This window comes from Dama dama, chromosome 5 (assembly GCF_033118175.1).
Source record: "Dama dama isolate Ldn47 chromosome 5, ASM3311817v1, whole genome shotgun sequence".
Classification (NCBI taxonomy): domain Eukaryota; kingdom Metazoa; phylum Chordata; class Mammalia; order Artiodactyla; family Cervidae; genus Dama; species Dama dama.
The window spans coordinates 109816208-109870636 of record NC_083685.1 but is presented as its reverse complement, the minus strand read 5'-3'; the positions used below and the strand labels follow the sequence as shown (position 1 = coordinate 109870636).

The 54429-nt window shown below is 49.3% G+C and overlaps 3 protein-coding genes and 1 non-coding gene across 10 annotated transcripts; 3 read left to right on the top strand and 1 right to left on the bottom strand.

Moving 5' to 3' along the window:
* Positions 1-14642: 14642 nt before the first annotated feature.
* LRRC3C (leucine rich repeat containing 3C) lies at positions 14643-21909 on the bottom strand. Of its 2 annotated transcripts, none has more exons than XM_061143938.1 (3): positions 21524-21909; positions 19678-19789; positions 14643-16301 (listed from the first exon to the last, which is right to left on the bottom strand). In XM_061143938.1, exons 2-3 carry the CDS (start codon positions 19734-19736, stop codon positions 15500-15502), a joined length of 861 nt encoding a protein of 286 aa, XP_060999921.1. In that variant the 5' UTR covers positions 19737-19789; positions 21524-21909; the 3' UTR covers positions 14643-15499. The 2 variants fall into 2 exon arrangements, with proteins under 2 accessions (XP_060999921.1, XP_060999922.1); XM_061143939.1 differs by having other exon boundaries at positions 14644-16301; positions 19692-19789.
* A 321-nt stretch (positions 21910-22230) lies between these two features.
* On the top strand, positions 22231-22303 carry TRNAG-GCC (transfer RNA glycine (anticodon GCC)). The gene has a single exon. It is a non-coding gene; the product is annotated as a tRNA-Gly (tRNA).
* Positions 22304-28059: 5756 nt separating this feature from the next.
* ORMDL3 (ORMDL sphingolipid biosynthesis regulator 3) lies at positions 28060-34470 on the top strand. 6 transcript variants are annotated; one of them, XM_061143936.1, is made up of 5 exons: positions 28075-28189; positions 28623-28731; positions 31368-31562; positions 32264-32415; positions 32835-34470. In XM_061143936.1, exons 3-5 carry the CDS (start codon positions 31389-31391, stop codon positions 32968-32970), a joined length of 462 nt encoding a protein of 153 aa, XP_060999919.1. In that variant the 5' UTR covers positions 28075-28189; positions 28623-28731; positions 31368-31388; the 3' UTR covers positions 32971-34470. The 6 variants fall into 6 exon arrangements, with proteins under 6 accessions (XP_060999915.1, XP_060999919.1, XP_060999914.1 ...); XM_061143931.1 differs by having other exon boundaries at positions 31363-31562; XM_061143937.1 differs by having other exon boundaries at positions 28091-28189; positions 28667-28731; positions 31363-31562.
* Positions 34471-35118: 648 nt separating this feature from the next.
* GSDMB (gasdermin B) lies at positions 35119-53836 on the top strand. The gene is given in 13 exon segments (XM_061143930.1): positions 35119-35474; positions 36692-36934; positions 39462-39563; positions 40906-41077; positions 42928-43100; positions 43814-43890; position 44046; positions 44428-44466; positions 45479-45505; positions 46345-46505; positions 46609-46747; positions 47120-47190; positions 47638-53836. Coding segments are annotated over 13 exon segments (1581 nt in total). The 5' UTR covers positions 35119-35392; the 3' UTR covers positions 47932-53836.
* Positions 53837-54429: the final 593 nt, after the last annotated feature.

The following is a 54429-nucleotide window of genomic DNA, read 5'->3' as shown; positions in this document are numbered from 1 at the left end:
GCAATCTACTCTAGTATTCTTGCCTGGAAAATTCCATGGACAGAGAAGCCTGGTGGACTACTGTCCATGAGCTGCAAAAAGTACAATACACACACACACAGTCCCTTTAGGGTTCAGAGACTTCTTTTCCTTAGAGTCCTTGTTTATGTTCAGGGGAATCTGGGACACAATTGTACTGGAGAAAATTTAAACTGTACTAATGTGTAAGAACGCTTTAGGTCAATTAATAGAGATTTGTTGAAACAGGAGCCAGGGTGGGGCAGCGTGCTGATGCAAGAAACAGGCTTTGCTCTCTATCTCCCTCTGGCGGTAAATTAGGGGAAGTAATGGGTGATAATCATCCCTGAGCTTTGAGCCAAGCTTGTGATTTATGTGTTGCTGCTAGGAGATGGGGGATCAGCCAAGGGGATCAGGGAAGGGAATACACTTAGGGGAGGAAGCCCCAGCCACCTGTCCTCTGAAAACCTGACCCACAGAGTGCACTGCAGACCCTGCAGATTATCCATTTTCTTCTTCATTTATGTGTGTGTGTGTGTGTGTGTATGGGAGATATGAGATGCAGGTTCAATTCCTGGGAAGATCCCCTGGAGGAAATGGCAACCCACTCCAGTATTCTTGCCTGGAGAATCCCATGGACAGAGGAGCCTGGTGGGCTACAGTCCATAGGGTTGCAAAGAGTTGAATATGACTGCAGCCACTTAGCACATATAACATATGTATGTAGGCCAGATCCCACGGACTGTGTAGCTTGCCAGGATCCTCTGTCCTCCATTAATCCCAGAGTCTGCTCAAATTCATATCCATTAAGTCTATGATGCTATCTAACTATCTTATCCTCTACTACCCCCTTCTCCAGATTGAAGACAAAAGGAGAAGGACTTGGGAAGGTTGGAGCATTTAGGGGAAGTGACCCCCTGCCCAGACAAGCTTCTAGACCTTTGCTGAGTAAAAGGAGGTGGACTAGCTAGGGATGAAGACAGGCTGGAGTGATGAAGGAGCAGAAAAAATGGGCCCCTAGGCATCATGTTTTATATTTCTCCTGGGAGGTTGGAAGTTTTGGGGTCCAGATTTCAGATTGTGAGATGAATGAAGTAAAACCCCAGCCTCTTTTCTTATCCCTTAAAAACCTTTAAGTTTTCTCCCCAAATTCCCAAATCAGCTTTGGAGCCCAAAATATCTCCCAAATCCTGTCTGAGCAGACATTGGTCAATGGCCTGTGATACTCACTCAAATCAAAGTTATGCTGAAGAACTGAAGAAATGCATCAAACTCAATGTCCAACTTTAAGGTTCCAGCTCTCGCTGCCCCCAGCCCTCTGCTGCCAGGTTCCCGACCTGTCAGGCTGAAGATGCAGCTGCATCAAGGGCTGGAACTCCACCCATTTCCTGGCTGATGAAAGGGAAACTTTCCTCCTCATTCGTGATTGATTCCTAGGCTCTCCAGATGGGACAGAGTCTCCAGATCCTGGTTAAAGAGACTGAGTCCCAGGTGGAGCCTTTGAAACTCTGCTTCCAGGAAAACTTGGAGACGAAGCTCCTATCCATTTCTCCAGCTTTCTCAGGCCTGTGTCAAGCCCTACTCTGCTTTCCCCTGTTCCAGTTGGGAAAAGCCAGGTGTTGTTGGCCACGCCCGAAAGATAGCAAGGACGGTGTGGAGGACGCAGAGTGGTGATGGGGCATTGGGCTCCTGGGTATAGTGGGGCCCATTCCTTTGTATGTCGAGGCTGCAGAGTTCAGCCAGGGCACGGTGACCTTCAGCTCCTCACCCTAAAAGCCCCTGGGCAGCTTGAAGTGAAGACAGAAGAGCACTGCCTCCCACTGGAAGAATTTGTTCCAGGATGGTCACCACCGGCATGGTGGAGAATAAACATCACGAAGTGCTTTGCATTTGGGGACCTACCAACTTCAGAGGTAGTCTGCAGTAAAATTTTAAATTTCAGTCCCTACCCCTTCCTTGACCTCTTCTACCCATTAGTGCTATATCAGAGAAGAAATGGGCATGGATTAAGAATCTGGAGATCTGAGATCTGTAGAGAGCTCTGCCAAGAGCCTGCTGTGTGGCCCTGGAGAAGTACCCTCTGCTCTCTGGTCCAGAGTGCTCGTCATGAGAGAGGGGGTGGAATTAGGTGCACTCCCACATCCTTTCTAGTGTTTAAGTTCACCTTTGTTGTCATCCCTGCCATCCACTGTGCAATCCTCAGATCCTCACCAGCTCTGTCTGTTGGAGAAGGAAGACTTTCTCCATGGACATGGCCAGAAGCTGCTGCTGCTCCTGGTTCAGCTCTGCAGAGGGTACAGGAGTGGTGATGGCATGAGGGACAGGGGCACGCTCTCTCCATCTCTGGTGGGCAGGGGATTGTGAGGCAGCTCTGGGAGTTGGGGCTTGCATGTGTGTGATGTGTGTGTTTGTTTGTTGGGGGTGCCGCAGATTCACTCCCCTCCAGGAGACGATAAGAGAAGATTCTTAAAAGGATATATTCCCCTTTTCATTGGGAAAAATGAGTGGGATGGGGGGGGGTAGGAAGCCTTGCACCTCTTATTTTTCTTTGGAGGGACAACTGGAGCTTGGACCCTGAGTCATTCTGCTTTGTTTCTTGACACCACAGCTGGCTTGATGGGCATGCAGGCTGTGCATGGGTCTCATGCTTAGTTTAACACTGCTGTTGTCAAGTTAGGGCTTCCCTGTTGGCTCAGCTGTAAAGAACCCACCTGCCAATGAAGGAAACATGGGTTTGATCCCTGGGCTGGGAAGATCCCCTGGAGAAGGAAATGGCAACTCATTCCAGTATTCTTGCCTGGAAAGTCCCATGGAAAGAGGAGCCTCAGTTTAGTTCAGTTCAGTCGCTCAGTCATATCCGACTCTTTGGACCCCATGAACCATAGCACACCAGGCCTCCCTGTCCATCACCAACTCCCGGAGTCCACCCAAACCCATGTCCACTGAGTCGATGATGCCATCCAACCATCTCATCCTCTGTCGTCCCCTTCTCCTCCTGCCCTCAATCCTTCCCAGCATAGGGTCTTTTCAAATGAGTCAGCTCTTCGCATCAGGTGGCCAAAGTATTTGAGTTTCAGCTTCAACATCAGTCCTTCCAATGAACACCCAGGACTGATCTCCTTTAGGATAGACTGGTTGGATCTCCTTGCAGTCCAAGGGACTCTCAAGAGTCTTCCCCAACACCACAGTTCAAAAGCATCAATTCTTCGGCTCTCAGCTTTCTTTGTAGTCCAACTCTCACATCCATACATGACCACTGGAAAAACCATAGCCTTGACTAGATGGACCTTTGTTGATAAAGTAATGTCTCTGCTTTTTAATACACTGTCTAGGTTGGTCACAACTTTCCTTCCAAGGAGTAAGTGTCTTTTAATTTCATGGCTGCAATCACCATCTGCAGTGATTTTGGAGCCCAGAAAAATAAAGTCAGCCACTGTTTCCACTGTTTCCCCGTATGTCTGCCATGAAGTGATGGGACCAGATGCCATGATCGTAGTTTTCTGAATGTTGAGCTTTAAGCCAACTTTTTCACTCTCCTCTTTCACTTTCATCAAGAGGCTCTTTAGTTCTTCTTCACTTTCTGTCATAAGGGTGGTGTCATCTCCATATCTGAGGTTATTGACATTTCTCCCAGCAATCTTGATTCCAGCTTGTGCTTCCTTCAGCCCAGCGCTTCTTATGATGTACTCTGCATATAAGTTAAATAAGCAGGGTGACAATATACAGCCTTGACGTACTCCTTTCCCCATTTGGAACCAGTCTGTTGTTCCATGTCCAGTTCTAACTGTTGCTTCCTGACCTGCATACAGGTTTCTCAAGAGGCAGGTCAGGTGGTCTGGTATGCCCATCTCTTTCAGAATTTTCTACAGTTTATTGTGATCCGCACAGTCAAAGGCTTTGGCATAGTCAATAAAGCAGAAATAGATGTTTTTCTGGAACTCTCTTGCTTTTTCGACGATCCAGCGGATGTTGGCAATTTGATCTCTGGTTCCTCTGCCTTTTCTAAAACCAGCTTGAACATCTGGAAGTTCACAGTTCACGTATTGCTGAAGCGTGGCTTGGAAAATTTTAAGCTTTACTAGCATGTGAGATGAGTACAATTGTGTGGAGGTTTGAGCATTCTTTGGCACTGCCTTTCTTTGGGATTGGGATGAAAACTGACCTTTTCCAGTCCTGTGGCCACTGCTGAGTTTTCCATATTTGCTGGCATATTGAGTGCAGCACTTTCACAGTGTCACCTTTCAGGATTTGAAATGGCTCCACTGGAATTCCATCACCTCCACTGGAATTCCATCACCTCCACTAGTTTTGTTTGTAGTGATGCTTCCTAAGGCCCACTTGACTTCACATTCCAGGATGTGAGCCTGGTGGGCTATAATCCATGGGGTCCCAAAGAGTTGGATACAGCTTAGTGACTAAAAGGACAACAGTTGTCATCTTAAATAATAACTCAATAAATTTTTAACATATTTCTCATTTTGCACTGGGACTCGTAATGTTTCAGGTCCTCCTTCTTGGCACTGGCCGAGTCCAGTACCAAGTACCACTGAGATGAGTCCAGTATGGCCGTCACAACCACATCAGTAACTCACCCCACCCCAACTCCCGACCCTCACCGCCCAGAGCCTCCACAGGGAGAGGATGTATTCAGCCAGTATGGGGCTGAGTTTGCTAGAAGTCTCCTACAGTCATTTGAGGACTGAGTCCCCGGGCCTGCCCCTCGGACGCCCAGAACCTCTGGCTTGTTAAAATCCAGGCCCCACTCACCCGTATGGTAGAAAGGTGAGAACTGATCAGCTAGATATTCCCGTAGTTAAGAGACAGGGAGTTCTGTGAGGGAGGAGAAGCAGGTCTCCCCACTGAGAGGGAGGGCTCCCTCGGGGCAGGAGTCTAATCTCCACCTTAGCATAAAGAAGCCTCCCTTGAAGTGGATGTGCTCGCCGAGATCTCCCGGAGAAGGCCAGTCCCGCCCTATCCGACCTGCGTCTGGCCCCTGCGGTCCCTAGCTCCAGCCCAGGCCGCCCCCAGCTGCGTTAAGCCCCGCCCTCACTCCGTTGTCCCGCCCCCACCCCCTGGCCTCGCCCTCAGCGCCGAAGGTCTAACCAGCACCAGCACCTCAAGTCCTCCCCCAGAGACCCAAACCTGGCCCCCAGGCGTTTTAAGCCCCGCCGTCCTGCAGTCACCACTGCAGCACGCTTCGGAACTCCCGTGTCGCCCCGCCCCCAGTCTCCAGCAATCCGGCCCGCTCCGCCCCGGCCCCGCCCCCGGACGCCGGCCCCGCCCCCGGGCGCCCTGGCCCCGCCCCCGCGAGGCCCAGGGCCCCTGCAGCTTCAGCGCCCGGCCGAACGGTTCCAGCAGCAAGTCCTCCACCTCAGCCTGTTGCTCCCGAAACCCCGTGGGCCCTCTGGGGACCGGCTCAGGCCCAGACAGAGCTTTGAGTACAGGATAGTAGTGACCAGAATCCTACCCTGTGTCTACTTTCATGTAACGTCACCCGAAAGGCCCGCCACTCACAGGCACTTGAGTGTGGGGTTTGGTGTCCTGGTCCTCCCTCAAGAAGCCCTCCCCAGGGAAAGAGGATCAGATCAGGGCCTGTTGTGGGGTGCCAGAGGAGTTCAGCTCCTTACAGTATTTTTCGATGGGTGTTGAGGATCCTGCCGAGGGGAAGCAGAAGGACTGAGAGCCCGAAGGGTAGTGGCGTCCTCCGGCTCCACGATGCAGCCCAGCCTCATCCTGCCTGGTAGAGTGGTGTTGGAGGCTGGGGGCAGGGAGAGGATGCACTTAAAGGCCCAAGAAACCCGTGGCTGAGATTCCTGACATCACTACATCCTGTCAAGGTCTGAGGGACCCCTCTGCATCCCAGCCACTATCACCCCAAGGGACTCTGGGAATGAGGTCCTCATTTGAGCAGTTTCTTTCCTTTGCTGGAAAAGGCGGCGGCGGGGGGGGGGGCGGGGGGGGGGTGTCTTTGTGTCCCTCTCGCCTTCTAAGACTTTGTCCACGTTTTCCCAGCCTCCATCATATTATGGGTTGGGAGGGAAGAAGAGTCCTCCAGCTTCTCTCACCTTTGGAGGGGAACAATGTCAGGTTCTGGTCCTTGAATAGGAACATGTCTGTGGGGGTCAGAAATGGGGCACTGACTCCCTGCCTTCATCTTGCCTTCTCTGGCCCACTTTCCTCACCACATATACCCACGAAGTGTGATCTCGGAGAGGGGAGGAGTGGTGTGAGGTGTATGCTTTAGGGAGCTGCACAGAAAGGTCTGGAAGGGGCTGAGAAGGGGTCTTGGGTCATCAGTTAGTTTGGGGAGCAGAACTTAAAGAGGAATGGAAGGCCTCCACCTCCCAGATTTTAGCCCTGAGGCTGGGGGATGAGCCCTGGGCTGCCTGCCTCCCCTCCTCTCCTTCGTGTTCACCCAGCTTCCACCTGGCACACCCCACCCCCTTCCCCCTAATGACTACTGCTTGGGGCAGGCTGATGGTGGTGATGGGACTGAGAGAGCCCTGGGGAAAGACAGGCCATCAAGGGGCGGGTGGCGCAGGGGGGATCATGGAAGAGAAATGAAGACGGGGAACCTGGCAGATGGGGTGAGAACTCTGGCAGGAGGTGGAGCTGTGAGGGGAAAGCACCGGTTGGAGTCTCAAAGCCTGGGTTTTGCTCACAGATTCCCCACCAAGAAGCTGGTGAGCCACTGGATTTTTCCCAGGTAGTTTCTTAAACACATGAAATGGGGACTACAGCAGCAAGGTAGCCTAACCTCACAGGATTCCTGTGAGATAATAGATGGAAAAGTCATTAGAAAAGAGAAGCAAGGAGCAGGGGAAACTTCCTGGTGGCCCAGTGGTTAAGAATCCGCCTTGAAATGGAGGTGACTCCAGTTCCATCCTTGGTTGGGGAACTAAGATCCTACCTGCCACAGAGCAACAAAGCCCAAGCGCTGCAACTACTGCGCCCTGCGCTCTAGAGCCTATACGTTGCAACTAAGGTCCAACACAGCCAAATAAATACATATTATAAAAGATGTGGTATTATAAAAGATGCCTGACAGCAGTGAGGAGGGGGATGGAGCTAACTCTCCTGTCTGGTTCCCTTCAGCATCTCACAGCCTCAGTCACCATGTACAGACAGGTTCTCCCCATGCTCCTGAAGCTTCTTCAGCTTCTTGCACTGGGTGGGGTGGACCTGGCTCTGAGTGGGTGGAGCTCTCTTCCTGTCCACGTCCAGCTCTCTCAGTGGTACCCCTGGATCCACCCTTCCCTCAACCCATTCCCTTGGAAGGGAGTGTGTGTATTATAGAGGGGCAGGGGGGCCTGTGGATTCTAGTCCTGGAAGAACCAGGACGCCTCACTCTGTGTGACCTTGGACAACTCACCACCCTTTTCTGGGCTCTTTTGTATTGATAGTTGTGGTGCATGGGCTTCTTACTGTGGTGGCTTCCCTTGTTGCAGAGCATGGGCTCTAGAGTTTGCAGGCTTCAGTAGTCACAGCATGCAGGCTCAGTAGTTGGGTCACATGGGCTAGTTGCTCTGTGGCATGAGGAATCTTCCCAGATCAGGGATGGAACCCATGTCCCTTGCATTGGCAGGTGAATTCTTTTTTTTTTTTTTGGCAGGTGAATTCTTAACCACTGGATCAATAAGGAAGGCCTATTAAAAGTATTTTTAAGAACTCAAAAAGCAATGCAGTAGGACCCTGTAGTGTCATCTTTTTTTAAAAAAATTTTATTTTATTGAGGTATAGTTGATTTACAATGTTAGCTTCTGGTGTACATCAATGATTCATATATATATACATATATAGTATATATACAGGTATATATATGTGTAGGCATGTATATACATTCTTTTTCATATTCTTTTCCATTATGATTTATTACAGGATATTGAATATAGTTCTTGTACTATACAGTAGGACCTTACTATTTATCTGCTTTATTTTTATTTTTTTATTTTTTTTTATGTTTTATATATAACAGTTTGCATCTGCTAATCCCAATTTCCCAATCCATCTCTCCTCTACCCTCTTCTTCCTTGGCAACCACAAGTCTGTTCTCTATGTCTGTGAGTCTGGTTTTTGTTTCATAGATAAGTTCATTTGTGTCATATTTTAGATTCCATGCATAAGTGATATCATATGGTATTTATTTTTCTTTCTGATTTTACTTAGTATGATAATCTCTAGGTCCACCAATGTTTCTGCAAATAGCATTATTTCATTTAGTTCTTTTTTATGGCCGAGTAGTATTCCATTGTATCTATGTACCACATCTTCTTTATCCATTCTTCTGTTGATGGATGTTGAAGTTTCTATGTCTTGTCTATTGTAAATAGTGCTGCAATAAGCATTGGGGTGCAAATTACATGGTTTTTTTAGATATATGCCCAGGAATGGGATTGCAGGATCATATGGCAACTCTATTTTTAGTTTTCTGAGGAACCTCTGTACTGTTCTCCATAGTGACTGCACCAATTTACATGTGAAGAAAGAAAATGAAAGTGAAAGTCACTCAGTCACGTCCAACTCTTTGTGACCCCATGGACTAGACAGTCCAGGGAATTCTGCAGGCCAGAATACTGGAGTGGGTAGCGTTTCCCTTCTCCAGGGGATCTTCCCAACCCAGGGATCGAACTGGTGTCTCCTTCATTGCAGGCAGATTCTTTATCAGCTGAGCTACCAGGGAAGCCCAGTTTACATGTAGTGTCTTCTAAATGGCCCTGTGTGGACAAAAGCTTCTCCCCACCTCAAAATGGCAAAAATGTGTAATATCAATCTCCTTGACTTTGAATTACTTGCAAAAAAGGTCAAATCTTGGAGTGTTCACTCTCAAGGATAGGGAGCAGATGATGCATTCAAGAAAGTTTCCCTTCTATTGGGGCAGAAGTATTAATGAAATAAAGATCTCTGTCCACTCTGATAGCTTGCACTGCTTGGGGCAAGGGCATGCCCCTTGGTGCCAAGCTCTTTGGCTGGCCTGTTATCTCAACCTGCCTCCCCACCTCACTCTGCAAACTCATCACTTCTTAGGTTTTTCAGATTATTCTTAATGCTGAGGTTTTGGGTGTCAGAATTTTGACATTTGTTGCTGCCTGTGACAGAGATATTTACTGGGAGCCCTACGACTGCAGCTTTGTTGATCTCAGAGTCTTTTCTTGGTTCTCTAAGACAGACACCACGCCCCTGTGATTTCCCCCACACATTCTTTGAGAGAACCTTTCCTGATGGCTTGACTTTGCATGATAGGGGTCCCTGACCCCTAAAATGAATGAATAAAATGAATGAAAATTGAGGGCTGACCTCCGACATTAGTTTTAGTATGGGGACTTGAGTTGTTGTTTTTAACTTTCTAAAAGAGGAAGATAGTGATCATCGTAAGTGCAGAAGAGAGCATTGAGACCAGCAGGAGATAAACTGGATTCCAGGGAACTGAAGTCGGTGTGTGGGTGTGATGTTGAACATGAGACATTAAACGGGGCCAGAGAAGGATCATGATGTTTTGACTCAGGTGCTGGAGAGGCATCTTCACTCACCCAAAGAGCTGTTCCAGGAGCGACTGGGCTCTCGGTACAGCCCTAGGGCAGATCTTGGTCCCGTGGGAAGATGGTATGAGGATACAGCACTGGTAGAATGAGCAGTTTCCAATAGTCATTCTGCGTTATTTATTATAGACAGAGCCCGGGCAAGCAGCAAAGACCCAGTGCAGCCAAAAATAAATAAATAAATAAAAAATAGTACTTCATTAACGTCTCTCCCTGCTGTCAGGCTGTTGATTTGCCCTGCTGTTGTTCTATCTGTGATGAACTTTTTTCCTACTTCAAATACGAATGTTTGTATGCAGGAAACCATAGTTGCGATATTATTAGAACTCTATGTAAAAAAAGATTTTCAAAAATAGGCAAAATAAATGGGTTCTCTGTGAGTGCTCTTGTGAACAAAGTGCCTGAACCAGAGTGAGTATTTGCTTTAGATGTCCCTTCTGGGCTCACATGACCCCTGTGCACGCCTCTGTCATCACTAAGGGAAGGGAAAGTCGCTCAGTCATATCCGACTCTTTGCGACCCCATGGACCACACATGGAATTCCCCAGGCCAGACTACTGGAGTGGGTAGCCTTTCTGTTCTCCAGGTGATCTTCCCAAGGATAGGCACCATGACTTCCTTCTCTTTGTACCTGCAGGACCTGATACGTAATAGTAACTCAATAAATGTTTATGAAATGAGTGAGTGAACTTGTGGCATTGTCTGTGGCAGCTCAGATACCTTGCACTGTCTGTTTGGTTTTCTGCCTTCCTGGTTTGGGAAATCATTCCTCACAGGATGCTGAGGTTGCTGATAACAGAGCCTCAGAGAGATGAGGGGAAACCGTTTCTAAGTTGGAACTCCCCTTAGTCTAATGGGGGAGGGACTTGGAAGAAGGTGCCTGGTTCTCCCTCCTAGTTCTAATACTCACACCCTCTCATTATCTGGCTTCTCAAGTGGCACTAGTGGTAAAAAAACACGCCTGCCAATGCAGGAGACATAAGAGATGCGGGTTTGATCCCTGGTTAGGGAAGATCTCCTGGAGGAGGGCATGGCAACCCACTCCAGTATTTTTGCCTGGAGAATTCCAAGGACAGAGGAACCTGCTGCAAAGAGTTGGACACGACTGAGTGACTTAGCAGCAGCAGCAGCTGCTCATTCAGGGTTGTACTTGGTAGGTCTGCACGGGAGGCCAGGACAGGAAGGGTGGGGCTGTGCCCCACCTGCTGCTTCTTAACTGTCTCCCTCAGTTCCCGTGAACTGAGTTTGTTCTCTCTCCACTGCCTTTGGTAGCTAACCAGGCGTTGCATGGGCTTCATCTGGGGGATGTCTTGGCCTCACCAGCATCAAAGCTCTGCAATTTCTTCCGTTAGCCTAGGGGTTCCCTGAGAATTAGGGTCATAGCTCTCCTCCTCAGATGGGGACTCCCTGAGGGTAGCGTCTGCTCTCTCTGCCACTCCAGGTTTTGCTCCATAGGCAGGAAGAAGCTGGTGATGGAAAGGCTGAGTGAGGGACTTTCCTGTGCTCCCACCCCCACCCACAGCCCGCAGGCTCCAGGGTGCTGCTTGTGGATGACAAGCCGGGACCTGCCTTCCTGGGTCCTCACATCAAAGCTGGACTAGGCATGTGGCTGGGCTCTCTCAGTACCTGGCAGTTTTATTCCTAGCTCCAGCACACCTTGGGGGAGAGGTTGGTTTCTACACAGCATGTCTCCCTTACCTCTGGACCAGGCAGAAGGGCCAGAAGCAGGGAACAAAAATGAGGCCACCCGGCTGCCGTGCCAGGGCCCAGGTAGCATTTTGGAACTCTGGCTCTATGACCTCTGGTGCCTGGTAGAGGTAAGGATGGGAGTGAAACCAGGTTTGCCACCACTTCCTGCCTGCTCAGAGGATACCCAGAGGCCAAGGTGCTGAGGGAAGGGCTTAGGGTCAGTGACTGTTATCCCAGCAGGTGTTTCAGCCTGTGGGTGCCCCACTTTGTTCAGTCTCCTGTCATGGGTTGAGTCGAAGCTACAGAGTTTAAAAAAATTATTCATTTATTTATTAATTTTTGGTTTCGCTGGGTCTTCATTGCTGTGTGTGGGCTTTCTCCAGCTGCCGTGTGCAGGCTTCTCATTGCAGTGATTTCTCTAGTTGTGGAGCACCGGCTCTAGGACGTGGGCTAAGTGGCTGTGGTGCATGGGTTTAGTTGCCCCACAGCATGTGGAATCTTCCCAGACCAGGGATCAAACCCATGTCCGCTGCATTGGCAGGCAGATTCTTTTTTGGCTGCACTGGGTCTTAGCTCATTGCAGCATGAGAAATCTCTTAGTTGTGGCATGCGGGATCTAGCTCCTCAACCAGGGATCGAACCCAGGGCCCCTGCATTAGGAACTCGTAGTCTCAGCCACTGGACTGCCAGGGAAGTCCAAAGTTACAGCATTTGGTGTCCCCCTTGCACCAAGTTCTGCCTCAGAGACCCAGACTGGCCTGGGTGAGGGGGTCGCTCTCTTGGGAGGAGAGCCACAGCAGCCCACCACCTCCCCATCCCTGCCACCTCCCCACCCTGCCCCCTGTCTTCTGCCCCACTTGTCCTCCCTCTCCCTCCCTCCTGTCCTAATTCCAGAGGGAAAGGAATTTGAGCCAGAGGAGAGCCATGGCGATAACTGGTGGGATGCTTACTATCCAGGCTTCCCTCCTTGGATCCTTTCCCATCCTGCGCTTATCTCTGAGAACTGGAGTTAGGGGTCAGGGTAGGGGAACCCACTCTCTGAAGACCTTAAAGATGCTGTCGCTGCTGCTCAGGACAACAGGGATTTGAATGAACCTCCCGAAATAGGCACCAATGACAGGGACCCGGAGCCCCACCCGTCCCCTATCCTCCCACTCCCACAGGTCTCCACACTCTATTTCCCAGAACCCAGTGAGATGAGTCCCAGCTGATTCTGGAAGGGGATGGGTGAGCAGAATGGGGGCGGATTCTGAGAGTGGTAGGGGAGGGACTCACGGAGGGTTTGATAGGGATGGGGCAGGATCCTAAGGCCCAGGCCAGGATATGGCTGGGGTGGATGGTCAAAGCCACAGCCTGAAACTCCCCACCTTCAAGTTCTTTCCCCCATCCCTGAGCATCTCTGGAAGTGGAGATGGAGGCCCATGTCTCCTGAGAAAAGAAGATGGGGGCCTGTCCCAGGTTCTTGTGAGGTGAGTCGAGTGGAGGTTTCCTGGGTGAGGTGAGGAAGCTCAGCCTTGGAGTGGTTGGGGGAACCTCAGGGATCGAGAGAGGATCGGGCAGGACTGGAAAGGAGACAGAGAAGTCAGGATGGGTCAGAGGGACGAAGGGAGGTGATGGCTTCCTCTTTGCTGCTTGTTGAGTGGCCTCCTCCTCTGCCCCAGGCTCTGCCATAAGTTAGGTGGAACCCTTCTTCAGTGTTTATCTTCAGTTTCTAATGGGGCTCCCAGGAGCTTTCCCAAAGTGGCTGTTTCCTCCACGGAGGCCACATGGGTGAGTCACCCTCATAAGGACAAGGGACAGTGTGTGTTGGCAACTTTGGGTCCCGTGAAAAGCCGACTTTGTGATGGGAATGTCTCATTCGACCCCCTCCTTCAACCAGCATGGTTTCTCCCCTCCTACTCTGTCCAGGCATTCTTTGATTAACTGTGGGGACACTGAGTTTCTCCCTGCCCCCTACCTGGACTCCTGCTGAGAGAAGAGACAGATTGCTAAGAGAGTACTGACTCCCTCTGCCCGTGCCCCCTTAGTAGTCTGGGCTTTGCCCTCCTTCCCTCCTCCCTGGTTGACCTCCCTCCCGGTCCCCTCCCATCCCCTCTCCTTCCATTTCCATCATCATTAATGCATAGGCCCTGGCATCCGTGGCAGATAGACTCTGGTGTCAGGAGCTGGGAGATAGGAGAGGAGAGAGGAGCTGGAACCAGCTCAGTGGGAGCACCCTCATCAAAGGAGTGCTGGTGGTGGAGGTGAAGGTCTCAACACCCTCCCACTCCTCAGTGCAGGGCCACACATGTTCAGTGAAACGAGAAAGAGATCAGGGACATTAATAAAGGGACTTAACTGAATTGTCCAGTGTTCTGGGGTGGGAGTGGGAAACCTCCCCATCCCTCTAGCTCTCTAGTGATCCATCCCCAGTTTAGGTGGAGCAGAAACCAAGGGAAAGGGTTCAGGAAGCCCTTCTGTGTATAAAGGAGAAAGCAGAGAGCTAGGGAATCTCCGAATCCGGAAGCAGAGGACCCTAAGCCAGGGGATCCACAGTAGAGGGTAGTGGGAGCGGAGGTTGGGTCTGAGAGAGAGAGAGAGAGAGAGAGAGAGAGAGAGAGAGGGCGGGGGGAGCGGGTGCAGCTTTTCAGCAGAGGCAGAGGGAGAAGAGGGGAGGAGCCCGCAAGGTCCCTTCTGACCTCACCACCAGATTGGTCCCTCTGTCTCCTCCCCCTCCTATATACCCTCTTCTCCAGCCCCCAGGTAAGTCTTGCCGCTGCCCAGACATTCCAAGTTGTTTTGCATCTTCTTTGCCTTGGCCCACCACCTTTCAGCTGGGGACCTTCCCCTTTCTGCCAAAGCCCCCCTCATTCTTGACGAGTCAGTTCAAACATGCACTCAGTGCCGCCTTTGAGACCACCTCCGCCACGCTCCACAGCTGCCTGCTCCTACCTCCGAGGTGGAACACATGACCATTTGCCACCGTTCTCTGGTCTGTCACTCCCCCATCTCCGTGGACTTGGAAGCTCTGGGTCTCAGTCTAGCACAGTCCAGGCCCAGTGAAAGCGAAAGTCGCTCAGTCGTGTCCGACTCTTTGTGACCCCATGGAGTGTAGCCCACCAGGTTCTCCTCTGTCCATGGGATTCTCCAGGCAAGAATACTGGAGTAGGTTACCATTCCCTTCTCCCAAGGTTGCCATTCTCTTCTCCCAAGGGAAGATCCCAGGGGATCTTCCCAAACCAGGGATTGAACCCAGCTCTCCTGTTTTATATTCTTTTAGTTTTGCTTCCTTTTGGTCTTTACTCTACTGGGGTCTTTGGGAACTGTCCATATATGTAATACCAGCATCTACTATACCTCTTCATTTTAGCTTAGGCTGGATTTGAAGAGCCAAAACAGGAAAACACTTAAGGAGACCTGAGACTCTCAAAGAAATAAATTAGAGCTGCTATTTCTTTTAGCTTTGCTTTCCTGTTCTTTATTATTTTTTTTTAGATGCAATCTCTCCTTTTATCAACCTTCATATTTCATACTGTAAGAAAGTGAAATCACTAAAGGCAAATAACCTTATGAACCTGCTGAGTGTAAAGAGAAAAGGCCATGATATAGATAAATGGATTAGGAGGGAGACACCTAACTCTAGGGGCTTACAGTTGGTAGAAATTCAGGCTTTGTTGTACAATAAGTATCATTGTGTTACAGGATGACTGGGTACTGATTGCTTGCCGTGACACAAGCATAAGCAACCCTTCGAAATCAAGTATAAATATAACAAGAAAAAAAGCAATATGGAAAAATCCAGAAATGTCCAACTACTGCTATTTCTTGGGTGAAACTCTACTGAGTTGGATTTCTCAGTAGAGTTGTTGGGGTCCCCAACAAAATGTGAAAACAAGAGAATTTTAGAAAGTAGCAATTTTAAACAAATGAATGCCATGCAAAATGCATTGCAGTTCTTCATTATATAGTTCATAAGTATGAAAAAAGAATTCTAGGCTGTTAATTAATTCATAATTCTGGAAGATATTTTTCCATGCAGTGAATCTATAACAATAACTGTTACAGTCTCTCCCTCCTTCTCTTTATGAGAGACCAGCAGAGTAGGTACCAAAAGTAGGCACTCAACCCCCCAGGCACCGAAGATGGTGTTGGTGGACTGAGAGATATCAGGTGCTTTGGAGAGACAGAGGAGGAAGGGGGTGGAATTGGGGGATGGGAAGGGGCTGCAGGGGAGGCAGAGGGGGTCAGAGGAGAGGAGAGGGGAGCCGGGCGTGGGCCCAGAGAAGTGTCCCTGGTCGTCAGACCATTGTGCTGAGGGTGGAGGAGTCCTCAGAACGCACAGGCAGCACGGGGGCCCGCTTGAGGGGACGTCGGGTCTCGTCCCGGTTCTGCCACACGTAGTGGGCCAGATAAGCCACCACCAGCACCAGCCAGCCGCCCATGGTGACCAGCAGGGCCACGTCGGTGCTGCGCCGGGCCCCGCCCCGCCCTGTCCCACACAACTCTTCCTCCCCGACCAGCGGCAGGAACTCCTGCCCCACCAGGTCCGGTCGGGCTCCCGGGCCACACACGATGCCCGTCCCCGTGCCCGGGGCCAGCCTCACCCGCCGGAGCACCTCCTGGAGGGCACAGTCGCAGCGCCACGGGTTGGCAGACAGGTTCACTTGGATCTTTAGCCCCACGAAAGCCTCTACGGGCACCGAGGCCAGCTGGTTGGCAGAGAGGTCCAGGCGGCGCAGCGTGCCCGCCAGGCCCTGGAAAGCAGCCCCTGAGAGGTGGGCAAGGATGTTATGGGACAGATCCAACTCCTCCAGGACAGGCAGGTGCCGGAAGGCACCAGCTGGCACCGACACCAGCCGGTTGGCATCCAGGTAGAGCTTGCGGGTGTCGTTGGGGATGCTGGTGGGCACGGCGCTCAGACCCGCCTGGCTGCAGCGGAAGGTCCGCTCCCCAGCTTCCTCTGCCGCATAGCAGCCCTGGGGAACCCCCTGGGGGCTGGGCACGGTCCCCCCTGCGTCTATCACCAGCAGCAGGGACAGGAGGTGACTGGCTGGTGGGAACATGGCCACAGATTGGCATAGTCTTGGACTGGAGTAGAATCTGGGGAAGGAAAAGTTCCAGAAAGGAAGAGTGAGTCGAGAGAATTCTGTTCCCTGCGGCCAGCATTCTCTTCCTGAAGTCTGCCTCTGGATTCTCTTTGGGCTAGGGCCTCTCCTTTGGGAGCTCCCTCAGGCCTCTCTCTCTTTTTCTCTCTAGCCGCTAAGTCGTGTCCGACTCTTGCGACCGCATGGACTGCAGCCTGCCAGGCTCCTCTGTCCATGGGATTCTCTAGGCAATAATACTGGAGTGGGTTGCCATTTCCTTCTCCCCCTCAGGCCTGGGTGGCTCTTTTGCTTCCTTGCTTACTGGGCCCTCAGGGTAGATGGTCCCCTGGGCTGGAGACTCTTCTAAGTTCTCTTTGATTCTGGAGGGCTAATCTAGGAAGTCTTTCTGTCCAAGGCTCTGTTGGTCATTCTGGGTCTGGGGGCTCCTAAGCGTCTGCTTCTGCCCATGTACTCTTTCCTTCCACTGGAATAAAGGACCTGGGTGGCTGCCAGGTGGGCCAGGTAGGCACCAGAGAGCACTCGTGAGAAGGAGACGGGGAGGACGGATCAGTAATAGGACTTCATGGTATCCAGCCAGGCTGAGTGACTCGGGCCCCCACCTTCTGTGCCTGTTCACCCCCTTTCCTGGAGCGTCCACCCCTCGGCCCGTCCCAGCTCTGTCCTCTCCGCCCCACTCTTCCTCCCTGTCCTCTCCCTCCTCCTCTTCCCAGCCTCTCACCCTGTTGCTGGGAGAGCCTTCTCCTGTGCTGCCCTCTTCCGGGAAGTAGCCTCCCTGCGGTGCGACTCTGGAGACCCACTTCCTCCTCCGGAGCCCTGCTCCCGTAGCTGCTGGAAGCTGGGGGCTGGGGCCCAGGAGTGTTGGGTTTCCTGGCATGTGACTCCGGGCCCCAGGTGTCAGATACCTGAGCCCTGGTCTGGCCAGGCGATGCCCAGAGAGGGTAGATCCCAGACTCTGATGAGCCCTGTTGTGGGAAGACCAGGCCCCAATTCTATTCCCTGCCTCAGGCTCCCTTTCCAAGGCCTTGACATTGCTAGCCTCCATCCTTCCTCTCTCTGCCAGGGCTGAGACTCTGCCTCCTAGAACCTCTGCCCTCTGCCCAGAGCCTGGCTCAGTAGGAGGATTCCCACTTGGCAGGCCTGGGGGGGGCCTCATCTCACACCACTGCCTTCAGCAACCCGTCTCTCCTCCTACTGCGCACACCTTCTTCCATGGTAAATAAGCTTCCTTCATCCTTTTTCTGGGAAAACTTGTCTCTCTTGGGAGGACCTCATCTTCTGGCTCCCTGAAGGGTGTCCAGCCTCCTTGCCAGGCAGGGGGCACTATTAGTTCTCTGCACTGTTGGCAGATGGCCTCTTAAGGAGCTGGAGGGGGTTCTTCAAGGTTTCTGAAGTCCCATACGGTCATCTAGAAGTTTTCTCACTGGTTTTCTGTTTTGGATTGGAGCTGACTCATGTTCTCTTAGTTTGCTGGGGCCTTGAGCTCCCAAGTTGGTACTTTTAACTCTCCCTCATGCCCAGGAGCTGGGGAGAGCTTGGACGACTTATTCCCCAGGGTCTCTTGATCCTGACCGTCATTTACAGCCACACTGTCCCATCACGCCACCCTCTCCTAATGTAAGGGAAGGGAACAGAGGAGTGGGTGTCACAGAGAGCTGAGGTCATATGCTGTGGAGGCCTTTCTGGGGAGGAAAAAACCTTGTTGGATTTTCTAAGAGACTATGGGTGAACAGCACTGCAGGCTTCAGTGCAAAATGAAGACGTGGGGTCCTTTGTTCAAAACTTGAGAATTTCAAGACGGCAACAGCAGTAGGTTGTAAAACCAAGTGCAGGGCCCTACTGAATGGAGGGCATGGGGGCCCTGCACAGGTTGCAGGACTTCAGCCTGGCCCTGTAGGTGACCTTGAACGAGCATTTTCAGGCGGGTAATGGAAGTCAGAATCAGAGGCTAGGATATGGGATGATGTTATCACTGAGGATGTGCTCACCACTGACTCATTCTGGTGACATTAACAGGGTCATTTCTCAGACTGCAGATTGTCTACGGAATCCGATAAGACGCGTTTTCTACACTTGGGCAGAAGAAGTGGACCTTTTGTCTGTGGGTTGCTTGTTCGTTAGGTCAGACACTCTGCTACTGAATACTTGGGGGTCCACTTTGGGATGGGGCTGAGTGTGGAAGAGGAAGCACGTGGAACCCTACCCCCGCCCTCCCACTGCTGTCTTGTCACACTGGGTGGGGCTTTAGCTAAGGCACAAGAGGGCAACCTGAATGTGGATGGAGAGAGTTATCTCCAACTAGGGCTGCTGCTAGGTAAGAGTGGGACTCAGGTGTCTGGCATGGCAGCTGTCAGAGAAGCAGGAAGTCCGTGCACCCAGGAGGGTCCGGCTGGCTCACGGATATCATTCACTGAGGGTGACTGAATGTGGTGCTCAGTAGAGATGAGAAAACAGAGAAGAAGGAAGAATAACACTCAGAACGGTGCACAGTACAGTCTGAGGGTGAACGAGGCTGAAGCAAAAGTTCTTCTCCACCGTTCATTCATTTATTCATTTGTTCATTTAGTGAAGATACCCTGTGAGTCCCATGTTATAAGTGGTGCTGTGCTCAAGATTCAGCCCCTGTTCTTTTAAGTTTCTTTTTTTTTTTTTAAATGTGGACCATTTTAAAAGTCTTTATTGAATTTGTTACAATATTGCTTCTAGTTTTTTTTGTTTTTTTTTTTTAATATTTTAGTTTTTGGCTATGAGGCATGTGGGATCTTTACTCCCCAACCAGGGAGCAAACTCACTCCCCCCTGCTTTGGAAGGTGAAGTCTTAATCACAGAACTGCCAGGGGAGTCCCCAGCCCCCGTTTTGAAGGTCTTAGATAGCAGTGGTTTAGCCCAGTGGTTCACCCAGTCTGCCCATTAGAATCACTCTGAGGAGTTTCTAAAATTAGTTATGCTTGGGTGTAACCTGGACCAATTAAAATCTCTGTGGATGGGGTGTATGCACTGGTATTTTTCAAAATGCTCCCCAGGTATTTCTAATGTTCAGTCTGAGTTAAGAACTGCCAGTCTGGCGGGAGACACGGACATGTTGACACACGTCTGCACAGTGCCTTTAATGTGATGTCTGCCAGATGATGTGTGAAGCCAAGAGAGAGGTTAAGTCACCATGGCAGAATCTGCTGGTGCTCTAGGGGAGGCAACAGTTTTCCCCTGCCCAATTAGGGCTTTTCAGCTGGGCCTGATAATTGAAGTGACATAAGCAGATTAACAGGAGAAAAGCATACACATTTATATGGATGAGAAGGGATAAACTTGGAATTTGGGATTAACAGATACATACCACTATATATAAAAAAGATAAATGACAAGGTCCTACTTACTCCAGTATTCTCACCTGGAGAAGTCCTTGGACAGAGGAGCTTGGTGGGCTATAGTCCATGGGGTCGCAAACAGTTGGACATCACTGAGCGATGAACACTTCCACTTTCTTTTCTGGAAGAAAAGAGGAGATTAGAAGGCCCTTCTTGCATCTGCTCAAAATAATCCTTAGGCCCAAGTGACATATTTTGGGGTGATGTATTCTGCCACCCTTCAGTGTCCGTTCCTGAGCTCCTTCCTCGATAACACACACTGATTTGGGAGGAGCGATCTTGGCAGCTGGGTGTGGCTCACTGTGACCAACGACATCTAAGCTGAAGTTGACTGAGGGATTTCTAGGACAGTCTTTGATTTGCTCATAAAAAGAGGATGGATTGAACCCTCCCCTTCTCTCTACAGCTTTCTTCAGGCACTAGACATGAAGAGTCAACTACAGCCATATTTTGACCTTGAGGCAGCAAAGCAGAAAGGAAAGGTCAGGAGTATCACTGAGACCTGGCCTGGATATGGCTAAGCCGTTCAGCCAACACCAGCAACTGCCTACTTCTGGACTCATTATGTGAGAAAGATAACTCCTGCTTCAGTGCTTCTTAACTTAGCTGCACATTAGAACATGGGAGGTGTTGAGAATTACAGATGCCTGGGTCCACCTCAAAGATTCTAATTAAATTGATCTGGCATATGTATAGTGATGGGGACTTTTTAAAGCTCCTTAGGTGATTCTTTTAAATATTTTTCACTTAAAAATATTTTGGGCCGTGCCTCATGGCACAAAAGATCTTAGCTCCCTAACCAGGGACTAAACCTGCATTCACTGCACTGGAAGCGCAGAGTCTTAACCATTGGACCACCAGGGAAGTTCCTCTCTAGGTGATTCTGATGGCAACCCAGGGTCAGAATCATTCCTTTGCTTGGGTTTTCTGTTGCTTTTAACTGAGAGCATTCCTACCTGATACACTAACTTTTCCAAGATCTCAGGGAAGGCTTTACCAGGGAGGGATATTTGAGTTGGGTTTTAAGGCTGAGTTCATTAGCAGCAGAGTATATGAAGGAAGAAGGGAGCATCAGAAGGCTTGGCTTCTCCTAGATGTAGAGCTGAAGGGGTGGTGGCAAAGGCTGCAGTTAAAGTGGAAAAGATCTAGATCCTGGGGCCTTGTATACAAGGCAAGAATTAGGACTTGTTTCCATGGCTGATGGATGGAAGTGTATTAAAATTAGCTTTGAATGTGGATCATGCCGCTGGCCGTGTGGAAGATGTATTGGTGAATGAGAGACTAGCTACCACACCAGTCCAGGTGGGAAAGTGATGAGGGATGGGTGACTGAAGGAGCTATGACTGGAGGAGCTCAGGGTCATCAGACATTTGTGCCAGTGGGCATCCTTCCCCAATTCCCCTGGGTCTTTGGTTCTCTGGACTCTTGGCCTCTGAAATTCCTTCCAGCCTGATGTTTAATGTATCTACGATGATGAGGCAGGGAAGAGGCTGAGGCATGACAGGGCTTGGCTCCCAAGTTCAGGGCCCTGGAAAGTAGGCCCCGAAGGCTCCCACCCTCCGTGGCCTGAGTCACAACTCCTCCCTCCAACAACAGTAACTCCACGCCCCAGAGATGTGACTTTGGAGGAAGGAAGTTGAGCAGTCCTCTAGGCCCCTCCCTGCCTTATATTGAAAGCGCGCCCCCAGGCTCAGCCTAGGTAGAGAGTGACAACTGAAAGGAAAGGAGGAGGGCTGTCCCCTTGACCCAGCATGTCAACCAAGGACCCATCTAACACCAGTCTCTTGGGCAGTTTGGGCTTTGGGGGCAACAAAGTCCTCTGCTCTTTTGTGAAAACTGACAAGGGTGTACATACCTCATGCTCCCATCCTCAGACGTACTCTCTCCTTAGTTCGGCACACACCTGCTGGGCTTCTTAGGCATTGGGGATGCAGAGAGAAGTAGAATAGCCTTCAGACAATAGGGGAAGATGGGTGTGCGGGCAAATTTGGCCTCTTGATGGCCTAGGGGTGGGCTGTAGCTGAGGCGTCTGCAGGCGTCAGAGAAGCTGAGAGGATGAAGCAGCGGGTTCTGTTTGGACAGTCTCCTTCACAGAGAAGGAGACAGGTGAGGGGTGGCTTTCTGGAACAAATAGGAGTCTACCAGCGGCACAAAGGCATTGTAGGCTGAGACAAGAGCAAGAGAGAGCCCGGTGTGGTTAGGGGAGAGTGGTTAGGGGCTTGATGCAGCAGTAGTTTGGTAGGTGTGCCTCACGACTAACATTTCCTGAGAACCTACTGTATACAGGAAATGCAAATATGAGTAAGAAACACAGAGCAAGCAGCCTCCAGGGGCAGTGGATGTGTAACATAAATACAGCGCTTCCAGTGCAGGAGAGAAGTCTTTATAAGGCACTGATGCAAACATGAAGGACAGATGGTTGCAGGAGTGTGTGTGGCCAGGATTGACTTTTGGGAAAAATGCCATTTCCTGGCTGTGTGACCTTCGGCAAAATATTTAAACTCTTCCTATGGCAGTTTTCTCATTTGCAAAGTGGAGATAATAAAAATACCTACTGTGGCTTCCCTGGTGGCTCAGTGGTAAAGAATCTGCCTGCCAATGCAGGGGACACAGGTTCGATCCCTGGTCCAGGGAAGATCCCACATGCCGTGGAGTAACTAAGCTCTTGCACTGCAACTATTGAGCCTGTGCTCTAGGGCTGAGGAGCGGCAACTACTGAAGCCCGCATGCCCTAGAGCCTGTCCTCCCCAACAAGAGAAGCCACCACAATGAGAAGCCCGCGCATCATCACAACTAGAGAGTAGCCTAGTGGCTACTAGAGTGGCTGACTGCAACTAGAGAAAAGCCTGAGGAGCAACGAAGACCCAGTACAGCCAAAAAAAAAAAAAAAAAACAACCCCAAAACAAAACCCTATCTATCTACCTATATACCTGTCTCACAGAGTTGTTTGAAAGATGGAGAGAGTTGATGTAGGTAAGGCCTTTTGCCCAGCGCCTGGAACACAGCAAATGCTAATAATGGTGGCTGGGATTACCCCTGAAAGAAGAGTTGTATTAGGAGGGGAGGGCGGAAGCTGATCTGGGGCAGTGGCAGCCCAGAATTCCTAAAGAGGTAGGGACTGCTAGGGGTAGTCATGAGACTAGAAGGAACCTAGGGGAGCTTTTCTTAAAGCTACTGTTTTTATATCCATTGCCCTTTTGATCTGGTGATATTTACAGTTTTCTAAACATTTTTTTTTTCTCCCCGCATAAGGGAAAATCTCAGTTGTTTGTATCAGAGAATATGCAAGTGGAGGGGTTCCTAATGAGCAGCCTGCTCTTGGTTCCCAGAGGGAGGTTCTGGTTCGCTAGCCTTGATTCTGGCCCGGGAGGCCCTGGCAGGCTCGGCCCTTTCCCTCTGCAGCCCAAAATAGCCAACCACAGGGCAGGGCGAGGGGAGGAGAGTGGAGTGCCCACTGGCAACTCGGCCTGTCCTGGCACCTCCTCCTGTTTCTCATCAACTTGGTAAACTCACTCAGGGCTCTGATGGCTCAGCATCACTGCCCCCTCCCTTCCGCTGCCACCACATGTCCGGGGTGCCCCCCCACCCAAACAAAAACAGCTGCGGACATAAACAGCTCTTTGCTTCCTTGCACTTGCTCTGGGTGTGACCTCAACACCTCCCCTTCTGGAAGGAGGGAGGTGAGGTGGGGGGAGCTGGAGAGCAGCCGGAATGAATTGGAGGGGAGTAGGAGGTGATAAGAGTGGAGGGCTCAGTCATTCCCCCCGGGGTTCAGAAGAGGGGGTTCTGTTTCTTGACATCCCACCTCCTCACTTCCCACCACTGCCAGCACCCCAGGAATGTGTTCCCAGCTTGTTACCCCACCCCTATCTGCTATCTCAGCCCACACGGTGTATCTGTGGCAAGCAGAGGCCACACCACCCCGCCAGATGGAAACACCCCAAGGCTGGGAACATGTCTACTTGAGCAGACTAAGGAGTTCCCAGAGGGCAGGGAGAAGTCAGTGAAGATGACTCACTCTGTTTTAAAAACATAAACACTTTTCATAAAAAATTTAAAATAAATAATCTCACATTACACAAAGTTTGAAACTAGAGAATGAAAAAGATCACCCCCAACCCCTCCATCCTAACACAAGATCTGTTTTTATTTTATTGGATTTCCACAGCCTCGTGAAGCAGATGATCAAATATCACTCAAATGTGGACTGGATTAACGAAAGTCGATAACGATTCCTGAGTGCCCGGATTTGTTCTAAGTGCTTCACATGTAGTGACCCATTTAATTCTCACAACAACACGTGGCAGGTATCACCATGAAGATCAACATTCTTCATTTCTAGGAACCACAGGGCAGAGAGGTCCAGTGACTCGCCTAAGGTCACACAGCTGACAACCACAGGAGCTGGGACTTGAACCCTGGCAGTCTGGTGCCGGGGTCTTACCAGTGTTGCTCTGTCTTGTCACATCATAATTGTTAATGCATTTGCAGGTTTATAAAAACTTTTTATTGTGGACAATTTCAAATGCAAAAAGGCATAGAAAATAATAGAAGTAATCTCATGTCCCCATCTCCTGGTTTCAATAATTATCACCTCACAGCCCAACTCACTTCTTTTCTTCCCCTCCCCAACACCTAGCCCAGATTATTTTGAAGCAAATCCAGTCATCATATAATTTCATCCACATATATGTTAGCATATATGTCCAGAAGATAAGAAGGACTTTTTTATTGAAACAATTACCACAGTACCATACCATGCCTTAAAATGTATATTTCATTAAAATAATCAATTTGAATAGTTGGCATTCAAATTTCCTCAATAATTTAAATATTCTTTTAAAGTTGGTGTACTTTAATGAGGACCCCAATAAGGCTTTTGGTTGATTTCTTAATTTCCTTTAATTTTAAGTCTCTCCCTCTCCTTTTTTCTTCCAATTGATTTGTTGATGGAGTTGGGTTTTTGTTTTGCTGGCTGCATCCCTGGGGAGTGTTCAGACTTTTTTTTTTCTTGCCAGGCTGCATGGCTTTTGGGATCTTAGTTCCCTGACCAGGGATTGAACCCAGGCCTACAACACTGAAAGCCCTGTGCTTAACCACTGGACTGCTAGATAACTCCCAGCACAGGCTATTTTGTATCCTGATCTTTTCATTTAACATTTTCTTAGTCACAATCATTTACTATATGGCTTCCTTTTATGTCACTCAGTGGATATGGTACTATAACTTTTTTCTTGGGCACATGGGATGGGGAAACAGTGGAAACAGTGGCTGACTTTATTTTTCTGGGCTCCCAAATCACTGCAGATGGTGATTGCAGCCATGCAATTAAAAGACGCTTACTCCTTGGAAGGAAAGTTATGACCAACCACAGTTCAGTTCAGTTCAGTTCAGTTCATTTCAGTCACTCAGTCGTGTCCAACTCTTTGTGACCCCATGAATTGCAGCACGCCAGGCCTCCCTGTCCATCACTGACTCCCGGAGTTTACTCAAACTCATGCCCATCGAGTTGGTGATGCCATCCAGCCATCTCATCTTCTGTCGTCCCCTTCTCCTCCTGCTCCCAATCCCTCCCAGCATCAGGGTCTTTTCCAATGAGCCAACTCTTTGCATGAGGTGGCCAAAGTACTGGAGTTTCAGCTTCAACATCAATCCTTCCAATGAACACTAAGGACTGATCTCCTTTAGGATGGACTGGTTGGGTCTCCTTTCAGTCCAAGGGACTCTCAAGAGTCTTCTCCAACACCACAGTTCAAAAGCATCAATTTTTCGGTGCTCAGCTTTCTTCACAGTCCAACTCTCCAGACAGCATATTAAAAAGCAGAGACATTACTTTATCAACAAAGGTCCATCTAGTCAAGGCTATGGTTTTTCCAATGGTCATGTATGGATGTGAGAGTTGGTCTACAAAGAAAGCTGAGCACCGAAGAATTGATGCTTTTGAACTGTGGTGTTGGAGAAGACTCTTGAGAGTCCCTTGGACTGCAAGGAGATCCAACCAGTCCATCCTAAAGGAGATCAGTCCTTGGTGTTCATTGGAAGGATTGATGTTGAAGCTGAAAGTCCAATACTTTGGCCACCTGATGCGAAGAGCTGACTCATTTGAAAAGACTCTGATGCTGGGAAAGATTGAGGGCAGGAGGAGAAGGGGACGACAGAGGATGAGATGGTTAGATGGCATCACCGACTCAATGGACATGGGTTTGGGTGGACTCCAGGAGTTGGTGATGGACAGGGAGGCCTGGCGTGCTGCAGTTCATGGGGTTGCAAAGAGTCAGACGTGACTGAGGGACCGAATTGAACTGAACCGGGTTGCTTTCAGTTTTCTATTGTTATAGATAATGCTGGAATGAATACCCTCACATATAGTACATGGGCTGTACTTCCTCGGAATCTGTTACCAGAAGTGTAATCATGGCTCCGAGGCCTGAACAATTTTTTAACCTCTTGGCATATACCAGAAATTGTTTGTTTGAGGGGTTACACACTGGCCAGCACCACATAAGAGTGCTGTCACTCATTCTGGACTGTGCCTAGGCCTATTCAAGGCTGAAAGATGTCTGGTGAAGACATGGTAATTACAAGGGCAGAGAGCCAGAGGAGAAAGGTGATGACAGGGACTCAGGCTAAATTAAGCAGAAAGCGACCCACAATTCACCACAAACCTAGAGTGAGTCAGGACTCTGTTCATTCTCATTGTAGAAAAAAAAAAAAACCACCCTTGATAACAGGAGCTATTAATAGGTCATGGCATGTCCAGTAATCTTTCCGTTAGACTATGCATTTAGTCAGACCCTTGTTTGAGGCTTGGAACCAGTCTGGGTCACTGAACTTCACAGACAGGAAATTGGCAAAGATCAGAGAGCTTGATCAACTATGGGGAGGATGAAAGACTCCCAGAGAAAAGTGGAAGGAGTCCAGTAGGCGCATTTGGGGAAAAATAAGAGAATTTTTTTCCCCTCAGTACTGGGGAGGCCTCTATGGAAGGACAACACGCAGTTTTTGCTTATTTCTTCAGAAGGGGCCTCCAGCAGGAACTTCTGTAAGGCCCAGGCACAACTGTTTAAGATTCTGGGGTAAAAAAAAAAGAAAAAAAGGACTCTGGGGTGACTATTCAAGTCTTGGGCTGAGTGCTCTCGAGCTACTGGCCCTGGAAATATTTCAGAAGCTGCCTGTTCTCCTGCCCTGAGTGGTTCAGATATCCACCTGTTGGGTGTCCAATAGGTCCCTCAGGGGCCCACTCCAGCTTTATGACAGCTGTTTCCTGGCAGCCCCTTGGTAAGAGGGTGGGTGAGGTCACAGAGGAGTGCTCCCCAGGTTCCCTGGACCAGCATTCTCCTTTCTGTTCCCTCACCTTCATTTCAGTGTGTGTTCACAGCCAGGCAGGTTGGCCAGTCGTGACATCACCTGATCCTGCTATTCCAGCCCTGCTGGGCATAGAGTGGACTTCAAAGCTGGGGCAGGGAAAGTAGAAACTACTCAAACAAGGCCCTCTTGGTGACATGGAGAGTGGGAGTGACCCAGGAGACCTCAAGAGTCCTTTAGTTCAGCCTCCTACAGAAACAGCTTCCTACAATATAACAGTCGCTTTGCAAACATTCTTTTGAATTTTCACAACCTTGGAGATAGGTTTTCACAGGTATGGAATTGGAGATTAAGACAACTTATTTGCCGAGGGTTACACTGCTGGTGAAGCAGTACCTGCTTAGTCTACCTGGCAGGAAAATCTGTGCCCTGGCCTGCAGAGTTCTGAGGGGAAAACTGCAGACCCCAGAGCCACCAAAACCCACACAGCTGACCTGGGACTGGGACTCAGGGACCTGGTTATTCATCAGGGTGGCTTCCCAAGTCACATGTCTTCTTCCCACGTCTAATGTGGGAAGGCCAAAGATGAGACCTGGCCCAGGCCGGCCTGGGTCAGGTGTAACTAAGCAGCAGACAGGCTGTGGACTTAGTTCTCTGCCCTCCAGACTCTCATACTAACCAATATCGCGAAAAACCCGCTTCCAGGAGGGCCCGACAGGGGCAGAGCCAGTAGTTGTCTGGAGAGTTGTCTGGAGGCAGCGAGGTGTAGTTGAAAAACTCTGACTTGGGGTCAGAATTTCTGGGTTTCAGTCCAGGCTGGGACCCAGCGGGGACCTATGGCAAGTTACTTAAAACTTAAAAGTTTCCTCATCTGCAAAACCGGGCAATAGTAAACTCCACAAGAAGCACGCTGACGCAAAAACAGGCATTGTTATGCGTCAAAGCAATACCAGCTGACCTTTGTATCGCGTACAGTTGAAACCTGCGGGCGGCCCCAGAGAGCGCTGGGCTGGAGCAGGGGTAAATACTACAACTCCCAGGAGGCTGCGGGCGGCCCGGCGCTGGGCGGTGACGTAATGGGGGCTGGCGCGGGGCGCTGATTCGGCCCGAGCTGCCAGCGGGGTGGCTGCCGCCGCGGCTCATTACAGCTGCTGGAGCAGCAGCGGCCCCCGCCCCCGGGCACCCTTCCTGGGCCTCGACCTCCGGCCCCACACGGTGAGTCCAGACGGGCGGCCGTGGAGTGGCCAAGCCGGGAGTACCCCGGGGCTACAGGAGGGTCGGGAAAGGAGGTGGGGGCTGTTGGGGAGGCGCCCGGGTTGGAGGGGATCGGGACAGGACGAGTGGAGGTGGCGGGCGTGCATCGGCCGGGGGCGGGGGTGCATCAGTCGAAGTGACGCCCAAAGGGGAAAGTGGGGGCAGGAGGCAGGGAATGGGGCGTCGAGGAAAAGCGCTTGGGCTGGGGATGGGGGCGGGGAGAGGCTGGGCTTCGGGGATAAAGGTTTGGCCGCTTCCAGCTGGGTGAACGTGTGGGGGTGGGGGTGGGGCTCCCGACGAGGCCAGGCTCCGAGTGCGTGGTCCCAGGCTGGGGGGTGTGGAGCGGAGACCCCTACTTCGTCTCTAAGTCCCACTCTGTAAACCCCAACAATAGTGAGGACTCCGCCTCCTCGCCTCACCCTCTCCCCGTGCTAGTAGGGGTTCGCTGCTCTTCTCGCCTTCTTTCCATCCCCACCGCCCTCCCGGAGAACCGGAGCTAAGTGGTGAGTGACGATGGTGGCCCTGCCGGTTGGGGGGTGGGCAGAAAGACAGTGGCTTTGTGTCAGGGACTCCCCGCTGGGGTCCAGGTTGCAGGCTGCTGTGCTTTGAGCTCCTCACCCAGAAGGCGAAAGATTTGCTGCCCTTAGTTGGGGGAGAGATTACGAAGCAGCTCACCTGGCCGTTGGCACTGTGGTGTTGGCTTAGGTGTCTGACAGACTGGGCAGAGATATTTGTGTAGGAGCCAGTAGGATAGGGAGGGAAGGAGTACGAAAGAGCTGCCTGAAAGAAAGTAGTTAACAGAACAGAGTTGCTGCAGGCTTTGGTTTGAGGCAGGTTATGAAACCACCTCGGGGAATGACGCGGGCAGCCACCTGCTAGTTTAGTGGCAGAACTTTTCAGCCTCAGCTGCTGTGAGCTTACTTTGTGTCTGCCAGCTTCTTCTTCCCATTTCTCCCCTTCTGGGCCAGGGGCAGTTGGTTATTTCACTAATGGAAGTGGTGTGTACCCTTAGTCACACAAAAGTCTCAAGAGAGCTTTTCTTAGTTTATTGCTGCCAGTCTTTCCCTTAGTTTATTGACTTTTCTATCTTTTTTAGGGGGGGGGTCTCCTGGGAATTTCTGCTCTCAGGGCACCTGGTGTTCAGGCTGCAGAAAGAAGCTTCCTAGGGTATCAGTTGAAGCCATAGGTCTGAGCCCCCCCCCGCCCCCATGCCCCGAGACGCCTCAGACCTTGCTGGGTGCCCTGTTACAGCCAGCAAGGAGTGTCTAATCATCTGGGACTCAGCAAGGCTCCTCGGGAGGGCTAGAGGTCTTGCTACTCCTTTATCCTTGTAGGTCTAGGTTAGGGGGAAGTGGGGAAGGGAAGCAGTTTCTGGTCCTACTTGGGGAACTCTCTCCCTCTTCTTCTCAGTAGTTAAGCCCTTCAGGCCGTCACTTCCTAGCCAGTCTCCCCCACCCTCCACTCCCCTTCCACCAGGTGGAGGCTTTTGTGCAGTAGGTTTCCCAGGAGCTGTGTTTGGATAACTGAAGCCCTAAGGCCCTGGGAAGGTAAACAACCGAGCCAGTCCTGGTTTTCTAGTTCCCTGGGTTTCTCTTAGGCCCAATTATCCAACCTAATGGGTTGAGCTTATGGGCCCCAAGAGCATGACTGCTTTTGGAGCCATCACATGTATGTTTGTATGTTGGGAAGGTGTGTTGTGGGTCACATTTCCCCTGCGGTCTCTAAGCTTGGAGCCATCCGAGAGGCAGAAACTTGTTCCCATTATTCTGGAAGTAGGGAACTGATCCTTGAGAATTCCAGCTCCTATGCAGTCTGTGATCCCACCCAGAGATAGAGGGCAACTGAGTCTGGCGGGGGGGGGGTCATCACAGCAGGGTCGGGGGATGACCTTCTGAGCACTTCCAGGATACCCTTATCTGGGACCCCTTTCTGTATCCCCAGGAAGGATGGGGCTGTTACCATGGTGATGACCTTAGGGTCTTTATTGGGCAGGATCTCCCCTTAGCTGAGGAGGTGAGCCAGTACAAAGGTGCCATCTGTTCCCACCTCCTGCTGGTCAGAGGGCCCTCAGAGTTCTGGGGACAGCTGAGCTCTGGACAGGGGGCTGCTCGTTCCCCTCCTTACCTGCATCCAAGAACGGGCTGGGCTGCGTGGTTTCGTGGGCAGCCAGGGCAGCCCTCCTGGTCCCCCTTGCTGCAGGGCCTCTGCTCTTGGAACTGGGCAGAGGAAGGCATGGTGCTAATAACTTACACTTGGAAACAGATACTAGGAAAAGAGGCTCAGGTGAGGATGGGTGGACAGAGAGGGAAGGGGTCAGGAGAGAGGCCGTAGGTGTGTCCCTGGGAGACGTCTGTTGATGTGGGCTCCAGACACCCATGGGCACTGTAGATGTTGATCATGTTCACTGTCCTTGCCCCTCCTCTAATAGGGAAAAGGGCCGAGGTGGTTTGGCAGGAAAATGGGTGGCATCAGGAGAGCTAGCCTGAGTGGCTGCCAAATGGATAAAACATCTGGATGGGTGGTTTTGTGTCCCCAAGAAGGCAGCTTCCAGGTCTGGGCAAAGGTTGTCTCTTGTCTGTTTTCTCTTTTTTCCTTTTCTCTCTCTATCCCCACCAATTCTCCTGAGTTAGGGTGCAGGGATACCCAGAATTGGAGAATTAGGAAAGGTGGGTAGAAACAGTGACCCTCAAATACTTCATCCACTACTGCCTGTTCTCACCTCCTTTTATTTCTTCTCATGAGGAGAGCTGGGGTTCAGGGGTGGAGATGTGTCATATCAGACCCTCAGTGAGATGGAGTCCAGCAGGGGTTATTGCTGAGTGATTGTTAGGGCACGGGCCTCTTCTCCCCTGCCCTGGGCTTCTTGGGTAGAGGGCCCCCCTAGAGCATGAGATGGCAGGACAGGCAGTGGTTTCTTTGCTCTGGGGCTGGATGCCTGTTGATGGCCTGTCCACCCAGGCAGTTCCAATGCCTGGAAGGGCACTGTCCTGATTGGATGACGTGCAGAGCAGCCTGGAGTTTGTCCCAGCCCAGCAGCGGGAAATGGATAAAGCCTGCCTCCCTGCAGGAATTGGAAGGTGTGAGGGAGCAGGGAAAGTGGTGTAACCTGTCTCACCTGTGCTGCTTGTTTGTAGGACAGTGGCAGGAGAGGGGCAGCAGGATGAACGTGGGAACAGCACACAGCGAGGTGAACCCCAACACGCGGGTGATGAACAGCCGCGGCATCTGGCTCTCGTATGTGCTGGCCATCGGGCTTCTCCACGTTGTACTGCTCAGCATCCCCTTTGTGAGCGTTCCCGTCGTCTGGACCCTCACCAACCTCATCCACAACATGGTGAGGGCCTGCCTGCTGCCTGCCTTTGGTGGGATTGGGATGGGGGTAGGGGACCCTCCCCCCCAGACGTGGGCCAGATGTCAGGGTTTCATGCTGACATCAGTCAACAGAGTTCTCTTGTTTCTGCCCCACTTCCCGTTACTGGAATAAAATCTGCAGCTATGGCCACACCTCTTGGACGGGGTGGCTTATGGATTGGAAGAGGGGGTCATCAAGAGCTGAGCTAAGGACCCCAAAGAGTCTGCAGCACTTAGATGCCTAACCTGGGGCACAAATGCCTCTTCCCCCAGTCAGGATCTGAGTGTCCTTCTCTCTTGCCCCTCCATGCTCTTTCACTACCTGCTTGCTCCCTGGTACTCTTGGTGGGCAAGCAAGACCTGGTTCCTTCCCATTAGCTGGCCTCCTCCCAGCTGGCGCAGGAAGCCTAGTCCTGGGCTGGAGGGACGGCGTCTCCTTGCTGGTTCTATGGGTGACTCCTCCCCGGGAATTCTCCTCATGCCAGGCCTGCCCTCTCACCCAGTGGGTCTCCTTATTCTTTGGCCAGTCTCCCAGTTGCTCCAGCCTGACCTCCGGCCCGCATCCCCCTGCCCAATAGATGGGGCTCCGAATCGCTGGGAGCCCATGTCTGTGACTGGGGCAGAGGAGCTGAGCTGGAGGGCCCTTGGCCTTCTGCGTCTTCTAACGAAGGCCCCTCCCTCCAGGGCATGTACATCTTCCTGCACACAGTGAAGGGGACACCTTTTGAGACCCCGGACCAGGGCAAGGCGAGGCTGCTCACCCACTGGGAGCAGATGGACTATGGGGTCCAGTTCACCGCGTCTCGGAAATTCCTGACCATCACACCCATCGTGCTGTGAGTGCCTTGGGCAGAGGAGGATGCCAGTGGAAAGGCCAAGGCCCGGGGAACCCTGGGGCCCTGAGAGGCTTAAACCCCTCGCCAGCTGTGTCTCTTGGCTTAGGAATGAGCAGAGGAAGAAAGGCTGGGGTGCCCCTGGGTCTCTTGCTGGGCTCAGGTTTTAACTCCCTGGTCCTGTCTGTCCTCCGTTGGAGCTTCCTTCCTGCCACTGAGTTTGGTCCACAGGTCTGGGGTAGAGCATGGGGCCTGGGTCAGCAGGGGCTTCTGTAGTTGGGGGGATCTTACCACCCTACTTCAGTTCTGGGGGGTCTTTCCCGTAACTCTTCACTGTCAGGAATCTGTCTCCCCCAACCAGGGAGGGGGGAAGAATATCTTTCATACAGAGTTTTATACCTCCTCCCAACCTCCTCCTACAGGTACTTCCTCACCAGCTTCTATACCAAGTACGACCAGATCCATTTCATCCTCAACACTGTGTCTTTGATGAGTGTGCTCATTCCCAAGCTGCCCCAGCTCCACGGAGTCCGGATTTTTGGAATCAACAAGTATTGAGGGTGCAGCCCCTTCCCCTGCCCAGGATGGCAGGGGAGGGGTCGAAGCCTGGGCTGTGATGCTGAAGACAGAAGGAGCCTCTGGTAACCACCAGAGACGGGGGATGAGCCTCTGGGCCCTAGTTTTCCCCTCACTTCCCCCAGTAGCAGACTTGAAGTAGCTTGTAGTGGGTTGGGGTGGGGCCCCCTGGGGCTCTGACCCTTCTGATTTTTTTTTTTTTTAATCTTTTCCTTTTGCCTTTTGGATAGAGACTCTGTGGGGGTGTTCATGAAATGGGCTGGGCTTCTGGGCTGAACACAGACCTGTGAGGTTGGGGTAAGAGAAGCCCCCTGCTCACTTGCTCATCCTCAGACTGCTAAAGCACTTTAACCCCTGTGAGTAGGGCAGAGGGGACGGTACAGCTTCTAGTTTGTTTCACTTTAATTCTTAAGTCTTTAGAGTGACACTTAGTGTGTGCTTGTATCCATGATGAGGTGTGGCAGCACCTCATCGCTCTGGGTAGAGAATTGTCTAATCCAAGTCAGATGGCTCCCGCACGACCCACCTGGGGTACTGGGTAGGAGTGGGGAGGTTAAGGAGCAGGATGGTGGGCTGGATGTGGGTGGCCTGGTCCCAGGGGTGAGGGGCCAGGGCTGCAGCCGTCCTGGCCCTGGGGGAGGGAGTTAGGGGCAGGGGTGGGATCCTGAATTGAGTCTTAGAAGAATGGGGTCACATAGCAGCTGGGATTGGTGTGAGGGGGGTGGGCGGTGGGGACAGACCCAACCTCATTCTTTGAGAAGTGGTCTGGGAGGAGGGGCAGGCTTGGAGGGGTCATTTACCCCCCGCGTGGTGGGGTGATGCATTGGGAGGGAGGCTGCTGTGGATCTGCAGCTCAGGGGTGGTGTGGCAGGGTGGAATGGGTTGGAGAGGCCTGTGAGTCATCATAAGCCCAGGTCTGATGTGACACTTTCTGCGGTGGTAGTGGGGGGCGGCCTGGGGACAATGCACAGAAACGTTGCTGCGCCCCCTCCGCAGCCCTTCACCTGTGACCTTCTTGCGCAGGTCGGGGCTGGGCCAGGGCCTCTCGTATGGCATGCACCTGTGGGCTCATCAGGTCACTGCCAAATGGGTTTGGTGGGCTAGAGAGTCCTGCATGGTCCCCGCCTGAGCAGGACAGTGGAGGGAGCAGGGAGTGACCTGTGGGGGCTGTCCACTCAGGCTGAGGAGGTGAGGGGGGCGGGAGCCTGAGCACGGACCAGAGGGGAGCCGCCTTCTCCCCATCCCCCCGTCTGACTGGGGTCTGTGTCACTTCTGAGGTGTGGGTACCAGGGCCTTGAGGGAGCAGTGGGGGTTGGGGGGTCACTGGCTGTGTTTTCTGCCTCTTGGTCCCCCCAAGCCCCACCCCATGTATCATAGGGAACTTTCACCTCAAAATCTTTCTAAGCAAAGTGTGAATAGGATTTTTACTCCCTTTGTACAGTATTCTGCGAAATGCAAATAAAGGACAATGTGTTCCTATTTCCCCGGAGTCTGGCCTCTGCTTCCTGGAGGGCTCTGGAGGAGGAGCTGGGGGAGGGCAGTGTGGAGCATGGGTCCAACCCTTTGCTGGATGGTGAGAGGGCCCCTGGGGCCAGCAGAACGGGGTGAAAGGGCTGGTGGCGAGCTAGCCAAGGCAGTAAGCTGGCCAGAGAGCAGCAGTCTGCTCTGGGACTTCGCCTGGCTGGTCCTCAGACAGAACTCACACCTCTAGGCTTGACGGGCTGAGCCAGGCTGGGCCGGCAGAGGGAGAGTTTGTGCTGCAGCCAGGGAGGGTGTCAGTTCAGCCGTGGCTTCCTAAAGAAGCCAGAGTCCCAGGGGGTGCCCAGTCCTTTGCTCTGAATTCCTCCCCCTGAACTCCTGTCACTTCTCCTCCTGCGTTGGAGGGCGGCTTCTCCTCCTGGCCTCTGTGTCCTCAGAGGAAGCTTCCTGCTTCCTTCTCCCTCCATAAGCATGACTGGGAGGGAAGAGGACTTACTGAGGCTCACTGCCAGGGAGGGGCCTTTACAGCCTGTTCTGTGCCTTATCTGTGTCTGCCTGTCTGCCTCCCACCTACCTGCACCCTGGGTCCTTGAGGAGGGAAGTGAAAGTGAAATCGCTTAGTCATGTCCGACTCTGCGACCCCATGGACTGTAGCCTACCAGGCTCCTCTGTCCATGGGGTTCTCCAGGCAAGAATACTGGAGTGGGTTGCCATTTCCCTCTCCAGGGGATCTTCCCGACCCAGGGATCAAACCCGGGTCTCCCGCATTGCGGGCAGACGCTTTACCCTTTGAACCACCAGGGAAGCCCCGTCGGTTTCTTACCTTTGACCTGGGTCGGCCTCCAGCCAGGCCATAAAGGGGCATATCTAAAAATCTGAGAGGTGGGGCTCCTAGCTCTCCAGTTTATTTTTTCTTTCAGTTCCCATGTTATATAGTCCCAAGACACAGTGGCCCGGAACTGTGCAGAGACCTTACACAGAGGGAATTCTTACAACCTCCATTTTTGGTGAGTAGCTGAGGACAAAAAGAGGTGTGCGGCCTCTTTTTTGGACCACACACCTGTGGTCCAAAGAGATGGACCCGTAGGCCCCGGGCACAGCCTCTCCATAATCCCAGAAGGATTCTGGTGGGGAGTGAGTTGTGAGCTGATCACCATGACGGGGGCAGGTTGCAGAGAAGGGAACATGGGTGAGGGGTGAGCAGGTGACTGTGTCAGCCAGAAAGGAATTAGGGGAAGGTGACCAGGAAGCCTGTGGGGTGTGGTCTGGCCTCAGGAGGGTGGCAGAGGAACCTGAAGAAAGGGGGAAAAGATCTGAAAAGGAAGGAGGGGCAGAGTGATTGATGGAAGAGAGAGTAGGAAGGATTTAGAGGGAAGAGAGCCTGAGGGTCCAACATGGTGGGTATGTCAGGCTGGACTGGTGGTGGGCCTGTGGAAGGTCCCGCAGGGCCGGCGAGTGGAGAGGTACAGGGGCCAAAAGTAGACCAGGGAGAGGGTGAAGCAGAGAGTGGGTGGCGGGAGATATCCCAGGTGAGGTTTCAGGATTGATTTGCTTTTACCAAATATGAGGGAATCCTTCAGAAGGTGACCGGAAATGGAGGAGACAGGACTTGGGGGTGGGTGGCTGTCCAGGGTACCCAGCTGCAAGCCACTCTTGAAGTATAAATGTAGGGTACTACCCTTTCTGTTTCCTTCTGAGACCAGTTTATCACCATCTTACTGGGAAATGGTGGGTAGGGGCACCCATCCAACTGCCTTGCAGAACAGGAAGGGAGGGAGGCCCAGGAGTCAGAGCCAAGGGAAGAAGTCGTCTTTTGGGGTTGGTAACGTGAGGTCTGCAGCCAGGCCCTTCATCTCTTCCTGGTTCCTCTGTTCATCAGCACTGGTAAGATTTGGGGATGGTGGGACTGCCTTCCCACCCATCAGGTCCCTCTGAGCAACTCTGCTGTGGGAAACTCAGAAAACAGGTCTCACTTTCCTTTTGGGGCAATCGCCATTCCAGCCTTCCTCCAGAAGGGTTCTACCAGCGGTGAGGAGAGTCTGGCATTTGTAATGGTCATTCCATCTTAGTTTGTAGTGAATGCCACACCTTCTAGAAACAGGGAAGCCAAATCATTCCAAGTTCTGGTTGGCCTAGAACTTTTGGATCTGCCAAAAGTAGAAGATCATAAAACCTGAACCAATATCCCCCTGCCCCCAAACTGCAATTGACTTCCTTTCCCCAGTTGGTCCAGGCACAATGCCCACACTATTTGAGTCAGTCACAAGAGTTGTGGTTGAAGAGCTAGACAACAGTGGAGAGTTGATTGCTGTCAGAAGCTTCACGGATGCTGACAAATTCCACTGCTTCTATCTGGTGAAGACGAGGAGACGTTTCTTTGGATACCAGTATGACAAGACAAACCTCACCCTGAAAGAAATCCTGGAGAGTGAAGTACCATTTGATATGGTGGTTCCTGAGTTCCAAGGTCAGTATGAGGTGGTGAGAGACTTTGCCCACTCCTACTCTGCCCCTCTCTCAATGCCCCATTGCTATCAACCAGGTCAACCAGTCAACAAAGAAACCGTAGAATTTGTATGTACATATCCATACACCTCAACTTAAGAAATGTTCAAGAGAGCTGCATGGGGAGAAGGGAATAGGGGAAGTGGCAGTTTGTTTTTCGTGCAAACTATTCCTAAATAGTCTTCTTTCCTATTTTTTCCCTTTGTAAATAATTCGCTTTTAAATTAGCTGAGGTCTTCTCATGTGTTTATAAAGTTAATCATTGAAACGTATAAATAAATGCAAACAATTTGCATAGTGGTTAAGAAAGGACTCAGGCTTTAGAACTGGGGGGCATCTGACTTCAAAACCTGGCTCTGCCACACTTGCCAGCTGGGTAACCTCTGGACAAGTTGCTTTATCTGTGCTTGTTTCCTCATCTGTCAACTTGAGAAGACTGTTGCAAGAGTCAAATGAGGTGAATTATGTAAATCATTTATCACAGTGCCGGCAAGAAGGAGCATTCAATAAAAGTTCTCCCCAGGCTTTTTGCTGGTGGCAGTTATTAGCCCTTCCCGTTCCCTGGGGATGTGGGTTGAATGGGAAGTTGCTGGTCAGCAGAACTCCGTAAGGGTTCAGAGGCCTTAGGAGAGAAGTCTGTCCCATTCTCCTGCTTCCAAGCTCAGCGATTCCCAACTCCTGGGGTTTCTTGGGTTTCAGAAGTCCCAGGAGAGGTGTCGATGAACCTTCTCTTGGAGACATTATTACGGCATCTCATGCCTCATGGTGAGTTTTACAGCTCAGACATCTCTACCAAAATCCTTTTGGTTCTCCGCAAGAGATGGAAAAGAATTCTAACAACACCACTGTATGGTTCTAGAGCACCTGCCACGTATGACTATTATGTGATCAAGAACTGTACCCAGATTGCTCAGAGGTGATGGGCTTTTCCACAAGTGGAGTTTAATTCAGCAAGCAAACATCTTTAGGAAAATTTCAGATTAGCATTTTTCAAAGACTCTGCATCAATTTTCTGAAAATTGAATTGCCAAGAGTCAATTTACTAAAAGCTAGTTTTCAAAAAAATCAAAATCAAAATCAGGGACTTCCCTGGTGGTCCAGTAGATAGGACTCTGAACTTCCACTGCAGGGGGCACAGGTTCGAGCCCTTGTAGGGGAACTAAGTTCCTGGGAACTAAGGTCCTACATGCCGCCCAGCGTGGCCAACTACCCCATCCCCCCACAAAAAAAATCAGTTTGCCAAATGACAAAAATAAAAAACTTTAAAGTAGGACTAGGATGTTTTGCAATGATCACATTATTCTCCAGGGGCAGCAGGGGCAAGTTTAATTATGGAAAATCGACGAGGTTAACTTCCTTTAAGGGAAATTCTGTTCGCATAAAAAATTCAGACAGAGGTGAAACCAAACTTTAAAAAAATTAAGAATGAGGTGAACTGATAATTTAAATTGATTTTTAGCAATTTGACCTGCTTCTTTTTTAAACATTATTATTTTTAACTATTTGGTGTGGATGTGTGTACATAGGTTTTTTAAAAATTAAAGTCCATTACCTGATGTGAAGAGCCAACTCATGGGAAAAGGCCCTGATACTGGGAAAGACTGAGGGCAGGAGAAGAAGAGGGTGACAGAGGATGAGATGGTTGGAAGGCATCACCAACTCAGTGGACATGAGTTTGAGCAAGCTCCGGGAGATAGTCAAGGACAGGGAAGCCTGACGTGCTGTGGTCCATGGAGCCGCAAAGAGTCAGACATGACTGAGTGACTGAACAGCAACAAAGTTTTATTCAGATTTCTTTAGTTTTATTCAGATATCTTTGGTTTTCATCTAGTGTCCTTTTTCTGTTCCGGGATCCCATCCAGGACATCATGTTACATTTAGTTGTCACATCTCCTTAGGCTCCTCTCAGCTGTGACAGTGTCTCAGAATTTTCTTGTTTTTAATGGCCTTGGCAGTTTTGAGGAGTACTAGTCAGGCATATCGGAGAAGGCAATGACACCCCACTCCAGTACTCTTGCCTGGAAAATCCCATGGACGGAGGAGCCTGGTGGGCTGCAGTCCATGGGGTTGCGAAGAGTCGGACACGACTGAGCGACTTCGCTTTCACTTTTCATTTTCACACATTGGAGGAGGACATGGCAACCCACTCCAGTGTTCTTGCCTGGAGAATCCCAGGGATGGCGGAGCCTGGTGGGCTGCTGTTTATGGGGTCGCACAGAGTCGGACACGACTGAAGCGACTTAGCAGCAGCAGCAGCAGCAGCAGTCAGGCATATTGTAGGATGCCTCTCTACTGAGATTTGTCTGATTTTTTTTCTGTCTCTTAGACCTAGGAAATGGGTTTGGGGGGCGGGGAAAGACTACAGAGGTAAAGTGCTGTTCTCACCACATCATGTCAAGGGTTTGCTGCTGCTGTTGCTTAAGCCCACTAGGCTCCTCCATCCATGGGATTTCCAGGTAACTGGAGTGGATTGCCATTTCCTTCTCTAGGGGACCTTCCTGATTCTGGGATCAAACCTGCATCTCCTGCATTGCCAGAGCATTCTTTGCCACTGAGCCGCCTGGGAAACCCTCATAGCAAGGCTATGTACTGTCAACAAGACTTATCACTATTGATACTGACCTTGGTCACCTGGCTGAGGTAGTACCTGTTAGGTTTCTTCATTGTCACGTTACTCTTCCCCGCTGCCCTTCTCCGTACTGTGTGGGCTATGTTGCATGGCTTGTGGGATCTAGTTCCCCAGCCAGGGATCAAACCCATGCTCCCTGCAGTGGAAGTATGGAGTCCTCACTACTGGACCAGGGAGTTCTCCCACGCTGTAGCCTTTGTGTGCGTGAGGTTTGATTTTTCTTTCTCTTTGATAAAATACACCAAGTTTTACATTACTCAAGAAACAAATGGGCCCTGAGACATTAGCGTCACACACACAGGACTGATTTCAGGCATTGTTTCCAGGTCTGTCATGTTTCCACCAGTTTCAAAATGCATTTTTTTTCTCTAGAAATCCAGGCCCACCCCTAAAATGCAGCAGTAGCTTCTCTCCCTCCTCTGTGGGCTCAGAACTGGGAGGTCTGAGAGAAAGGCACTCGGCAGCATCTCCACACACTCGCCATTAACTCTGGGGCAGCAATGGACTTGGACTCTAGGCCCTTACACAAGGCCTTATGCAAGGCCAGGCAGAGTCCATGCTGGTGGGCAACTTTCCAGAGTTGCCTCACTTTACACCTGCTTAGGTCACACAAACACAGAGATTGAACTCTGCTCTATTTTTATTTCCCAAAGGTTGTGTTCATTCCCTCAGTGGTGTCCAACTCTTTGTGACCCCATGGTCTATAGCCCTCCTGGCTCCTCTGTCCATTATTCTCCAGGGAACAATACTGGAGCGAGTTGCCATTTCCTACTCCAGGGGAATCTTCCCGACCCAGGGATCGAACCCAAGTCTCATTGTCTCCTCTATTGGCAGGTGGGTTCTTTACCACTAGCACCACCTGGGAAGCCAGGTGGTCAGGGGCTCCTAATTCTTTCGCTTTACTTTTCTTTGTTTCATTTCAACCTCTCAAATGGTTTAATAGGACTAGTTCACATTTACTGAGCATTTAGCAGTGTGCTAAGTGCTAGCTGCATGATTTAATCTCCTCAAGCACTGGAAGTAGGTGCTATGAATATTCTCCTTCTATAGATGAGAAACAGATTCAGAGGTGAAGTGACTTACCCAAGGTCATTTGGTAAGAATGTGGCAGAGTGGGCTCCAGCTATGATAACTTCTGGGGAGAACAGCATTGGCTGGAGAGCCATGGCTGGAAGACTTGCTCAGAAGAGAAGGGGATCATGAGGGGAGCCCAGGATGGGCACATCAGCAAGGATCTTCTAGAGATCTTTTGGGTTAGCCTCAGTGATAATAACGACATTGTGACCTTACCTTTCTCTTTCCAGGTCAAGATGGTAACTTTGAAATTCTGGACGTCGAAGACTCAAAGGAAAATTGGACAGTGAAATTTTCCCCCAAAATGACATTTAAAATAGCATTCCACATTTTCCATGAGATGAATATCAAGTTTAAAAAGTGCGAGATACCCTTCAAATTCCTGGATTCCCTTAGGAACAAGTGAGGCTGGAGGTGGACAGCAAGGGAGAAGGAGAGAGGGAGCAGCCCATATTTTGGGGCACCTAGGCCATCCGAGGTGGGGGGAGCCCTGGCTGGTGCTGCCTGTCACTCCCTATTCCCAGTACTCCTCCCGCCCTCAACCCAGTCCTTATTCAAGCATGCCCTCCTCTTGTCCACCCTTAGCAAGCCTTCTCATTCATCCAGAAGCAGCCTCCAGGAGCCCTTCTTCTGAGGTCCCCAATTCACTTCCTTTCCTGCTGTCCTCCAGGGTAACTGATGGCTCTGACTTGGAGCAAACTGGCTGGTTTTGAGACCACACTCCTCTGTTTTCTTAAACTGTGTTGCCCAAACCTTCGTTCTGTGCTTGTTTCACTTTGCTTCGTTGGCAAGTCAGTGGTTTCCATGTACCTGTCCCTCGCTGCACTAAGAACAGCTTGTGACCAGGGACCGTCTTTACTAACCTCGCTGTTTATCCCCAGCACATGGTAAGTACTCAAGAAGAGAGCTGAGGGGAAGCACGGTGAAATCAAAGCACCCCGGTTGAACATTTCCTGCACAGGAAGTGCCATCACCCCGCCCCACCAGAGTGGCACCGATCAAGGGCTACAGACATGCTGATAGCTGGGGGCATGGTCCCTCCGAGGGACTCCAGCAGCTTCCGCCTCAGCAGTTATATTGTGGCTGGTATTGGTGGCTTCTCCCCTAGCTGGAATCGTTGGAAAGTGTGGCTGGTTCAGGGAAAGAGGCCCCTCTGTTTTCCTGGGCTAGCCCTCCCTGGGCAGGGTGGATGCCTTTTGTTTCCCCTTTTTAATTCAGAACTGAAAGGCTTCCAGTGAAATTGGACTGGTCCTTTGACCTGCTCCTACCACCACAGTCTTGCTGGGGAGGGGCCTTTGCTGAGGGAATTTATTTCTTTTCTAGAATGCATTGTTTCTAGGGTGAGGCTATGTTGAGTGTGTAAATAGAGTTGTGTGGGGGCAGGTAGGTAAAGGAAGGTCACCAGAGGCAAGGATGTAGAGAGGTCTTTTGGCTGCAAACACCAGAAGTTCCACCAGGCTGGGTTAAGTCACAAAATGAATTTCCTTGTGTGTTAGTCGCTCAGTCGTGTCTGACTCTTTGTGACCCCATGGATTGTAGCCCACAGGCTCCTCTGTCCATGGGATTCTCCAGGCAAGAATACTGTAGTGGGTTGCCATTTCCTTCTCCAGAGGATCTTCCCGACCTAGGGATTGAACCCAGGTCTCCTGCATTGCAGGTGGATGCTTTACCCTCTGAGCTACTAGGGAAGCCCATGAATTCCCTTATGGAATCAGAAATGGCACATGGACCCTGAAGGTGGACAATACACAACCAGGTCCCAGAGACCCGTGTAGGGAGCTGGGACTGCTTCTCAGAGAAGGGGCTGCTCTGGGCTGGGCACATGCCCATCTCAGTGCCATGAGAAGGGCAGAAGCTTTGGACTCATACAGACCGGGGCTTGAATCCCATCTCTGCTTATTTGCTGTGTGAACTTGGACCATTCAGGACCTGTCTCTAAGCCTCAGTTTCATATGAAAAATGAATGCAAGCCTGCCTATATCATGCGGGTGTGGAGAGGGTTAAGTGAAACAACGTGTGAAGTATTTCACTGTGCTGGCATGCTCTAATCTTCCAGAAATGCTAGTGGGTTCCCTTCCCACTTTGCACCCCTTCCCCTCCATGGTGGGTAAAGTGAACTTTGACAGGGGTTCCATGTTCCTTGGTTTTCCGACCTCAGGAGCACTTACTCTCAAATAGAGAGTAACTGGTGGGGAGGGAGAGATGTGCCTAGGAGGTGGGGCCCCTCTCATTCCCCCTTTTACTCCTTCCAGGAAGCTGAAGAAGGAACTGCCTTCTTCATTCCAATCAATCCAGGCGAAGAGAGAAGACCTGTATCTAGTGACAGAAACTGTGAAGATAGCAAAGACTGAAACTCTGAAATGTAAAAAGCAACTTAGTTTTCAGATCCTGTTGGAACTTTTCTGATCTCCAATACGAAAGCAAGGTTAGGATCTCTGGAGACAGGGACTGTGGGCAAGCCAGCTTGGCTCACCCACTGCAGGTCAGGGGCTGCCAGCCCAGACACCAGGCTCCTCATCTCTTCCTCTAGACTTTTCTGAGCAGTCTTGCCTGCTCCTTGGCCTTCTTACAACTTCTCTTCTTGCCCCAAGAAAGTATATAGTATCACACAGTCTCTCCCCTTTAAATCTCTGGCGGTGCTCTGTTTTCATTTGCTTCCTAGCACTTGCCATGGCTCATAATTATACAGGTGTTGTTTGCTTGTTCATTGTCTTCCTCCCTTTTTAGGAGGCAGGACGACAGGAGCCGTGATGCCTGGAACAAAACAGGCATGTTTTGTCCTCCATAAATTTTTTTTTTTGGCCACACCATGTGGCTTGTGGAAATTTAGTTCCCCAAGCAAGGATCGATCCCAGGCCCCTGGCAGTGAAAGTGTTGGGTCCTAGCCACTGGACAGCCAGGGAATTCCCCATAAATATTTGTTGAATGAAATGGAAATGAAATCAGATGTGGAGTCAAATATCAACTCTGCTGATGTGAAATGGGCTCATCTGCTGACCCTCTCAGAGCTTCGGTTCTCTCATCTGTAAATTGAGGGTAATAATGTCTACCTCCCAGGAATGTTTGGGGGATCAGGCACGGTAATTATGTCAGGAACTGAGGGGTCAATCTACATCGCTCCTTTTTCCTAGAATGAAGAGGAAGTGACCATCACCCCTGAGAAGGTCCTGGCCTATCGGGTAAAGCAGCTTGTCTTCCCAGCGCGGAGAAGATGGGTAAGCTAGGCCTCGTGGGGTCAGGGGGTGGGTGGGATAGGGGAGCTGAACACATGAAGAAGGTGGGGGTCAGTTCAACTGGGGTCTGTGTCAGTCTGTAGGTGTCCTGGTGACCTGGAAGGGGGAAGTTTCAGGGACTGGGAAGAAGGATGGAGGGTGTTGTTGCTTAGTCACTAAGTTATGTCCAGTTCTTTTGCAACCCCGTGGATTGTAGCCTGCCAGGCTCCTCTGTCCATGGGATTTCCCAGGCAGGAATATTAGAGTGGGTGGTTGCCATTTCCTTCTCCAGGGGATCTTCCCAAACACAGGGATCGAACCTGTGTCTCCTGCATTGGCAGGCGGATTCTTTACTGCTGAGCCACCTGGGAAACCCAGTTCTTCCCTAGAGGTGTTAGCTCCTGTCTCTCTCCCAGAATTTATTTTTCCTTTGGGCAGGGTGGGAAGACTGGGGAGGTATTAAAAAGAAGAACTTACAGAGAGAGAACTGGGCTTTCTAACAACTGATCTCTCTTCCTCTCTTTTTAAAAACTGGTTTAGATATTTGTTTCTTCGACGAAACCAGATCCTTTCCAGAAGGTGAGTGAGTGGGCTTCCTGTTCATCATTCTAGAGTTGGCAGGGATACTGGTTTTAAAAAGAGGATAGCAAATGACCTGGAATTATAGAGTCATCAGTGCTGAGAATGTAACAGGATGCACTCAAGTTTGAGCCAAGGTGAGGGCAGGAGGAAAATCTGCCTGTTGGATAAGTAGGTTGGATTGCATGCTGGCCTAGGGTTTCTAGGCTCCGCCAACTCTGACTTGCTCTGTGTAGGTCAGTGGGCTGGGTTCTGGGTTCACAGTCCTTATAGAAGGCCTATTGGCTTACAAAGCACAGTTGAATTGCCTGGCCAGTTCTCATACAACAGCATGAACACTGGACTAGGAGTCAGATAGTCTCAGGGTCTTGGCCTGGCTCTGCCGCTCAATAGGCCTACAGCCCCCAGGTTGTACTAACCTTAAAAGGAACTAGGACTAGACCAGGAGACCCGTATGATTCGGTGTGTGGCTTCCTCTGACCTTTCCCTGAATCTCATAACGGTTGTTCTGCCTAAGGGCCCTTGTGAAGGAGTGGAGCGAGGTTCTAGGTGGAGTAGAAGTCTAGGTGGAGTAGAACACTCAAGAGAAATTACTGAAAGTTGTAGAAGCTGCAGGTTCAGTTCTGGCGAGGCCTTGCTAGCTCAAGTGAGATTCTCTGTCACTCTTAAGTGCCATCACAGAGGAGTCAGGGAATAGATTCCAGTTCCTGCTGTCACCCAAATTTTCTGAGTGGCTAAGGTTATGGTGCTTCTCTCTGGACTTCCCTTTCTCCTTCAATCATCTTAGGCATATATGCCTGTGGCTGCCTATCTCTGAGTGTAGGAAGGGGTCTGTAAATATAGTACTTTGTCATTTATATACCATATGAGAATGCAGGCTCCCCAGCATAGGCAGTGAGGGCTCAGAGTCTAGAACTGAGAACCCCCACCACTGGGACAAGAATGTCCATGGGGTGGGCTGGGGTGGAGGTGACCTGAGGACTCGCTGAGATTATTCTTCCTCTCTTTGCAGAGAAAGGTGGCGGTTCACCATGGTTGGGTAAGGATGGAGGCAAGCTGTGTTCAGGGTAGCTGCAGTCCTCACCTTTGAGCCCTCTGGCCCCAAGGAATGCAGTTCAAGTGTGGCAGCTGAGTGTGTGTGCATGCGTGTGTGTGTGGTAGTAGTAGTGGAGAGTATTGGGAGGAGAAGTGTAGTACGTGCTCAGTCTCTTCAGTCGTGTCTGACTCTGTGCAACCCCGTGGACTGTGTCTCACCAGTCTCCTCTGTCCATGGGATTCTCAGGCAAGAATACTGGAGTGGGTTGCCATGCCCTGGAGAAGGGTAGGGCAGTGCCAAAAGTAGGTTTCCACTTTAGAGGTTGCATCTATCTCCTCTGAACACAGTGATTCTCACTGGTACACTGATAGCACGTGAGGGAAATGTTGGAAGTAGTGATGACTGAGTTCCACTTCTGGAAATTCTGATTTAGCTGATCTGGGGGTGTGGTCTGGTCTGGGCACTGGGGGTTTTAATTACTCTGCAGGGGATTCTCATGCACAGTCAAGATTGAGAACCACTGCTCTAACTTTCTCTAAATCCTCATCACTCCTACTGTGGTTCAAAGCTTGCACTTTGAATGGCAAGAACTACGTAAGCTTTGATTTCCCGGAGGTGGAGAAGAATTGAGGGTGAGCTGGGAGGTGGAAGTGGGGTCAGCAGAAGGCAGTGATGATGGGTATCTATCTGCTTCATGTTAACAGAAAAAGACGAGAAGAAGGGAAGTTATAGAGAAGTGGTCTCCAGAAGAAAGATAGATCAAGAATGGGGTCTGGGGGGCCTTGGAAATGGAGCTTGCTAGGCTGAAGGGATTGGGTTCTACCCAATTTCTGCCTCTACAGGGGAGTCCTTGAGTTTGGAGAGTTTCCAAAGCATAACAGAGAGGGTTCATGATACGGTGCGAGTCCTCCAGGATCTGACTCCAGAGGAACAAAAAGAGGTGCTAAACTGCTTCACTAAGTGCCTCCGCAGTGATGAAGAGCTGCAGGATCTAGAGCGAAGAGTAAGAGGCCCAAGGAAGAAGAGGGCAGAGAGAGGGAGGGACCAGTGGGGAGACAATCCACTCTAATGGGACCAGGCTCCTCTCTCCCATCTCCTGGTCCTAGGTGTCTGAGGTCCAGTGCTCCGGGGAGCTACAAATGAACAACGCGGTGAATTCTCTCATAAGCAGTCTTTTCAGTGCTGCTGGGGTCTTGATAGAGGCACGTGCAGAAACCATTTGGGATATCCTGGATGCCCTGAAGGGTGAGGAGGGGCTTGGATATAAGCTGGCGTGGAGGGCATGTGGGCAGAGGAACCTGTGGGGAGTCAACTCTTGGGAGGAAGGGGGTAACACGGCCTTTTACATTTTGTGAGGCACAGACTTCACACTTCACAAACCAGCCATCTTCCCCAGGACAGGGATGGAGGGACTGCCTCCTCTTTCCCAATGGTGCAGTCTCCGACCTCCTGCAGGCTAAGAGGAAAGCGGAAACCCAGTGGAAATAATCCCCGTCTAGCCACTCTGGGGTTCTCTGGAACCTTCTGTGATGCTTGTCCGGGGTCTGATCAGACAGCGAAGCCCTTTCCCCCTATGTGCCCTGCCTCTCTGCTGACCACCCTCTCTCTTGTCCCCAGAGCTGTCTGAGGTCCGGCAGTTTGTTGCTGAGGCCCTAGATGAGGGGACCTTGCCCCTCATGAAGGACAAGGTAAGATAGCCTGAGCTGAGGGTCCAGGTCCTAGTGGAAGTGACTGCCCATGCTCTCAAGGGACCCAGAAACCTCATTGACCAGTCGCTTCCTACTTCATAGTCCACTGCCAGCTAACATCTATGCAGCCAGTTTGTGGCAATTCCTTGGACATGTAGTTTTCAGGACAATTCAGGATGGGGTTTTTAGGCTCTGCTGTTTGCCTGTGGGCTGGAGAGGGAGTGGGAAACTATTATTTCCAGGAGGGCAATTGGCCCCATGTTGACGCATCAGCAGTGTCTATTACCATTTGGGAGTATGAGGCTCCCCAGGCTCTGCAGGAAAGTGTGCCGAGGTGGATTACAACCTCTGCTATGGACTCAGGACTAAGGGGTATGGCCACATAGTTGCCATTTTTGGTATATTTCCTTGTTCTCAGCTTTTACAGTCCGGTGGGTTTCCTTCCAGGTGGAGCCCGTCCTGGAGGAGAACTGGGGTGAGGGGCCCCTAGATGTGAGCTATGATCCTGAGGCAAGGACTGCCTGTGCCCTCTATGTTGTTGTCTCCATCCTGTTACAGCTGGGTGAGAAGCCATCTCTGCGTCTTCCTAAGCATTCTCCCCACCAGCCTGAGTGCTCCCCTCCGCAGTCCGTCCTCATCATCCCTAATCCCAACCACCAGAATGATGTCTTTAAAACAAGCTGCTATTCTTTGATACATCCCATTCACTATGACAATGTCCAAAAATCAGTTAGATTGTAGGCATGAACTTCTGATTAAAAATGGCAGACTGATCATATTAATTACCTCTCTCTCTCTTCAGATTTCACTAAATGACAATAAAGTGATGGAAATGATAGAAACCCACAAGGAATAAAGAGAATTAGGCAGCTGATAAGGGATTTCAACACATCTTTGGAAGCAGTTAAAGGAGTGGTAAGCTAGGAGCCTCGTGACTGAGAGGTGTGCAGGAGTATAGGATGAGCCTGCTGGTTTTCATCATAAATCTTTTAGTTCTAGTTAATATTTTTCAAGACAATAATTAAAAGAAATATGTACTTGCTGTAAAGCATTTCAGATATTTCTCAAAGTCAAAGGTAAAGGTACCCCGTGATCTCCTTTCTCCCTTTAATATAACCACTATGTACATTTTAGGGTATGTGAACATTTTTTTCTATTGGGCAGTTTTAAAAATGGTAACTTAAACATGAAACTAGGATGAGATAGCATACATCTGGTTTGTATCTATCTTTTGAACTATTTATTTTTACATTTACATTTTAAAAATATTATATGCAACAGGAACTCTTCTAAGTGCTCTTGAAGTGTAGCTTGGTCCACTAATTTGGAAAACTTTAACAATATCTACTAAAGCTAAACATATGCCTATGACTCAACAACTCCACTTCCTTGGCATATACCCAAGAGAAATGAGTGCCCGTGTTCACCAAAATACTTGCATGTATAAAAACATCAAAATAAGAGCACTAAGCTGAAAACTATTCAAATGCCCAGTACCATTAGGATGGATCCATATATTGTGCTATACTCATGCGACAGAAGAGAACAAATTACTGCTACACGTAACAACAGGGATGGCTCTCACAGACAGAATGCTGAGCAAATGAAGTCAGCACAAAAGTGCATATTTGCGTTTGGGTCCTCTGAGAAGTAGGTGCCAAAATGGGAGCAGATATGCAAGAGACTTATTAGGGGAAAAGCTCATGAAGAATAAAGGGAGAGGGAACAGGAATAGGTATGGCAAAACTTCAAATCACATGATCGAAAACCTGTGAAAGGAGAGGAGGAGGGAGAAACTGAGAGGAACAGTCTCAGATGACAGCACAGTCTGAGGGGCTCTGCCAAGCCAGCCAGAGCAAAAGCCATCTGCCAGAGGGCTCCCCATCAGGCAGGAGGGCCAGGCTCTGGGACCCGATGCTCAGCCTTCAGCAGAGAGCTGCTCAGGAGAGGCTCAGGAGGAGAGCTATGGCAGGGTGGGTTAGAGGTCCTTCGTCAAGCTGCTTCCTACAGCAGGTTCTCCTAAAGAATATCTGGGTGGTGCCCTCCATGAGACTATATGATTCCACTTATGTGATGCTCAAGAACAGTGAAAACAAAGCAATGTTGGTAGAAGTCAAAATAGTGATTATCTTAGTGGGGACATTATTGACTGGGAAGAGGCATTAGGGAGTCTTCTGGAATGCTGGAAATACATCAGGATTTACTGAGCTAACATTTAAGATCAGTATATTTTAATGGAAGTGTATTATACATCAATAAGAAAGGCTTGAAAAAGTACATATTATATAGCTCCATGTAAATGAGGTGAAAGACAAGCAAAACTACACCATAGTGGAAGAAGTCACCACAGTGGTGATCTGGGGGGGTGCAGTATGTCTGGGAAGGGGCAGTACTGAGAGAATCTTCTGGAGCACTGGACATATCTTATATCTTGATCCAGATAGTGGTTACATGGATGTGTAACCACGTTTACATGTGTAAATGTTTATTAAGCTAAACACAAGATCTGCACACTTTACTGTGAATTTTTATCTCAATAAAAACTTTAAAAATGTAATGAGAACACACGAGAACAGATTTGAGCAATACAGAGGAATATAAACAAATTAAGTAAAAGTTTCCTCTCAAATCCCTTAACCCTATTACCTAGTCCTACTTCCTTGTGATAGCCATATTAACAATTTTAGTGTTTATTACAGCTAAAAATGATATTCTTGTATTTATTCTTGATTTATTAATTGTGAAAGAAAGTGAAAGTGTTAGTTGCTCAGTTGTGTCCGACTCTTTGAGACCCCATGGACTGTAGTCCACTAGGCTCCTCTGTCCATGGAATTCTCCAGGTAAGAAAACTGGAATGAGTTGCCATTCCCTTCTCCAAGAGACCTTCCTGACCCAGGGATCAAACCCACGTCTCCTGCATTGCAGGCAGATTGTTTATCATCTGAGCCATGGGTAGTATCTATTGATTACCCAGGATTAAGGATGAATGTGAAAAAACAGACACTGAACAGGAATTTCAAAGTAGGAAAGTGTCATAAAAAAATACAGGGTACCATGAGAGTGTTTAATAAAAGGTAGCAGGGTGGTCCCATCTTACTGCTGACAGTCCTTTCCCCTTTTCCTTAAATGCTGATTCTAGCCATGCCAAACTATTGGTCTTCTATTTAAACATGACATGCACTTTTACAATGCTCTGCTTTTTTAATACAGGTTGCATTCTTCCTCTGCCTGGATTACCTTCCCCTACCTTATCCACCTCTTAAGCTAAAGCTCAAATATCTCTTCTTCAGTAGTTATCCCAGTTTCCCAAAGAATTTGGTTACTTCTTCCTCTGATCGACCCAGAGCATGTTGAATACATTTCTGTTAAGGCCTCATTATACCGTACCAAAATTATTAACACATATGTCTGTTACACTGATGTGAAAGCTTCTGGAGAAAAGGGTTTACTTTAAGTTTTACTTTTCTTTAATATAGTATATATTCTATAATTTTTAAGGTAACCATCAAAAGACTAGGGAACAGATGAATGGAGGCACAAAAGCAGAGTGATAAAAAGATTATCAACAAAAAGAACACATGAAACAAGAGAAAATGAAACCTTAAACAGGTGAAACAAAAAACCCAGAAGAAAATGGTGGAATGAAATCCAAATGTATTAGAAATTACATGTATGGGGCTCAATGATGCAGCGACAATGTAATATTGTCAGAATGGATAAATTTATCTATTTACAGTTTATAAGACATCTAAATAACATATAGATATAAAATATTGAAAATAAAGTGATGGAAAAACATTAGCTTTGTAAATACTAGCCAAGAAGAAACTGGTATAGTTACATTCAGTTCAGTTCAGTTCAGTCGCTCAGTCGTGTCCGATTCTTTGCGACTCCATGAATTGCAGCACACCAGGCCTCACTGTCCATCACCAACTCCCGGAGTTGACTCAAACTCATGCCCATCGAGTTGGTGATGCCATCCAGCCATCTCATCCTCTGTCGTCCCCTCCTCCTCCTGCCCCCAATCCCTCCCAGCATCAGGGTCTTTTCCAATGAGTCAACTCTTCGCATGAGGTGGCCAAAGTACTGGAGTTTCAGCTTCAACATCAGTCCTTCCGATAAACACCCACGACTGATCTCCTTTAGGATGGACTGGTTGGATCTCCTTGCAGTCCAAGGGATTCTCAAAAGTCTTCTCCAACACCACAGTTCAAAAGCATCAATTTTTTGGCGCTCAGCTTTCACACAGTCCAACTCTCACATCCATACATGACCACTGGAAAAACCATAGCCTTGACTAGATGGACCTTTGTTGGCAAAGTAATGTCTCTGCTTTTTAATATGCTGTCTAGGTTGGTCATAACTTTCCTTCCAAGGAGTAAGCGTCTTTTAATTTCATGGCTGCAATCACCATCTGCAGTGATTTTGGAGCCCCAAAAAATAAAGTCTGACACTGTTTCCACTGTCTCCCCATCTATTTCCCATGAGGTGATAGTTACATTAATATTAGGCAAAATAAACTTGAGGCATTAAGCCTTATTAGTGGCAAAGAAGGCCACTTCAAAATGATAAAAATTTTAATTTACCAAGAAGATATAACAATTTTGAATTGCTATGTACATCATAATATAATCTCAAAATATAGAAAGCAAACATTGACAGACAACAAAATAGTCAAGTACAAAACTACAGTGAAGATTTTAACACACTCCTCTTAGTAATTTATAGAATAAGCAGCTAAAGTGTCAGTAATACAGATACTTTGAACAACATAATTAACAAACTTGATCTAATGGACATATTTAGAAAGCTATACCCAACAATAACTGAAGAATAAAACTTTTAGCAATAAAAATATACATATCAAACTTGTAAAGTGACTTCCCTGGTGGCCCAGGGGTTGAGAGTTCTCCTGCAAGGGCAAGGGACATCAACTGGATCCCCAGTCCAGGAACTAAGATCCTACATGCCTTGGGGCGACTAAGCCTGTGCACCACAACTATTAAGCTGGTGCTCCAGAGCCCTCAAACCGCAACCACTGAGCTTGCGGGCCACAACTGTTTCAGTCCATGTGCCTGACAGCCTGTGCCCTGCAACAAGAGAAGTCACCACAGTGAGAAGCCCACGCACCACTAGAGAAAGCCCAAGCGCAGCAATAAAGACCCAGGGCAGCTAAAAAAAAAACAAGTTTTAACTTGTAAAATTACCTAAAGCTGATATTTTAGAGAACAGAATATGTATGTATAACCTTAATTGTTTATGTGAAAGAAGAAACACTTAAAAGAAAAAATCAAAGAGTATGTATGTCAAGGAACTAAAAAAAAATATTAGCAAAATAAATCCAAATAAATGGAAGGAAAGAAAACAAAGGGCACAGCAAATATAAAGTAGTAAATAAATAATAAAGAGGTTCAATAAAGACAGATATTGGATCCTTGAAATCAGTAATAAAATAAACCTCTGAGAAGAGTGACAAAAAGAAAAAGGGAGAAAGAACACCTACAATCAATTTCAAAAACAAAAAGGAGACAGTACTATAGATGCTGTGTGTGTGAGTCGCTCAATCATGTCTGACTCTTTGTGACCCCATGGACTGTGATCCCTGTCCAACAGGCTCCTCTGTCCATGGAATTCTCCAGGCAAGAATACTGGAGTGAGTTGCTATTCCCTTCTCCAGGGGATCTTCCCAACCCAGGGATCGAACCTGGGTCTCCTGCATTGCAGCAGATTCTTTACCATCTGAGCCACCAGGGAAGCCCCCTATAGATGCTACAGGCATTAAACAGATAAAAGGATATTAGAACAACATTATGCCAATAAATTTAAGATTTTATGTTAAATAAGAACTATCCTAGAAAAATATAACTGCTAAAACTAACCCAAGAAGAAATAGGAAATACGAAAAATCCTATAACTACAAAGGACATTATATCAACAGTAAAATATCTTCCCACAAAAAATTTTAAGTCCAGACGGTTTCTCCAGTAAATTCAATGAAGCATTCAAGAATAATTCCAACATACACACCCTTCCAGAGAATTAAAAAAGAGGCAACACTTTCCAAATCATTTACAATGCTAGCAAAATCTAACAAGAACAAGAGAAAGAAAAATGCAGGCCAGTCTCACACATAAACTTGGATGCAAAAATAGAAAATGAATAGCAAACCAAATCAAGAAATAAAAAAAAGAAGACTACATTAAGTTAGGTTTATCTAGGACTTCAAGGTTAGCTTAACAGTAAGAAATCAATTTATGTAATCATCACATTAAAAGCTTAAGAAGAAAGATGACATGACCACCTCAATAGATACATAAAAAGCACTTGATAAAATTCAATTTTCATTCTTGATAAAAATTCCTAAAATGGACCTAGAGATTATCAAAGTGAAGTAAGTCAGACAAAGACAAATATCATACACTATCACTTATATGTGGATTCTAAAAAATGATACAAATGAAGTAAATTACAAAACAGAAATACACTCACACACATAGGAAGTAAATTTATGGTTACCAAAGGAGGAAGGAGTAGGGGAGGATAAATTAGGAGTTTGGGATTAGGAGTAGATACATACTACTACATATAAAACATAAACAACAAGGACCTACTATATAGCACAGGGAACTATATTCAATATTTTGTAATAACCTATAATGGGAGAGAATCTGTAAAGAGTAGATATCTATTTCTGGAATATATATAACTGAATCACTTTCCTGTATATCTGAAACTAATATAATATTGCGTATCGACTTCAATAAAAAGTTGTTTGCTTTAACACCATATACTATCACTTATATGTGGACTCTGAAATATGACACAAGTGAACTTATCTACGAAATATTCATGGACACAGAGGACAGACTTGGTGGTTGCCAAGGGGGAGGAAGGGATAGGAGAGGGATAGATTGGGAGTTTGGGATTAGCAGATGCAAACTGTTATATAGAGAATGGATGAACGACAAGGTCCTACTCTATAGCATAGGGAACTATATTCAATATCCTGTGATAAACCACAATAGGAAAGCATATGAAAAAGGATGTACATATGCGTGTGTGTATATATACATATGTATATATATAACTGAATCCCTTTGTTGTACACCAGAAACTAATACAACACTGGAAGTCAACTATACTTGAATAAAATTTTTAAAAAGTTGTTTGTTTTGAAGGAAAAAAGTGCAAAAAAATTCCTACTAGAAAAACAAGAATAAAAGAGATGTCTTTAATCTG

Bases quoted from the DNA above. Each gene is read 5' to 3' on its own strand.
- LRRC3C (XM_061143938.1), bottom strand. From the start codon at position 19,736: ATGGACTATAGCCCACCAAGCTCCTCTGTCCAAGGACTTCTCCAGGTG. The intron at 16,302-19,677 runs GTAAGTAGGACC...TTCCTTCCCCAG, and splicing joins CTCCAGGTGAGAATACTGGA to ATTCTACTCCAGTCCAAGAC.
- ORMDL3 (XM_061143932.1), top strand. From the start codon at position 31,389: ATGAACGTGGGAACAGCACACAGCGAGGTGAACCCCAACACGCGGGTG. The intron at 31,563-32,263 runs GTGAGGGCCTGC...CCCTCCCTCCAG, and splicing joins CCAACCTCATCCACAACATG to GGCATGTACATCTTCCTGCA. The intron at 32,416-32,834 runs GTGAGTGCCTTG...CTCCTCCTACAG, and splicing joins ACCATCACACCCATCGTGCT to GTACTTCCTCACCAGCTTCT.